General features: G+C 34.1%; 1 protein-coding gene across 1 annotated transcript; it reads left to right on the forward strand.

Moving 5' to 3' along the window:
- The first annotated feature begins 23773 nt into the window (after window positions 1-23773).
- LOC149566470 (uncharacterized) lies at window positions 23774-24352 on the forward strand. Its single transcript, XM_089816487.1, has one exon. It carries the CDS (start codon window positions 23774-23776, stop codon window positions 24350-24352), a length of 579 nt encoding a protein of 192 aa, XP_089672613.1.
- Window positions 24353-72089: the final 47737 nt, after the last annotated feature.

Here is a 72089-nt window from a genome sequence, read left to right on the forward strand (position 1 = left end):
TGGCCATTAAAGCTGACAGCAGGTATGAAGGGGTGTGAGGTTTCCCCATCCCTTCAAAAATTTTATATATATATATATATATAAATTATTGAAACAAATCAAGCCCTCCCCAATTTAAATTTTAAAATATATTTTATTTTATAAACATTTGTTATTTTAGCCTGATAGGAAAAATACAACCAACCATTCAAATTTCTAATCTAAAATTTCCATATTTAAATTCAAAACCCTTCCGAGTTAAATTCCAATTTGTAAAATTATTGAAAATAGGATTCTAATGACATTTTAATCTCCACTTATGCAGAAGAAATCAACATGCATACTAGTAATTCCAAATTGAAATATTTGTCACAAACAAAATCAGATAAACAATTCACAGTCATGAAGAAGATAGGAATAATGAAAAACATAATTTACTATGTGAATTAAAACACAAGAATCTACCTAGATTCTGACACTAAATTGCAAACACCCAAAAGATTTTTGAGAGAAATTTCTTCTCTCAAAACCTTTTCTTTGAAAATTCATTCTCCAAAGATTAGTAGTCTTCCCAAAACTTCGGTCCCCTAAAAAATGAACCCTCAATTGTTGATAAGAAGTTCTCTCCTAAATTTAGGGCACTGATTGTGTGATCACCTGAGAGGACTCCTTGCTTACAACTGTTTAACTCTTTATTACCTTTTTTTTTAATGTTTTCATGCACGCTTTATGCAATTAAAATATCTTTGTTAAATTTACTTGCTTTATCCTTTTAATCAATTTATTATATTTTAATCTCATGCATACTTTATGCAATCTTAAAATTCTTTAATAAACTAATATCTTTCCCATTCTTTAATTTATTTCAAAACATTAATTGATAAAATATTTATTAAATTAAGTACTAATAATATTTTGCATTTATTTAAAAATGGACTCCTAAATATATTATTATTAAATTAAATAAATATTATCATATTGTAACATTAAACCTATAATTTTATCTTTAAAATTTAATTCTTTTTTTAATTAATTTTCAAATTAATTAAATTTAATTAAATATTAAAATATCATAACAATTTTCCATTAAATTAAATCATTAATTTAATCTTTTAATTAGACTTAATTAATAGAAAAATCACCAAAGGCTAATAGGATGAAATACGAAAACACAAAAAACCACATACAAGATCAAACTAAAGGGTTATAATCATGAATTTAAGTCATATGACACATTTGGAAGGTAATCAACTCAGATACTTGTGCTAATTCTCTAGGACAAATGGGTTTAAAGGATAGGATTTGGACTTAGGAATTTATCTTCCCTCTCTTAACATTGAGATAATGCGTTAAAGTACTCTCATCCAAGCAATTCATGGAAGTTGATACCTGGTACCTATAATCTGCATAAAATTCACACATATAAAACACATATATACTAAGCTAAATAAGCAATGGCAAGAAGTGGTGCATCGTGTAGATCCCAACTAGTAATTGACTTTGACTCCCTTCCTTAACCACATTAGAAACATCATACATAAAGAAAATATACATGCACACCATACACATGCAATATGGGGTAAGTATCCATAAGAAAACACATATAATAATCCATCTAACTAATATCATCAAATAACTGAAATCACTATAACAATCATCACCATGCATACATGAAGTGAATAGTACCAAGTAGTCTCATCATAAAATCAAATAAATATGAAACAATATCTAATAATCTAAAAGATAATGCTACTGATCATCAAGCACAAAATTGGCCTAAAATAGTTTGGCAATAATAACAAAATGTAAACTAAGGGCAGGCACTACATCCAGCTCCCCCAGACTTAGGCTTACTCCTAGAAGCCTACAAGAATGGTAAAACTAAACAACTCACTCTGTAGGTCCCATAGATCCTTTCCCCCTGTAGGAGGATATGAATCCACTAGAAAACTTCAATAATATCTAAGATAACAAAATGCTATAAAATAATCATAACACGTACTACTGTAGGGCCCACATAAAATACATATGTTTTGAAAATAGTACAAGTTCAATTTTTAGTTTTACCTAATTTTAGGTTTACATATAATTCAGTTTTGAAGTCTTAAATGTTCAACTTTGGAAATATACAACTAATAGTTTAAGTTCTATTTTAGTTCAACTAGTTCAAATTTTAGTTTGAAATAGATATACATAATAGTTTAAATTTTGTTTTAGTTCAACTAGTTAACAACTAGTGGCATTCCAATATTCCTAAAGCTCCTAATGTAGAACTCAAGCTCTAATACTAGATGTAACACCCCACCAAGGAATCCAAAAGAATTAACCTAAAGTTTTACTAAGTTTTCCAAACACATTTTAATTATATCTCAACTAGCAGGTGGCTACGACTCCCTTCCTTAACCACATCAAAAATGTCATACATAAAGAAAATATACACACACCATACACATGTAGTATGGGGTATGTATCCAAAAGAAAACAAGTATAATAATCCATCTAACTTATATCATCAAATAACTAAAATCACTGTAACAATCATCATCATGTATACATGAAGTGAATAGTACCAATTAGTCTCATCATAAAATCAACTGAATATGAAACAATATCTGATAATATAAAAGATAATGTCACTAATCATCAAGCATAAAACTAATCTAAAAGAGTTTGGAAATAATAACAAAATTTAAACTAGAGGCAGGCACTACAAGCCTAGAATGAATTTTGGGTAAATTTTGGGTCGACTATCACTATTGTCAAGAAAGATCTGAAATCATGACATGTATCAAGGACATGTGCCCTTGATAAGTATCACAATTCTGGATGACTCTTGACAATAGCAATAGAATGACACAAATTGACCTAAAAATTATATCAATAATTAAGTTTGGTTTTTATTAATTTACTTATTTAAAATTAAAAAAATTCAAAATTCAAATGTATATAATTTAATAAATTTTTAATTTGTATTATTATAGTTATGTAGATTACTACATTATTGAGTCTTTATGTCATTTACATGTACATTGTACATAGTATTAGTAAAGTACCTAAAAGCATTAATTACTTAATACTTACATTTTAACTTTTAACTATTTACCTTTTATGTTTTTAGAGTATGAAGTTGAAAGTTCTCCAAGTCAAGAGTCCTATACGATAGGGTTTTCAAATTTCAACTTTTCAAAGACTGACTGAATTCCATTTTGTGTTCTAAAGACTGAAAGTGTGAATCTTGAGTATCACAGGACAACACCAATTATCTGAGTATCTACTAGCACTAGTATTGTTGAATCTCGAATCTCAATTTCGGGTATTTAATTTGTTTTTTTTAAATTCATTGTAATTTGCAACAACAGAAATCTTGATTTTTATTGTCTTAGGTTTACACTTTACAATTTTTTTAAATAGAGCTCGAAGAAAAATTTTGTGTAATAATCAGTTGAAGGCATGAGCAAAAAAGAGTCAAAAACCTCTAGTATGAGTGCAATCATAAAGGGAAAAAAAGACATTATAGAACTCAAGCAAGTGCTACAAATCCCAAGTTTCACCAATGAATGTCATGATATTTTTTATCATGTTTTTCATGTAGATTTGGGAATCATGGAAATTAGACATTCATTTTTTAATAAGTGGAAAGATCCACAAAAGGAGTGAAATTATTACAAATATAACAATAGTATTTGTGCATGTATAAATAAACTAGCTACTTTAGTTATTGGATTAGAAAACCTCGTTGTACCCAAAGTTTTCCCTTGCCCTAAAATTGTAATGCTATACACTCAGAATTATGATGAAAATAGAAAAGCAATTATAAACCAAATCACTTAGGAGAAAATTTTATCCATAACTGAGAGTAGATTTTTTACTCTGTTAGACCTAGGGCTAGGGTTTAAACCAGAAAGCTTTAACAAACACATTGACTTGAATAAACTAGCACAAGCTTATGACAAACCGAAAAGAGTTTTTCATGATTCATATATTAAGGGTTTAATAAACCTAGATTCATCTACTATTGTTACACTAGACATAGACCATAAGCCTCCTTATAAGTATGATAATTTTGTGTCATGGGTTTAGAATATTATTTCTTTGTTATCATTTTGTCTGGGATTGGATAGTAACAAGGAAGTGTGGGCCAACGTTCTTGAAATGATTTATAATATCCATTGTCAAGGTCTGTTAGTTGAGAAGGTAGATGTAAGATATAATTTTGTTCAACACATTATTGAATCTATGCTACAAAAATTACTATGATTAAACAAAGTACAACTATAGACACAAAAAAAGTATTTAGGTTCACAAGTTACTTGTGCTACCTTCTTTTATAAAAGCATCACCCAATATTTGAGACACAGAACAAAAAGCTTGATATTGAGGTCTATAAGTTTGATGAGAAAACCTGGAAGAAATCAAAGACTTCAAGTCTAGTATATGAGTGGACACATAAGATGAGGATGATTGCTAAAAATAATAACTAAAACCATTTTGTAGACTTCTTCTTGGCACCTATGTACCAAAAAATACAACCACTTCGATGCCTAGATTGCTTGTGTCTTGTAAAGATTATAGTCAACTAGGAAGTCAAATTCAATTGGTTGACTAGTTCTTCATGGAAGAGTGCACTATCTTAGGGTTTTATGATTCAGGGGTTGAACCATGCAAACTTCCAATGCATGTTACAAAAAAGGTTTTTGCACTCAAATATGTACAGAAAATGGAGACCATAGATAAACTTCTCACTAGACAACAAAAGAAAATGATATTTCTTTCCTTGCCTTTTGCAATTGGAGGCCTCACATTTGAGATAAAGGCTTTCAAAGTGGAAAATGATTTGGTATGTTTTTTTGGCTTTTATTTTTTCAGTCATTGGAATCATGATCCACTAAACATAATAAAAATAAGACTACTTGCCAATGGGAACTTTGCAAGAAAATATCAACATTAGGAGATGACATTGATAGAAAAGTTAAAAAATAAGGATCCGTGGGATGAGGTTAAGAAAGAGATGGAGAAACATGCAACAGAGAATAATATTTCAATGCAAGAATTGTCATCCCAAATTATGACATTGCACATATCAGAGTCACATAAATCAAATCTTTTGACATACTTAAATTTCTATAAGAAACCATCTCAGCCTTCTAAGAGGTCTATGCCAAAATAAATTAAAGAGGCATGCACATATGAATTGTGGTGTCAAACCAAGATGACTGATTTTTGAAAAATGAAGCAAAATTTGTGTGAACCGAAGACATTAACATGTTTTGAGGAAATTGAGGAGGATGAACTTTTTAGAAATTATTGAAATAAAGAGCATCCAACTATACTATATGATTTTGGTACTTGCAATGACAGTGATATTTAAAGACAGAATAACCTTGAGTCTGATGGAGACATTCAAGGTATTCAGGATTTTGGGTCAACTAGGGGTAGACATATTTTTAATCTTCAAATGAGTTATTCTATTAAACAAACGTATAGTGAAGGGGCAACTATGATACAAAAAATGGGTTATGTTGGTATAGGGCCTATTGGTGCAAGTGGTGAAGGGATTTGGAATCCACTTCCACTACCAGACCCACCCAAAAGAGGAAGTAAACCAATCATTGGATTCTCTGATGAGATTGAAGATGATTCATCTAGAAAGGGAAAAAAATATTGTACTTCTACTTTTGAAGGTCATCCTAGCACACTATTTGCTAAATCTTCAAATCCAATTGTAGTTGATCTCATTGGCATTGACACTAACAATAGCATGGATGAACCTTGTGTAAAAAATTAACAAGTTATGAAAATTACAATGCAAGAAATTTTAGCAATTACTTCGCCAATCTATGCACCAGTAGCTTCTATACAAAACTCTTAAAGTAGTCCTAAAACACGAGGACTTAGAATAGGCCATCTTTAGTATGTTGTCAATCCTCAAAATACAATTGTAGGTGGAGTAATTTGAACTAGAGTTGGAGGAGGATATAACAATAGAATTGATAATTCACCTTTCAAACACTCAATTGTGTCAGCAAACCCAGATTTTAGTTTGAATGAGTTTGCATCAAAGTTTAATCAGACAAGAAAAAAAAAAAGGCAAATTATGAACACTTTGAAAAGCGATGCAATTGTTGAATGTGAAGGATCTACTAACATTATATTTCCAACATATGATATAAACACTAAAATGATGAACTTCATGGCTATCATGCCCTTGTCTAGAGATAATTATCCACCAGAAAATGCAATAAATCGTAACGATGTATAAGATACTAGTCTTCAAATGATTTTTCAAAAGTGAAAAAATATTGACAAAATCATTATATCAAAAGAAAGTAACAAAATGATCTACTCTACACTTCTCAAATTAGAGATGGAAATCAAAAGGCTTATAAAGTAAATAGAAAAGTTACAGGCAGACATTGATAATGTGAAGGCCAAGGTGAAAGTAGTAGACAATAAATTCAAACAATTACAAAACATGACAAAAAATTCTTCTCCTATAGAGGCAATTGTCCAGCAAGAAAAGATGAATGAAAAACTGTAAAATTTGACTAAAGAATTGATGAGTGCAAAAAAAAAATTCAGCATGAAAAAACCTCTACTACATAGTTGTTCAAGTCTATAGAGAGTAGTGCATAGGTCAAAAATAAATTGAGAACTAACCTAGATTCCACTGTGAATGAAAATAATAATTTGAAGACTGAATTGGAGAATGAAAACAAAAAAGAGGAGTCTAAGGCAAGGATAATTGATAATTTGTAGAAGGGATTTGGGAATAAGTAGAAAAAAGAGGAGTCTCGTGCAAACACAATGAAAAATTTTAAGAAGCAATTCGAGAATATGAAGAAAAAAGAGGAGTCAACTGGAAAAAAATCCTTGATTTGAAGAAGAAATTGGAGAATATGAAGTAAATGGAGTCTAGTGCCACTACAAATAGTAACACAATCCACCATATGAAGAAGGAATTGGAGAATGCAAAGAAAAAAGAGGAGTCAACTAAAAAGAAATTGGAGAATGTGAATAAAGAGGATTCTACTCAAACACTACATGATTTGAAGAAGGAATTGGACAATGCGAAGAAAAAGGAGTCCACTACGAAGAAAATATATTATTTGAAAAGGGAACTCATGGATAAGAATAAAAAAAGTTAACTACTACAAAGACAATCCAAGATTTGAAGAATAAATTGGAGGATGAGAAAAAGAGAGTAACTAATTGGCAAGAGCAACTAGAGGAAATACAGAAAAAGAGTGAAATAGAGATGTCTAAAATGAAAAAAAAGATGGAGAATGTAATTGCACAAATATAACCACATCTTCCAAAGACCATCATGTCAAGGATACTATAATGAACACAGTTAATCTTATCAAACAAGAAAGTTGGGATGAAATAATGAAGAACAATGATAGTTTGTTTGAATGGCTTGATTTAAATAGCAATTTCAGACTTGTCTTTGAAAATGTAAAAAAAAGCTATTGAGGGTAAAAGAAGTATCTTCACCAATTCCTTAAAAAATATTGCTAAATTTTTTTGAATAAAGTACAAAGATGCAGTGATAGGGATTTGGTGAACCAAGGAATAAAGAACTCTTGGATGCCTCTGTAATGACCTCTACTATCTACACAATTGTGAACAAGTAATGGAAATAGATGAAGCTCTCAAATCTACTTCTAGAGACTTGATGAAGATGAAACACAGCATATTAAACTTGCTAAATGTTGGATTACCAAATCTAACTTACTCAGACAGAAAATTTATTCGAAAATAAGATTGCATGAAAAAGTTGCAGAACACCATGAATTCTGATTAGGCAACTTGCTCGAGGAAACCATTCCAGAAAGAATTGCAAGTTGCATGAAACAAAAATCAACAATGAATGCAGTTATAGATAAATTCCTCGATTCATGTAAAACTATCTCTTTGAAGTATTCATTGTTGATGAGGTTGCAACTATTTAGCTACAACCTCAAACAAATAGAGCTTCCAGATGATGTAAAATGGAGCACCCTAAAGAACATCATTGGAGCTGGGTCATCTTCTCAAACTATTATTGTTGTTGTCAGTATTAGTCATAGTTGATAGCACTAAGAAGTAACAACTTAGTAAGTGATAGTACTATAATCATTTTGTTACTTGTTTCTCTTTAATTTCAAATTTTGGATTTAATTTCTACTTTGTTTAATGTTAATTTTTATAGGAATCAAGAGCCTAGATATCAGGATAGTTGGATAGCTAGGCACTAGCATACTATTACTACATAGAGCAGATGGGAAACAAATTTCTACTCCTACTTGAAAAAATTGTACAGTTGGCAATGTGGCAAATTGGCAATGTGATTGTACAAACATAATGTATTATGTAGTAATAATCTAATTATATATATAATTACAAACTGACCTACAACTATTGTTGCTCCCTTGTATCTATAAAAGGGAGCTCAGGGTCATTTGACATTGAGTCATTTTGCAAAGGGCTGTGATTGTTTATAATTGTTAAATGTATTATGTTATATGCTTATTTAATATTATAAATTATAATACATTTTTTTAAAAATAAAACTTATTTTGTTAAATGTATTATGTTACAATTTTTTAAAGAAACTAGAATCAATGAAAATCTCAACATGTAAGTTTGTAACATCAACATGTTTAAAAAAAATTTAAGCATCTATAAAAGGAAAACTTGAATGAAGGCTATAAATTAACTTCTACAAACATAATTAATTAGTAGATAGAGTCTTAGATCAGAGCTACTACCCTACTACTTGACTCATGCAGAAGTTGCTATAGTTGCCACTTTGCCTAGACTGGCTCAACATCACTATCATCATAATCCTCCTCATTTATTGCATATAAAATTTCATTGTTCATTTTTTTTTCTTTAGATTCACTATCAGTGTTAGTATGCATGCCAAAGTCAATATTATCTTCATTGCTTTCAATATTAGGACATGAACCACTACCACCACCACTGCCACTGCCACTACCACTTGGGTTTGGAATGTTGGCCATCCCTCTTCTTTGACATTTGTTCCTCTAAATGTTAAGAGCCCTGTCATAAGGGAAACTATCTACCTCATACCTAGAATTATAGACCCTCGAAAAATCATCCAAATTTTTGACTTTTTCATTTCTAACCTTTGACTTCAGGAAGCCCAAAGTCTTTAAAACTCTCTCATCCTCCACTGAACTCAATATCATTGTCAAACATAAATCAACAGGCTTGAAATATTTTTGAATTGACTCTCTCAACTGATTACATTTTGATTCTCCATAAGATCATATTGTTCCCTCATTATGTTTACAAAAGAATATGATTGATCTCTTAGTTAAGATTCATCCAAAATTCTATTTATAGTTAATTCATTAAATACTTTAGGTTTGCAAAAATGCTAAATCAAAGTCATCATCCTTCTTCAAAAATTAGTTGGATGGTTTAGAGACCAATATTGAGGAAAAATAATTGACATTGCTTCAAGTAGTTCATCTAGAGGTAATCTGAATCTAATTTTTGATGAAAGATTGTAGCAAACTCTCTTGATAGAGCCAAGCACATAGTCTTTAATATTCTTGAAGTCTTCACTTGTAACACGTGAAAGTACATTCTCTAGTTCTGATTCTGCTTTGCTTCCTGCTTCATTGGGGTTGGAGTTGGGATTGGCGTGGGCATAGTACTACATTGGTATCTCAACTCCACGCACCCTAGCACATACCTCATTCTTTGCACCAATATGTAAAAATCCCCCAAGATTGCTCAAATTTATGATTTCTATCCATTTTGCAAACTTTGATTCATCTAATGGTAGTGATCGATACAGAGTATCTAGGCTGTTACATGTCATTTTACGTAGCTTATTATATTCTGCAATGTACATAGCTCGTTGTTGAACCTTTTTAATAATATTTCTCATGTCCTGTAGCATGGGGTTAATAGCTGCTAAAGTTAAGAGTATCTTAACATTAGTTAGACTTAAATATAGCTGAGGGAATCTATCTCACACAGAGTGGATTAGTCCAAGCAATAATGGATATTCAGAGAATACTTGATGCACTGGTCCATCCAAAGAGATCCATCTAGTATCATTTCCTTTAAGAAGCTTCCTTCCATTAGTAGGTCCTTGAGCAAAGTGTTGAAATTCTTCGACTCATTTTGGACTTCAATAAAAGCATTGGTAAATCTCTTTGATTAGAGATTCCACTTTACTTGCACAATCAAAATCACTGACAATTCCAAAAGCTAGATTCATTCGATGGGCCATGCAATGAATGGGAAGAGTGTAGGGTGCCAAATCATTCTTGATCTTTTTGCAAAGACTACTTTTATGATCTTGCATAACCAAAGCTCCATTTGCTCTAGCACACACCAACTTTTTGGCAATTTCCATGTTATCCAAATCTCCACATTCAATTAGAGCACTATTTAATAAATCATATAAATTTTTAGCTATTGCACTACAAGTCAATTTAGCAATAGATAGTAGAAAGGGTTGACAACAAAGATCATTTATAGTATAAGCATGCATGCATACCAAGGAAGTATTATCAATTGTTGTAACTTCATCTAGAGATAATGCAATGAAATTTGGGTGTTTTTATTTTTTCCTTCATTTCTTCTTTTTCAACCTATGCAATTTTCACTCATTGTTTATTGACCAATGACTATTCTGATAGTTTCAAACTTTAAAAAAGTGCAATAAGGTAGTATATGAAGGGTAGTCCATCATAGGACATCCACTAATCAAAATATAAAAGACCACACTTAATTGAACTACTTCTCCCATAATTCTTGTGTAACTCACATATTTTGGCATTCTTGATATGTAGACAGTTGATCATTATTTTCCAAGTTAGCACAAATTTTTCAACTCCATCTATAGTTTCTTTTTTATAAACTTTATCAACATGCTTTTCTATAGTATCAATTTTAAGCTGCAACCTCTTCTCCTTCTTTATTATCTCTATGCAAATTTTACACCTACATTCTACAAGAGGGTCACCATGAATTGGATTGGCCATTGGTTCAATGAACCTATACTTTTCCATCCATTCTAATTTCAAATTCCTTTTGGACAGATCGCAACAAGATCGATCTTTTTTTTAATTCCAATTTTCTTTTCCCTTTTTGTGCATGAACATGATTTATGGAATTACTTTTGGTTTTCTCACCTGACAGGTCATTAACCAACTCCAAATCTATAATATTAGTTTGTGATTCCCTAATTAGGGGAAGTACCCCCAAATTGTGTTCAAGTTCATCCTTCGCTAAGATATTAGGTTCACCAACTTGAACTTCTTCAATATGGTCTCCAACTTGTGATGAATCTCCTTTTTGAATAAGTGATGGAGATCTAACTTGTGAATCTTCTAGGTTTCCAACATTTCCACCACCAAAATATGCCCATATGGCTCTACATTCTGGTAATGTTGGCCTCTCTTAGCTTTCAAGGATCCTACAAGAACCCTTGTTACCCTTGTTGCTTGACATTGCAAATTGATAAAGGCTACAAAAAATAAATCAACTTAATTGTTGAACAAAAGACTCAAATAGTGACAAGTCAAAGACTGTGAATAGTGATAGTAGGCTACTTAGACTACATATAATAAAAATAATATGATTCATTCTCATAGAAAAGATACTACTGCTATGGTACTAGACAATAAATTTTCAAACTTATAAGCTATCTTAGCATGTGAGATGTCCAATCACCAGTGGACATGAGATAGTAAAACTAAAAAAATAACTAGTACCAATACAACTGTTGACATAAAATATAAATTAAAAATCAATTGCCTTTTATGAAAACCATGGTCCACGAGTCAATAGGAAATGCACTCAGCACTCTGAAACTTCAGTAGCAATAAGAAATGCTAGTCTCTGGACTAGAAAAGAGAAAATTGTGTAGAATAATAATATCTTATAGTCTAGTTTACGTTGGTGAATTATGCAATATTAATAAGAAGGAATGTCAAATGTATGTGAAACACACATTCTTATGCAAGCCCAAAATAGGAAATAGTTGGATAAATAGGACTGGTGGTCGACACACATTAGGAAAATGGTAGGCGACACCCAACCCAAGGAAAAACCATTTGGTTGTAGTAATGGAAAAAGAATGTTGGCCAATAAGAAACAACATTAACAGGATGGTGAAATGCTTAAAATAAATGTATCCAAAATGTATATTACAATTGGCAATTGGATTGATATTTTTGATGAATCATGTGATAACTAATGGGTGACTACCATAGACATTGGACCCAAATTTGATAAATATTTGATGACGTGTTGACCTACATTACATGTGTTATTCACCAAATGATGATAAACCCATGAGATGGGATTGCAAAATGGTGAAGAGTCACTGATAGAGTTATCATTGTTCCTTTATGCAAATTTCTTGATCACTCATAACTATATAGTTATAAGAAATATAGTTAGAGGAAATCATTGTAATTTCTTCCTCCACAACTTCCAATTATTTTTTGAGTTGTTGTACCTTCCTCTTGAATGCCTCCAAATATTTCAACTTATGATATCTAACACAAAGGCTTCTCGACAACAAGGAATATGTGTGATCATTTTCCACTGTTGTATTATTCCTAATAGCTCGGGAAATTCTTTCTCTGAAGTTGTCTATAAATTTGTGCAACACTTTATCATCCATTTAATAGAGGTCTATGATAGAGGGATTAGACCTAGCCCTTCTCATGGATTTTATATTTGGTATGGTCTTTACATAGAGTCACTAATCGCCTACACATGGAGATAATCATAAAACAAAGGATATAATTGTTAGGCACTAAATCTTTGATTCAATTCCCCAACAGAGTTGCCAACAGTATTTTGGTAAACAAATTTGTCTTCACACAATAAACCCCTTGGTTTAACTCCTCAAACCCTAAACCAATCCAAACACAAAATAAAACCAACAATTGGGTTGCATTGAGATGAGGCTATGCAAGAAATCTTTGAATTTTATAGGGTACAACTCCCTAATTAGATATACAAAGGATGAGATTAACACATACTTTTAACTTGAAAGTGAAGGCTACCCTCACTATTCTTAGATAGGGGGAAAATAACTATTACCTACTTCAAATAAAAACTTCGTAGTCAAAGTAAAGACACCCAATCCATTAGTCTGTTATGGACTAGGAGCATAGAAGAAATCACAAATATAGATTAAAGATACACTTGCATATCCTAAACAAAATAAATTCACAAGGAAATAAAGATCTTAAAATACTCCATGATTCACACCATAACCATGAAATGAAACACACAATCTCAATACCCTTCAAGATGTCATTTCAATTCACAAATAGACACATCTTAGAATATCATGTATAATTTCATCATTCAAAGAAACCACAAGCAACAAAAACTATTGTTTTATCTTTCTATTTCTTTCCCTTCCTAACATACAATCTAGTAAAGTAAGAAAATGGAAAATCACTCCTCTTTTCATGTAGCACCCCTATCTACAAAAACGTGGAACCCACATCTTGACTTCATATGGAATATTCATATTTTCCCCTAGATTGGTTCTGTTTGGTTTCATAACTTATTCTTGTAATTATCTTTGTGCCCATCTTTTTCTTTTCATGTCATTCTAGAACAACTCGATGATTTTATGACTTGACCTCCCCTTTATTATATGGGCTCTTAATATATAAATTAAAATTGATTCACAAATATCAACTACTGAGAAACCTATAATATTTCTTTATTGGGTATGAAATTGCATGATGTCTTCTCAAGGCTCAACTACTCTATTTAGGATGCCTCTGTGTCCTTTGATTACCACGTGTCATGATGATGGTATTGGTTTTCAAATTGTGAGGAAGGTTCCACAATAGATTAGTCATGGATTATCTATGCCACCATTATAGAGTTGACTAAGATAGTTGGATTAGTGTCAACATTGTGTCAAACATCTGGTGTGCATTCTCTTCATTTCATATCATTCAAATCATTGCTAGTTATCAACACTTTGAAACCTCAAAACATGGATCTACATATATTGATTCTATGATCAGCATTGAATCCAATCAGGCCTATGTGCGGGGATTTTGAATTTCATATTTGATTTCAAAATGGGGAAGCCTCGACCCTCTATGCTTTTCCCATTTCTTCTAATACTGTTGACAATACATCAAACACTTCATGTAGTTTTCCTCCATATATTGGCTTCATGTGCATGACTTAGTTGTTGCCATGTGGTTAGGAGGAATTTTCTTCTCTTTGCCATCTCGATCCAAAATTCAAGCCATACAGATCCATGCTTTAGGTGTGAACCACCATGTAAACTAAGCCTAACACTTAGAAATGGACTATCATAGTCTTTTCTTGAGTTATCTTCAAACAAATGAGTGTTCCAGATTTGTTCAATTTTCATCCTTACGAACATGAGAAGTAGAGGAATAGTAGGCATTCTATCAAATAGTTTCCACACTTTTCCAACTAACACCTAGTAGCAAGGAACATTTGGATCTTCCCAATTTCAATCATTACTTTAGAAACATCAATTTAATACGAGCTTTTGTGGCTTCCATCAGACCTTCATTATACCTAGGATAAATTCATGTTCAAACCTAAGCTTGACACATACATTATCCATATCGATGGTCCTTCAACTTGCATGGCTATCTTACTTAGATTTTCTATTTCCAAAAACATAAATAATTGACCATGAGTTTACACTTGGGTTCTTGACCTTTGGTATTGTCATTGTGACTTTATTTACTATAGTTTGAATATTGAGACTGGTCATAATTTCTCCTCACCTCATGATATCATTGAGGTTTCATCAAGATTATTTTAGAGACTAATTTGCATGGATGTTTGCAAAATCTAGTAGAGACACATGAATTAATGTTGGCCCTTCCTCAAAATACCTCTCTTTTGAGTTGAATGATGTCCGCAAGCTTTCATTACATCATATTGGTTGCATATATCGGGTGAATCACAACAATTGCAATAGATCAAAAACTGAATCTATAAAGTGGATCAATGACATTTCACTTATGAAGCAATTAAATTGAACTCCTCAAATTATATCTTTAGTTATGAACATTTTTACTTTGATTAAAAAAAATACAGACCTCAGGGTATCCAAGGAGACTAATATCATGTGATTGGGTTCATAGGATGCAGTTTGTTTCTTCACACCTTTATATTTCACATACTAGAGTATTGATTTGCTCTTCACGACTTCAATAGGAATGTCTCTAGCATCTATATATATATTTTTATGAATCCACCTATGTAGGACTAATGCACCTGCAGGAAACATAGTGTTTGGCACCTTTCCATCAACCTTGGATGATGGTTGTGGACCTAGTAACCTAGTCTAGATGTGCTTAGGTTCTATACAATCTTTGAATTAAACCTTGAATAATTATCTCTACAATGATCTTTCTTTTTTAACCAACTTTTGAACTTCACACCTTCAAATTTGACTCCGATCTTTGCCTTTAACTTGTGGTTTTTTGCTTCTACACATACATCTTGAACTAAAGCATCTAAAATTTAACCATGTGAACCTTAGATTTGGAATCTAACTAGTGAATTTACATTTGAATTCACATTCAAAGTCTAACAATGGTGTACCTCTAAAATTGAAGCTTGAACTTGAGCTCTGCTAATTGAAACTCTGAACCATGTGAAACTAGGATCAGGGAAATTTAACCCTTAGATAGACAATCACTTATCAAATTAACAAATTTTTGACTTGATTATGGAATGGAACATACAATTTGAAACTACATCATGGAACCAATGAATTTGTTGAGCCTCTGAACTAGTAGAAAGTGGTTTAGAACCACTTTGAACCTAGCTTAATATGGTTCCAAAATTACAAAGGAAAGTCTTGAACCTTAGACTTGAATATTTTGGTTTACTATCATGAGGTCTCATTCAAACCCTACTTTTCACAATGTTACTTTACCCAATATTTTCAATATAAATCAAAAGAGAATCATTAGGAAGATTGAAATTCCAATTTCAAAATTAGGGTTCAAAGCACCAACTAATAGTTAGTAAGGGAAATAAGGAAAATGGAAAAGTGCTAAAAATTGATGTAGTGAAATAATAAGTACTAGAAGGACTAGGCCCACATTCACCTAAGTAATCAAAGAATATTGTGTGATGTATAAGGCTATTCATTTAGCGCTGCATGGATTATAAGGGAGAAAGTTGCCATCTTCAGTGAAACTCCTCTCCTTTGTGGCTAGTGTGGCTTAGGAATTATTTAGATATACCCTTGTAGTTTAGGAACTTTTATCTTAGATCTTTGGATTGTGGCTTGTAAGGAGGGGAACCCTTCTATAGCTTCGTATGGTTTTTCTTCGATATACTTCTTTTATGGCCTTGGCTCTTTTTGAGCAACATGACTTGTTTCCTATGAACTCATGCCCTTTTTTCATGGATAGTTGTTGTAGTGATAGTTGGGAGTCTTTGATTCCAACCCTTATAGCGCCTTTGGGTTTTGTGATGCACCTTTAGAATGGCACAGGAGGTAAGGGGATTGCTTCTCTTTTTACTTGTGGTACTATAAATGATACATTTATTGTTATCTTAGCTTCTTCTTGTGCCCACTTCAATTTTAATGTTGTTGATACTTTGTGGCAAGTGTTCTTCGGTTTGGATTATGGGGAAGAGTTTGTGAGTTCCTCTACCTTGGAGGTAGTTATCGCCCTATATTTTTCAAGTGAAAGGGATACTAGAACACAACCTCTAGTCCGCTCTATAGGGGCTTTTGGTTCGTATGATGCTTTCTTGCATTCTTTCTTGAGAATCCTATGGATTATCGTTGATGATATTACAAATGGTTTTTGTCCCAAGATTCCACTTCTAATATTTGAGCTTCTCTTTGTGCCCATTTCAGATTTATATATGATGAAACTCTGTGGAAAGTGTTTTTTAGTTTATGGTTGGACTTGGTTGTTTCTTGGGGATCATTCCCCTTTGCAACATAGACCTTTGAAAATTAATCTAGCTTTGTTTATAGTTGATGAAGTTGGGTTTGTAAGAGGGGATGTTCTCTTTGGGATATATGATGGGCTAAAGATGTTGAAACAAATAGCTAATGAATTTTTTGTCTTTCTTTTGAATGGTGGTATTTACATTGTTATGGTCTTTTATAAGATGAAGTTTCTTATTATCTATCAAGATTTAGGGTGGAAATCTATTGTGGTCTTTGTATTTCTCAATGACTATGCTCATATTTCTTCACATCTAGGTTTGGGCAATGGTGGTGCCTCTAGGTTGGGGTTGTGTATAGAGGGATTACAAATTTGTTTTATTCTTGAAAGCCTTGTGGTGGTGGAGTTGTTCTCTCTTAGCTTGAAGCTTTAGAGTTTTTAATAGTTTTTTTGGCTCTCCTTGGGAATTTTTTTTAGGGGCTTGTATCCTTCCTTTGATCTTGGTTTCTTTTTGGTTGCTAATGTAGGGAATTATGTTCTTACTTTTTGGGTAGATATTGTTATTTCTCAAGTTATTCTACTAGTGTTAGTGACATATTTTCTATCAATTTAAAGGCCAACTACTAGATCATAGCTATTTTTGGTTGGGAAGACAAGGTGGTTCTAGAAAACTTGGAAGGTTCAGGATCCTTAGGAAAATTCTTGAAGGTTTGGGGTCCTTCTTAAAACAATCCTCTGGATGTCACTTTGGAGGCTTGTCTCCTTAGCTAAGTTTGATATTAGCTCTATTGTTGTACTATCGATCTTCTCACTGAAACAAATTTCAGGGGTTGCCAATTCGTACCTTCTTAATAAAAAGTTAAATAAATAAAGCATGTTTTAATAACATCAACCAATGTATAACTTATAGGTACCGTTAATTCTATATATTCTATAGAATTGACATCTACCCTTTTTTCAGTCCTACAAATAATTTTGCAAAATCGAAACATAGTTAATTTTTCAAGGTAGCTTACCAAATAACATTCGCAATAGAAAAAGTACTATTTTTAGAATGATATACAAACGGAAGTCAATGAGAAAATAAAAAGCCACAATTCTTTTTATTAAATCTCATCAAAAAATTGTCAAACTTGAATCAACCGTCGTAGTTATGGTTTGACCTATTGATTCATCTTTTCAATGCAAAAGAAACCTTTTCAACACGTATACAATGTGAAAAATCAACTATTGCAGTCACTGATTATTAATCTCCTATCGTAAATGATTATTAAACTATTGAAAAAAAATTTCCAGCTAATATTGAAAAATAACACAACTGCAACTTCACTTATATAATATGGAAAGAAATGAACAACACAGTAAACACAATATTTTCAGAAAATATGTCCATGGAAAAAACTCCTAAGGGAAAACTAGTTCTATAGATGAAGAATTATATTAAACTTTAGCAAATCAAGAGATACAAAATTCCTTGCCTCTCACTAGCAGAACTCTGACAACCTCCTAATTTCTCTCACTGATATTCCCCACTGTTATCCCCATGCTAACACTATGCCCTTGGTAACACTACAAGACAATTTACTATTACTGCAAAATGCTTCTCCAAAATTTTTTTTTCCAAATGACCCAATGACCCTTTTTTATACTACTCTATTAGAAAAACCAACGACCAAGATTAAATCAAACCAATGGCTGAGATTAAGACAACTCGACAGCCAATAATAGAATTGGTTGCAAGGTGTCCAAAAGGGAATCACTAGAATTAGTAAATAATTATCCTTGCAATACCATTTACTAATTCTTGGCAAGTGGACAAACAGCTGTCCAAACTACCCATAACTAATGTTGCTATACATAGATAAGGACGAAGAGCTATCCAAGCTACCCATAAATACTACTGCTATTTTTGGGTCAAAAATAACAGTTGTCCAACTAACAATAATTAACACTCCCTCTTAGCGAGGAAGCTGTTCTGCAAGACACCTAACTTATCTCTGAAGAAGATAATTTTTGCCTTCCCTAATGCCTTAGTCAAAATGTCTGCTACCTACTCCTCTATAGGTATGTATTGTAGCTAAACAACTCCCCTTTGTACACAATCTCTGATGAAGAGATATCTGATATCTATATGTTTAGACCTATCATGAAACACTAGATTCTTAGACAACTTGATGCAACTCTAATTGTCACAATGTATCACAGTAGTCTCAACCTTTTGACCAAACAAGGCTACTAACAACTTTCGAACCCATATAGCTTCACATGTCACCATGCTAGCTGCTATGTATTCTGCTTTTGCTAAACTTAGAGCCACAAACTTCTGCTTCCTACTGAACCAAGATACAACTCCTGATCCCAAGCTGAAACAACACCTTGAAGTGCTCCTTTTCTCTGTTGTACTTCCTGTACAATCTGCATCAGTATAGCCTATCAACCTAATACCTTCACCTTGAACATATCTGATCCCATACTCGACTATACCATGCAAGTAATGTAGCACATGCTTAGCCACTATCCAATGCATTCTCTTTGGTTCAACCATGAACTGACTAAGAGAGTTTACTGCAAATGCTATATTTGGTCTAGTGTTGACCAAATACATAAGTGAACCAATCAACTATCTATATAAAGTGGGATCTACATCCTTCTCCTTAGTTGTATCTACCTTCCTCCAATTCGTGATCATGGGTGTAGACATGGCTTTGCAATCCTCCATCCCAAATTTCTTCAAGATTTTAATGCAATATTTCCCTTGACCAAGGAAAATCTCCCCATCTATCTGCCACACTTCCATGCCTAGAAAGTAGTGCATAAGTCCTAAATCCTTCATCTCAAACTCTTTTGAAAGGTTCCTCTTGCAATCCACTATGAGCCCTAGTGAACTTGTAAGAAATAGGTCATCCACATAAAGAACAAGAATGAGAATCTCACCCCCAACCATCAAGTAGTAGAGGTTAGCATCTGCTTCACTCTTCACAAAGCCCATTTTCTGCAAGTATGTATCAATGCGCTCATACCACACCCTAGGAGCCTGCTTGAGTCCATACAATGCTTTCTTCAATCTACACACGTGGGTCTCTTTGTTGTGTGCTACAAAGCCTTTTGGTTGTTCTATGTATACCTCATCCTTCAACTTGCCATTGAGGAATGCTATCTTAACATCCATTTGATGGATTTGCCATCTCATCTGTGCTGCAAGTGAGATTACAGCTCATATAGAGGTATACCTGGCAACTGGAGCAAATATCTCCTCATAGTCTATTCCCTCCTTCTGAGAGAACCCCTTTGCCATGAACCTCGCCTTGTATTTCTCGATGCTACCATCTGCACCGTGCTTTATCTTATAGATCCAGCGTGATCCAACTACAGCCCTATTTGTTGGTCTATGTACTACCTCCCACACATCATTCTGCATTATTGAAGAATATTCCTCAACCATAGCATCTCACCATACCTGATGTTTTGCAGCTTCCTGATAGCTAGAAGGCTCACTATCTACCAATTGACTAACTAATGCCACATAGTCATTGAACTTGGCTGGTTTTCTTCGCCATCTAGTACTCTTCCTAGGAGCTCCCACAAACTCCTAAGTATCCTTTTGTGAATCTGGAACCACATGGTTCCCGCTGCCAACTATAGAGGATGAAATGTCAACCTCTAAGTCTTGTAGATGCATTTCCTATTACACTCATTGCTCCATACTCTGTGAATCTTCACTAACTGAGTCTACACTCGTACTGGTAACTGTAATTGAGCTTTGTTGCTCTTGACTTGGTCTTGGAGCTTCTGTTGGCTGCTCACTCTGATCATCTGCTGGCAAATCTCTTGATCTCCTGAATGCCTTGTCCTCCATGAACTTGACATCTAGCCTGACAATAATTCTTTTAGTCCTCAGAATGAAAATCCTATATGCCTTTGAGGTCTCATTATACCCAAAAAAGTACCCCCTCTCTGTAGTCTGATCTAACTTTGTACGTGTATCTCCAAGAATATGGCAATATGCCAAACTCCCAAATATCCTGAAGTGACTAACATCTGGCTTCTTCCTTGTGAAAGCCTCCTCTGGTGTCATCTTCCCTAGCACCTTGTGTGAAACTCTATTCTGAATGTAGACTATTGTATTACATGCCTCTGCCCATAAGTAACGAGGCATGTCCTGGTCATGTAGCATAGCTCTTGCTACCTCCAATATAGAATGGTTCTTCCTCTCAACAACTCCATTCTGTTGTGGATTGTAAGGAATAGTCCATTCTCTCTTGATTCCTTCTCTAGTGCAGAACTCTTGGAAGACATTTCCTTTGTACTCGCCTCCATTGTCTGACCAAAGAACCTTTATCTTCTTTCCTATTGAGTTCTCCACAAGAGCCTTGAACTCTTAGAATCGACTGAAAACCTCATCCTTAGTCTTCAAGAAGTATATCTAGGTCTTTCTAGAGAAATCATCAATAAAAGTAACATAGTACTCATATCCTCTAAGAGATTTTGTCGACATCGATCCATAAACATCTGAATGTACTAGATCAAGAACACCCTTAGATCTGGTGTCACTCTTTGAAAAAGATGCTTTCACAAACTTCCCCAACACACATCCCTTACATACATCGTCATGCTCTGTGCTCACCTCTAGAACACCTGTCACCGTCTCATGAAGCAATCTAAGTGCCTCATGATGAATGTGGCCCATCCTCCTATGCCATAGCTCTCCAAGATCTCTAGGATTATTGTTGCTCATAAGTGTCTTAGGAGTATCAAACTACAATCTATAAAGGTGACCACTCCTAACTCCAATAGTTATGGGTGATTTCCAATCCTTGTGCTTAATCAACACATTTGTCCCTCTAAAGAGTACATTATACCCCCTATCCTGAAGAACAGATACAGAAATCAAATTCATACCTAAGCCTGGCACATATAACACATCGTGAAGTGAAATTACCTTTCTTTTCTCCCTCTAAAACTGAACAGTCCCTTTCCCAATAGGGTTGAGTTTGGAAAAGTTTCCCATAGAAATCTGGATGTTGGTGTCCTCCTCCTTGTAACTGGAGAAGTACTCTCTAACTCCTGTCATATGAAATGACGCCCCACTATCTATATACCAAACACACTGTGAGGTTGAGCTAACCATACAAGCTATGAGTGCAAACTCATCTTCCATTCTACTTGAGAGTTCTTCCGCACTTGCTGAAGCTACCACCTGCTTCTTACCCTTCTTCCTCTCTGGGCAATCACTGACATAGTGGCCAAACTCGTGACATCCAAAGCACTTGACCTTAGAAAGGTCCTTCTTCTTCTTCTCACTTTGTGAATTTGATCCTTTGTTAGATCCCTTCATTTCTTTCCCTTTAGCCACTAGGGCAATGTTCTCTTGTTGCAGCTCATTTTTCTAACTCTTGTTGGCCCCATTGACAAGACTTAGTCTAAACTCCTCCTGAGTGAAATCAATTCATAGTCGATCCCAACTCGGTAAAGTATCTCGTCCATTGACAACTTGAACAAAGACACTCCATTGTTTAGTAAACCCATTTAGGGCTATTCTCACTAGCTTGTCATCACTAGGGCTATCTCCAACAGCTGCTAACTCATCCTTGACAAGTCTAAGCCTAGTGAGGTAACTTGTGACATCTTCTCCCTAATTCATCCAGGTATTCTTTAGCTTCTCTTTGAAAATCAACTTCCTGTTGGTGATAGCATTCTGGTACAGATTCAGAATGGCGTCCCACATCTTCTTTGCTGTATCTAGCTCCGAGATATGTGGAACAATATGTCCTCCTCACCTTGGCATCATCCTACATATATGCTGCAAGCTGTGTTGCATCCATTGGCAGAGGTACAACACTGGTAGCATAATATTTGATACCATTCTCTTCCAATAATAAAGAAATTATGGCCTTGTAGACACCAAAATTTGAGGCACCATCCAATCTATCCAAATCTCTCAAACCAGCTAAAGCCATCTCAAGGGTTTAAAGCAATAATAAATCTAAAGAGATCAAAATTTATTTCCTAGGGCAAAACTCTTCTATCCTTAACAATGCTCCGATACCATGTGAAAAATCAACTATTGCAGTCACTGATTATTAATCTCCTATCATAAACGATTATTAAACTGCTGAAAACAAATTTCTAGCTAATATTGAAAAATAACACAACTGCAGCTTCACTTATATAATATGGAAAGAAATGAACAACACAAGAAACACAATATTTTCGGACAAATTGTCCTTGAAAAAAGCCCCTAAGGGAAAACCAGTTCTATAGATGAGGAATTATATTAAACTTCAGCAAATCAAGAGATACAAAATTTCTTGTCTCTCACTGGCAGAACTCCGACAACCTCCTAATTTCTCCCGCTAATATTCCCCACTGCTATCCCCACGCTAACACTGCACCCTTGCTCACACTGCAAGACAATTTGCTATCAGTGCAAAATGCTTCTCCAAAACTTGTTTTTTCAAATGACCCAATGACCCCTTTTTATACTACCCTATTGGAAAAACCAATGACCGAGATTAAATCAAACCAACGGTTGAGATTAAGACAACTCGACAGCCAATAATAGAATTGGTTGCAAGGTGTCCAAAAGGGAATCACTAAAACTAGTAAATAATTATCCTTTCAATACCATTTACTAATTCTTGGCAAGTGGATAAATAGCTATCCAAACTACCCATAACTAATGCTGCTATGCATAGATAAGGACGAACAGCTGTCCAAGCTACCCATAAATACTACTATTTCCGGGTCATAAATAACAGCTGTCCAACTAACAATAATTAACATACAAGAAGTAGAAGGTCCTGCACACGCCATAATCACCTCTCGTATATTCTTTTCGAAAAAGATATCACCTTTGTTATAACCACTTCATCACTATGTCCGGAGATTTTGAAACTGATCCTCCTAAATATGATCTTGAATCCTTCAACCATGAAGACGTGCCTGATAACTCTGCCATACTGAAACCGATAAACTTTGATGCACCAGAAAATGAGCCCCTCGATTACAAAAAGGTCAAGTCACTATCCACAATGTTAAACTATGACATAAATTCCGCATTTCAAAAGACTCGATCTCCTCACTTAGTTTCTCTACCTCCCAAAGAGAAGAAACAAAAAACAATAGTCTTAGATCTTGATAATACACTTGTGCATGCAAGTTTTACACCTATCCCCCAATATGATTTTCTTATAACAGTTCCTGGCATGGGAGAAGGCCATGACACTCTAACTTATCATGTACAAAAAAGGCTAGGGGTTGATTTTCTATTGCAGAGATTAGTTGAATACAACTACGAAATCATAGTTTTTACGTCAGCACAAAAGCCATATGCAGATGCCATACTGAACAAATTTGAGCAGGACAACAATATCACCATAGAATTTCGCCTATATAAAGAGTCATGTAGAGAGATTGTATGTCGAAATAAAGAAGAGGATTATGACGGGAACTAAAAGGAACAAGATAAAATTGCGAAGGTAGAGAAAGTTGTGATGGTAAAAGACATTGCCGAGCTTAGGAGGGATCTCAAAAATGTCATCATTGTCGATGACGATCCAGCTGGGTATGCATTTCAACCAAGAAATGTTTTTTCTTTGAAAGCATTCAAAGGTGATTTGTCAGATAGAGAACTATGGAAAGTCATGGATTTGTGTATAGTAGCTGTAACATGTGGAGATGTACGAGAGGCCATCAGAACCCATATTTTAATTACCACTATAAATGAAGAGTATGCCTGCGGAACTGGAACGTGAGGGTATGCTTTATGGGGTACATTCATCCAATAACAAGAAAACGATTGCTTTGGAGTTGTTTGAAGTGTTAATTTCAACCAGCCAAACTCCCCACCAGCCTTATGATTTCATAATCACTTCTGTGACTGAAGATGCAGAAACAGTGACTTTGTATATTTCAGTCAGGCCAGGGGTTCATCACCTTTTCACTCAACTGCGCAAAAACTTTGAAATAATTGTTTTTACTGAAAGCCGTAACGTGACTGCAGATGTTATTCTGGGGAAAATTCATGTTAATTTTGACATAAGCAGGCGATTTTATAGAGATAATTGCAAAGAAGACGGTGATGGACATGTGAAGGATCTGAAGAAGATTGGTTTGAATTTGTGTAATGCTATGATTGTGGACGTTAATCCTGATTGCTACAGATCACAACCTGAGAATGGTATCAGTTTGAGAAAGTTTGAACACGGAAATGTTAATGATACAGAACTTTACAAGATTGCTGATTTTTGTAATGTGGCAGCAGGTTATCAAGATGTAAGGCGTGCTATTTGGTGCAACAGGTGGCCAAAAACATTTAATGCCGTAAAAGAATCATCTCGTAATGAGGATCGAGATAACATGATCAACAAAAGAAGATGGTCATTTTTTTAGCTTGCTATTTTAGTGACATTATGCTTCGCATATTGACAATTATATCATCTGTTCTTTCATTCTCCTGTGTACCCTTTTGGGTGTTATCATGAAATTCGAGACACTTTTGATAGAGAACAAGTGATCATCATTTGTAGAATTCGACTCCAATTACTACCTAGTGCTAAATGTTTCTACCCAGCTTTTGTTGGGTGTATATTTATTAAATGATTCTTATATTTCTAACTCAAATTTGATTTTTCAAAATACAACATTATAGTATATAAATTTTTTTAAGTATATAAATATTGATAATAATATAATATTATGTTATTTGTTTGAAATAAAGAATTGTTGTAAAAAGAGCTAAGCATTATATTTTATCTGTATGAAGAAATGTTTAAATTATATCTCATTGCATAACATATTTGTTATGTACGATAATGTCTAGTGTAACAATCATGTCTTTTAATAAATCTTGCATATTTAAATATATTTAAATTCATTTATTTGATGGTTAGAATAAAATAAAAGAGGGGGAATGAGTCTGAGAGGAGGCGTGGCTTTTAATTTGTTAGTAAAGTAAGTTCATTGTAGAGATTATTGCTAAATCTAAAGAAAATTTACAATTTTGATTGGAAAAGATACTTAGATATGAAAAGAACAAATTGCAACATTGATAGAAGAGAAATTAAATTATACCACTAGTTGTAGAGATTGCTAGCTGTCAAAGAAACCTTGCATCATTGATTATTTAATGATAATTTAAAAGCTTAAGAGTATATCATGATTATAGAAATCAATGTAAATGGAATACTATTGATTCAAGGTCATTTTTATGAAAATAATTGATGTCATGATTTTGAAGAATTCATTATCATTGAAATAAAGAATTCAAAGAAACACAATATTTTGAAGGAAATGTGCAAGTTATAGCAACACCAAACAAATAGTAAATATGTGAATGCAATCATTGTATTCCACTCAAATAAAAATAATGTGAGAAAATATAAGCTTTAAAATCCATTATGTAATCTAGGACTAGATATAATATTTTAAATCATCTTAAGGTAATAATATCATTGAAAGATCACATTTCTATAATTTTTCTCTAAAAGTATTTGAGAGTTCCAAATCTACTTATATTTAGTAAGAAATCAACAACCCTAAAATACAATGCTTTAGAGTATCTATGAGAGTGTGGTGCATTGGGTTTACGATAGTTAAAATAATTGAATTAATTTTAAAGAGAAGTCCTTAAGAAATAAAAAATTAAGTAAAGGGAGGAAAATAAGCATGATAGTCAATGTGTGGGTTAAATGTAATGAAAGTTACATACTATTTAAAATATACATCTAAATAGTTTTGAAATGGTGATCTTTGGATTAATGATTGAGAATTTACTCATCTTATGATTATTAATTATGAAATCATTAATCACATGATAAGTACTATTGATAATTTAAAAAATGTAATAAAGAAATTAAGATATAGTATATCATTTTCCACTCATCAAGATATAAATCATATTTTCTTTTAGTTCTTGAGTAACAATGTCAAAACTATATATTATCATATATAACTTTTTTCAAAGTATATACATAATTGTATTAAATATAAATATATACACAAATTTTCTTGCTTTAAACTAGTAACATTATCTATTAACTAAATATTATCAACAAAAAGTAAAAGTCTTGTGAGGTCACATCCTTTTAAAGGAGTGGGTACAAATGTGGATTACATGGGACATATTGAGAAAAAGGGAAAGAACAATAATAATCTAAAAAGAGAAAGAAGTATTAGTCATAATGACCAACCATCACTTGGGTAGGAATTACATGGAACAAAGGACACCTATGTCAATGGAAAAAGAATAGAAATAAATCACTACATAAGGAGAGAATAGCCAAATAGAGATCATGTCATTACCATGGAGAAAATAATTCAAAGAAAATTTATCATGTGATATATTTCCATCTCTTCTTGTTAAGTATATGATCAATATAAAGGTACCCTCATTTTAAGAAAGTAATACTTCTGAGTGAAAGGTGACCAATCATTTAATTAAAGAGGTATGTATGTAGATTGGTAAAAAGTGATAAGTTTCAATATTTATAACAAAAAAATTAGAAGGTAGTAAAATATGGATGACTGGCCAAGGGACAAAAACCACTAATAGCATCACTTACAATCGATTAACACTCTAAGACCAAATAAAAAAATAAAAACTAGCCACCCATTTTCAACATATAAAAATACACTATAACCAATAGAGTATAGTGTCCATCAACAAACCACCAAAATACATAGTACATAGTAAAAATTATATATAGAGTATAACCTAAATGGAAAACAAACTTAATTGTAGTCTTCAAAGTTTCCATTAAACAAATAGTCCTAATAGCCACACAAAGCCTAAATTTTACAATAGCCAAGAAAAAAAACTAAAGAGAAAGGAATGAGGTTGAACCCTCATTCACACTTTTCCTTTTGGGGAGTGGTTTTGCCAGTAGAATGTGCAACCAAACAACAACTTGGAACTCCGCCTTTGTTGTATCCTCTTGCTTCTAATGTTGTAGAAGATGGTGAGTGGTACTTATTGCATACTCGATTTTGAAAAATTAGTTTGCCAGAGCATTAAACCTTAGTTTCAACTCTGACACCATCTTCTTCTATTTCTTCATCTCCTTGTTTAGGTTATTTTTCTCTCCTTAACCAGTCTTCTATTTTTAGCGAAAGAGGAGGTGTTCTACATATTGGGGTTAAAGGGCATGGCCAATACTGGGGGATGGGGGTGTTCACGGGGAGCAATGGGGACATCAACTGTTGACCTTCTCAGAGAAGAGGTGGTAGACACATGAGAGTTATATTTAGTGCCAAAAGCCTCTTTTCTAGCAGCAAGATCCATTGTTTCCAAGTTGAAATTGACTGACACATACAAAATATATTTAGCTTGAGAGGCCTCACTATTAATAGTGTCATCCTCTTCCTCTTTAATGTATTGGAACCTTCTAACTTCCTATTTTTTGTCATGGCATGTCTCTTCCTTTTTAATATTTATAAGTGGCATCTTTACTAATTAAAAGATATGTTTAAAATGTGTATTATTTAATAAGAGTAATAAATAAAATAAATTGAATAATTTTTAAAGTATATGATACAATTAGAAAGAGGCAATTTGGATATAAATAATAAATATAAATACAATTCCTTGTTAATATATTCTAGAATAGTTTGATGAGTCAACATATGCATATGTAATATGGTTCCTAGATAGAGGATATCTCTTCTAATAAGGACCTTAAAGGGAGCACTCCATAGAAAATGGGGAAGTAACTAAGGATGGTTTCTAGAACTAATATTATATTTTTAGGACCTAGAAACCCTTATGTGGTTTAGTAATCTTGATGTGGAGACATCTTTAAGGTTCCTGATAGGATAGAGAGTAGAATACTATAATAAGAATTATATTTTGTTTAATTCTTACATTTATTATAGAAGGCACTACTTGTCCCAAGATAAGCCTAATAGTGGGGATATTACAATGGTATCATAGCATAATCCTTTCAACCCATGAAAATTATCCCACGTAAACCTGTCCATGAACCTAACACATAATGGAAAAATAGATAATATAAGAGTTAAAAAAATTCATGGAATAAGCTAATGAAAGGTTTTGAAATTCCAATAAAATTATAGTTAAGCCCATACAAAATCTATGCAATACCATTTATAATGGAAGGATCAATCCAAATATCAGGAGGGATTTCCATTTTGAAAGTGAGAATTTGATATAGGACTCATTTTCTTGAGATACCCTTCCTTCATTTTCTCTAAGCAAAGAACCAATCATAGAAGAAGGAGAAGCAACCACAAATAATGTTGAAAAAATTTCATAAATGTACACAAGTATAGATCCAAAAAATAGAAAACATATTCCCTATAAAGAATATTATTATATAAAGAACATTGGAAAATAGAAGGAAAAACTATGTAAAAAAAATCTTAAAACAAAGATAAGTTAAGTGTCACTACCATGCTTCAATGGGTCAAGGAAGGAAACTATTAAGTCGTGGGTCCAAAACTTGGATCCTTTTCTATCTCTTAGGCCAATGATAGAAAAAAATTCCATCAATTTTTTGTCATGTCCCCTTTTCAAATAATTAAAAAATAATAACCTTTGCTAAGGCAGGCAGGCCCAAGAAAGTGAAGTTTCGGAAAAAGGGGGTTAATCTTTGGAAACCGTTGGACTAATAAATAAAAATTATTATTAAAATATGTTTCATTAACCTCTCTTGGACGTGAGTTATGGTTATGCCCTCTTTAAGGGGTTTGGAGGCATTTTGGGCTGATTCCAGAACTTGATTTTTGCTCATTCTTTGTTATTCTTCAGACGTTGCCAAACCTGTGGAGAAGGAGACTCAAGAACGGGAGTTTACAGGTTTCCAGGGATACCCAAGAATGGGAGTTTGTAGGTTTCCAAGAAGGCTAAGGATAGGAGTTTGAAGCCATTCCATGTGTATGGTCATACAGAGTTTTCCTTTGTGCTGAACAGTGCAGATTTGTGAGTTTTCGGGTGTGTTTTTTGTATGAGTTTGGTGTTTTCAGTTGAGTATTTCATATCAGTTTGGGTTTCTGCTGTATTTCAGACTTTAAGGTATTAAAATAGAGCTAAATATATGGATTTGGATGTGATTAAACTTATGAGATAGATTATTAGTGTTTTTATGGTGTTTTCGGGCATTTTTGTGTTAATTTCGGGAGCCCGATGAGCATAGTTTTTGTCCTACATTTGTGAACTGTTGTGTAAAGGCTATATGGATCTGGAAATTTCATTTTGTAAGCTGTTATGATGCTCAAATTTCTATAAAAATGTACATTTTCAGATTTATTAATAATTTGTGAAGTTGTGAAGCTTTTGGCACTATTTTCAGCATACCCGATTTGGGATTTCTTGAGAAATTTGGTGGATCTTTGTGATATTAGTTGTTTGATCTTAAAGATCTGCTTAGAGGTTGGAAATATCATAAAAAACTAGTAAAGGGATATTTCAGTGGTATCAGAGCCATGATCTTGCCAGCCTGAGGGTTTGTAGAAGTTTGCATGTCAGTTTTGAGACCTACCCAAATCTTGCATGTCATAATTTATGGTTGCATGCTAATTATAATCATTTTCATGTTAGTTCTTGGTGAATTTGGTGGTTGTAGAAGTTTGCATGTCAGTTTTGACAACTACCCAGATCTTGCATGTCAGTTTTGACAACTACCCAGATCTTGCATGTTAGTTTTGACAACTACCCAGATCTTGCATGTCATAATTTATGATTGCATGTTGCTTCTAATCAGATGCATGTCAAAATTTATGGTTGCATGCTACTTCTAATCATTTGCATGTTAGTTCTTGGTAAATTTGGTGGTTTTATGTTGCTTCTAATCAGTTGCATGTCAAAATCTATGGTTGCATGCTACTTCTAATCATTTGCATGTTAGTTCTTAGTGTTTGAAGAAGTTATATCCTATTGGGGTTACACTCTACTTTATCTAGAATGGATAGGTATAGTACAGAGTCTCAGAGGACACGATCTTGGACAATTGATATCCAGAGTCAAAATAGTAGAAAGGATGATTATTTAGACATTCGAGATAAACTTATCAAAATAAGCCATGACATGTCTGAATAGTTCGTTGAGCACCACTGTATAATGAATGACATGTTATCTGACCCAGCTAAGGTGGATAAGTTGACTCGATTTCTATTTGGCAAATTTTCTCACAGGATAGATGACACAATTCCCAAGAACTTGCATGAGGGGTTTGAGAAACTAGCTGATAGCCAGGTAGAGGTCTCAAATTCTACTCTACCACAGGAGGTGGTGGGAAAGGATATTACACAGATTGATAGTAATGGTCAACTTGATACTCAAATTGAGACAATTTTTTATAGGTCGTCAAAGGGTGATGCCATAGGTATTCAGGATGGTATAGTTACAACAGGCAGTGACTACAGTGTAGTGGGTTCAGATGATGATTATGAGGATGTTTTTGTGTAGGATGGTGAGATACCTAGTAGAGATGAGCAAACATTGAGCATTCATGACTTTGTTGAGAAAGAGTACCAGGCATAGTTAGATGCTTCATCACATGAGGTTGAGGCTGGTAGTACTTCACATGATTTGTCCAGCCAGCTGAAGGTGAACAAAGATAGTATTGTGACTTCATTATCTCATCATGATAGGTATGTTGAGTTAGTTGGTATTGGTCATATTACTTAGGTGAGGAGTTTTCTTGAGTTACCAATTGATTCTAGTTTACGGATATGGACTCGAGATTTTTATATTGGCATTTTGGATTCAGTTGACTAGAGATCTTTAACACTTTTTGGTAGTAGTGTTTGTTTGGGTGCTATCATGGATTTGATTAGCAGATTACACGGTGTTGTCTTTTCTTGTGCCAGTATCTTGTCTGATGTTGGTATTAGTTTTTATACACCAATGTTGGGCTTTGTTCATATATCCAGTCGACCATACTTGCTAGAATGTGTTGATGATATTTCATATTTGGCAGTGTGTATAGATGAGTCCCAAGATCATATTGGCATTGATGACATCCAGGAGGATGTAGTGGGCAGTTTTGAAGAATTAGTTTACTTGGGTATAGAGGAGTTGGATAGAAATGCTAATGTTTTTGATGCCCCGTATGTTGATATGAGCTTTAGATTTGATTCACACAATATGGATGGTAATACTCTAGAGACTAGTAAATTTGAGGATACTCCTTTAGACAGTGCATTAGAGGAGGTTTGTAGGAGACAGTCAAGCCAGTGCCATCATGTGTCTAATCAGTTGAGAGTTAGTAACTAAGACATTGCTATCACTTGCCAGCATTTCGATGCTGCTCGTCAATTGTTAGTAGTTTATGGATGGCGTTCTCCTACTAGTGATGAGCAGGGAGGCAGTTATCTTTCCTTGACAAAGTTGCACTCTTTATGGGAGGCTATCCAGATTCTGAGATAGGATTATATGCAGTCGGTAGCCAAAAGAGATTATCTTATGGAGTGGGGCAGTAAAGTATATGATGCATTGTTGGTCAAGGAAGATTAGGTGAGTGAGCTTACTGAGTAGCTTGAGGTGACTTCTGAGATTCTTAAGAGTACACAATTGGCTTTCAAGGAGTCACAGTTTCATTTGGCTAAGGTGACCATGGAGTTAGAGTGACTACAGTCTTTACCTGATTCTATACAGTCACAAGCTGTGGTGTTTGGTGATCCGAGGATGTCCATGGTTGAGATTGTCAGAGACAGTGGAGATGGGGATGCATCCATCCTTGATACTAACATTGGCATATCAGGTTCATTCACACTAGAGTCAGGTTTAGTTGAGTTGGGTGTTGTAGGAGATTTTTGTGGTATGTCTGACATGGTGGTGACCTCTAGAACTAATGGCACAGAGACTAGAGATGTATCAAAGATCATGTGTGATGTTGGTGAGTCGGCAGTTGGCATGGTTCCTGCTAGTAATACTACTCCCTTGGTGATATCTTCGGAGGTAGTAGTTAGTTCCAACATGGTTAATGATCAATTGCAGTTAGTTTCATCTAGATTACAGTTTGACCCACTGACTGAGATTGGTGAATTCTATCAGCATTACACTGTGAGGTACGCTCATCAATTTACCTTTGATGACCATGTTGATGAGATGATGATATAGAGATGTACTTTGGTACCTAGTGCTTATCATCAGTTATGGGATAGTTTGATGCCTCAAGATGAGAGTTGTGATGGGCATGACATGGTGATAGGTTCTACAGTTGACAACTTGATAATATGTGACTTAGAGTAGGAGTTTGGGAGTGATGCTTCAGTGGGTTTTGTTATTGATTCTACTCCTTTGGCTATGACATCTCCTGACTTAGCTAGTGATCAGTCACAGTGGGTTGTATCACTTGTTCATGGTGAGCTGTTGACTGAGGTTGGTTTTTTTAATCAACATTATATTGCAGGGTATGTACATCAGTTAGCATTTGATCCTTGTTTTGAGGAGTTGATGCCAGGCAAATTTGGCTTGGATTCCATTTCTTACTCTTTATCTTGTAATGTCTTTTCACCATCAGTAGTGCATGGGAGTTATGGTTATGAGATAGTGGTCGGTGATTTGCAGAGTTGTGTTGACTGCAGGAGTTGTACAGTGTGTGGATTCTCCATACTTGGTACAGTTTCATTCGAGAGTATTCACCATTGTTGCAGAGTTGGATTGTACATTTCGTATAGGCTAGTGGGATGAGTTGATGGTATTTACTGTGTTGGTAGTTTGATTTGTCCACTTTACTTGGGTTTTGATGTTCTAAGAGTTTGTGTCTCATGGGTTTTTGACTGTGGTAGTGGTGATTTTAGAGTTTGGTTGAGCTATAATTGTCAGTTTGATTATGGATTCCTCTTGGTCATATTGCAAAGGATATTGCAGGAGCCTGTGTTAATTGGTAGTAGTATAGTTCATGACTACATTTGGGATCCAAGTGGATTGATTGGTTTATTGTTTAGTCATTGCTTGAGGACAATAAATGTTTGGGAGGGGAGGACTTGTCATGTCCTTTTTTCAAATAATTAAAAAATAATAATCTTTGCTAAGGCAGGCAGGCCCAAGAAAATGAAGTTTCGGAAAAAGGGGGTTAATCTTTGGAAATCGTTGGACTAATAAATGAAAATTATTATTAAAATATGTTTCATTAACCTCTCTTGGACGTGAGTTACGGTTATGCCCTCTTTAAGGGGTTTGGAGGCATTTTGGGCTGATTCCAGAACTTGATTTTTGCTCATTCTTTGTTATTCTTCAGAGGCTGGCAAACCTGTGGAGAAGGAGACCCAAGAATGGGAGTTTTCAGGTTTCTAGGAAGGCTAAGGATGGGAGTTTGAAGCCATTCCATGTGCATGCTCATACAGAGTTTGCCTTTGTGCTGAACAGTGCAGATTTGTGGGTTTTCGGGTGTGTTTTTTGTATGAGTTTGGTGTTTTCAGTTGAGTATTTCATATCAGTTTGGGTTGCTGCTGTATTTCAGACTTTAAGGTATTAAAATAGAGCTGAATATATGGATTGGGACGTGATTAAACTTTTGAGATAGATTATTAGTGTTTTTGTGGTGTTTTCGAGCATTTTTGTGTTAATTTCGGGAGCCCGATGAGCATAGTTTTTGTCCTACATTTGTGAACTGTTGTGTAAAGGATATATGGATCTAGAAATTTAATTTTGTAGGCTGTTATTCTGCTCAAATTTCTGTAAAAATGTCCATTTTCAGATTTATTAATAATTTGTGAAGTTGTGAAGCTTTTGGCACTATTTTCAGCATACCCGATTTGGGGTTTCTTGAGAAATTTGGTGGATCTTTGTGATATTAGTTGTTTGATCTTAAAGATCTGCTTAGAGGTTGTAAATATCATACAAAACTAGTAAAGGGACATTTCAATTTTCTTAAATACATTGAACAAGGTCAACCCAAGATTGGAGGTACTATGGTCTACAAACTCTAGGCCATAAGTACGTCGCTACTTATAGTGATTTCACATGAAAGATTTTTAATATATTTGATGACAGAGATTCAGAATAGTATCCATTAACCAAATTTTTTATATAACTAGGAACCTTAATTATTTTATGAAGTTATCAAAATTATTCTCAAAGGATCAAACTCTAGAAGCCAACTATTACTAATCAACATTATTTTATTCCATGAGAAAATGCCTTAAGAAATTAAATACAAAGGTACAAAAAATATACTCAATAATTATATCCCTAGATTGATAAAAATAATAATCAATATACCAGATAATCCTTACACATAAAGGAGCATTACATGCTCTTTTCATAATATATATCAGATCTCAAAGTTGTGAAACTTGAAAGAGACAGACATAAATGTAACAACATAAAATACCAATGTGTTTGATGCAAAATATTATATTGATAAAACACTTATTATTATAATGTATCATAGTATTTAAATTAATAATTTCATATAATAGAGTTACCAAAGTGGAGGTAGACAAAATTGTATTATGAAGGTTTTCTAAACAAATAGAAGATATACAATCAAATAGGAGATAGGGGTCAAGAAATTTAGAGAAATGAAGGGATTAAGGCATAATTATAAAAAAATATTCAATTTAATATAAGGAATATTAGGATTTTGATGAGATGGAAAAATAACTAGAGAATGGAAAGGAGGCTTGGCACGAGATACATAGGTGAAGCATATAGATATGTTTTGATTAAAAAAGGAAAGAAGAGGATCCTTAACCCAGATAATAGTAGGAAGCAAAGACCATCTCTTTTCTGGACCATTACAACCAAGAACTAGAGAAGACAACTCTTACCCCAATGGCCAGAGTCCCACTCATAACTTATAGAATCAAAAATAATCAAAACACGCTATGTTCTTCAAATAGTTTAAACCATCCAAATCTAAAACTAACGTAAGTCTAAACTTTGAACTACTAAAATTAATAACTAAAACAAAGTTCTTACTACCCCAACAATAGTGGGGATTAATAGAATTTATAGTGATAAAAAACTAGCTCACCATCATCAAGGATATAGCAATGTAATTTAAAAAACCACAAACAAAACTAGTAGCCACTAGATAATTAAAGAAGTGCCAAAACTATGGAAAATAAGAGTTAAGCATATAGATATGTTAGTACCTCTGAAATGAAAATGTAGAGGGAAAGTTATTGCTAGAAATTGGTATGGTGAAAGAAATATAAAAGTAAGTGGTTTTAATGATGATGCACAAAGGTAATGGGGAAGATAAAAAGATGGAGAAATATGTTAGAATTATGGTTATTTTAGTTGTAATTAATAGGTGAGGGATAAATTTAGGGTTAATATTTGAATAATAAGAATAGGAGCATATACTAATAATTTTTCATTTATCAAATAAATTAATTCAACACTAGTGACAATGACAATGGACACCCTTGTAATAAAAAATACACACAAAATATTGTTCAATAAAAAATGAAATTTAACTTGTGAAAAAACATCTTCAAGAATACATATGGATTAGTGTAATTTATGAGCCTAATGTCATTCATGAAACTAATTTTTGAAATCCTAGTTGGCTATCAATAGAAGAATAAAAGATAATCTATCAATAGAGAGTATTACCGTGATTGGGTTTAGATGAGGTTTTCTCAATGGATAATTCGGACCTTAAAAAATCAAGGAATAAACATTACAATATGGTAATGAGGAATATGAACATATTTCATCACAAATAAATATTTAAATATTCAAATTTTTCAATTATATATCAAAAATGATAATTAAATATGAATGGTGGCTTATTTAAAGTAAAGGTGATGTTGTACAATGAAGGGAAAACCCTAAAGAATTTTTTATTAAATGAAAAGAAATAATTGGATATAGAGAGGAATTAAGAAATTTAGAAAGAAGTTTTAGAAAATTAAATGAAAGAGTACTCTAGGGTACTTCCCTCTTGGAACATTAATGAAGAGAATGATGACAAACTAACAATAATTTATTATCATGTAGAACTTAATTCTCTTGATGTGATTTCTATTTCAGAACTATGTCAATAAGCCCAATCTCTTTATGATCAATCTTGAGTAGCTGACAATAGATTTTGAGTGGAAAATAATTAAAGTTTGGGATAGGACAAGACTTGGTGAAATATACAATCTTGTAGTTTGGTTGATGATTTTTCGTTTATTTTTGGGGTTGGTGCAGATTTTTCAGGATTTAAAATTTCCTCAAAGAAAATTACTACATTTTAGGACTCAAGTTTATAGTAAACCACCTTCAAAATTGGCTATGTGATATTTTTTGGGAAAGTATTTGTAGATCCCAAACAAGCTTAAATGTTAAATTGATGCAAAAAATTCAATTTTAGTCATATATATTAAAAGGAAATCCCAACTAAAGCTATTTTTGATGTAGTTATTTCTTGATGTTAGCCAATGAACCTTTCATATGTTATAATAAAAATATCTCAAAAATATTTCAAAAATGTGTATCCTATCAGCTCCCACTAATTAGTTAGAAAAAATAAACACTTATTAATAATATAATTTTGTCTATTTTTAGAGACTTGAATTGTTTTTATGTTGATCTAGTGATTCAATCTACATGTAAGTGATAATGAGATTTTGGGTGTGTGTGCAAATATACAGGTTGACTATAAAAAAAAATATAGATGTAGTTTTTAATGAAACTATATAAGATCTAATATCTAAAAATTTAAATAAATATTAATTAAGTTGATATGGTTCTATTTTGAGGGACTACTTACCAAATTGTTTGGACAATCTGCCAATTTTACACTAGTTAACAATAGAGTGACCTTGGAAAATAATATGACCATGGGAACTTCAATGCCTATGTGGCAGCAATCAAAAGATCATTTTCCAAAAAATTGGCACAATGATTCTCTCAATAATACAAAATGTCCAACTATCACTCAAAAAATGTTGGAAGTAGAAGTACAAAGTCTTTCCTAGAAAAAACATGTGTTAGTCACTTTCAATCAAAAAGAGTAAACCTCAAAGGAACTCAAAGATGGGCATGAAACATTTTATATATCTTCTATCATCAATAATCAATTGAATAAATTTCAATGATGAATTTTTGCAAATATTGTTATAGGAAAATGAGGGTCCGAAGAGCAATATAATAAGATTATAATCTCAAGGATAATTTCATAGACTTGGTATGAATGATCTAAGTGTTTAATATTTTCACAAATCATTACCTCCAAAGGGTTTGGAATAATGTGATAAAAAAACAATAGTGTTCACCCCAGATCCATTGAAATGATAAAAAGAATTTTAAACTACCACTTCCACCTTTGAAGGGTACAAGGGTTAAGCCAATAGTATTGTATTATTTTGATCATGTTCTTGAATAATTATTCAAAAACACTCCTACCTTCATCTTTATATAATTTTTATTCATACACATAGATAGGACTTTCTCCCTCCCCATTTCATTCTTATCTTACCTTTCTTGACCTTTTTCTCTTTTGTATCTATATCTGAATTACTCTATTTCACTTTGATCTACTCTATCTATCTGTCAATCAATCTATCAATTATCCATCTATCACCTCATATATCTTTATCATTCTCTCTATTTATCTCCTTTGTTTCCTCTTCCTATTTCCCTCAATCCTACTCTACTCCTCTTTGTCTCTCTTTTATGAGTTTGTAATTTACAAAATTTGTGGGCCAATTGTATTATGTATACATCTAAAGGAATACAATTCCATTAACTAGGCACATTCTCTCTCTCTCTCTCTCTCTCTCTCTCCAATAGACAAAATAAAGTAGTTTAGGACCTTTCCTTACAAAAATTTTCAAATCTTCTTTACCTTGATTTTCCAATTTGAGTTTTGGTAGCATTGTAGAATTGTGCAGATCAATGGAGCCCAAATATATATTACAAGCTCTCCCATAAATGCCAACTACATCCTTTGATCTCAAATCAAAATAGAAGGGAATCCAATCTGCTACACCAAATAGACCATATTTTGCAAGGTTGGTTTTAAATGAAAAAGCTTTAATAGCATTTAAAATATTAAATTTTTTGAAGATATACTCAAAAAAATAACAAGATTTGATATAAAATTTACAATGTGGAAATCAAATAAAATTATTTTCACAAATTAATGATGGACCTTAACCAATCTCTTTTTGTAAATCCCTTAATAGGGTGGACTATTAAAAGGATTTCTAAATCCTCTAGTGAGGTAGATCCTAACAAATATTTTTTGTACTCCTAAAAATAAATAAATTATCACTCTTGACAAGGTGAACCCATAGAAGGGAACTTGTAGCTCCTAAAAAGGAAAACCTTTTTAATGGAATGGAAAGCTTTTGGGTGTCATCCTCATTGTAGTTTTCACCCTCTTTAAAGGGTTTCCATGATACCAAATAATTTTCATTTGGAAAACGAGAATTGAAGAGAAAATTCTTTGATGGTGACTATGACAAATCATGATGCCGAAAGGATAGAACAACAACCTGATCATAAAATAAGTGCAAGTTTTAGAAGATGCACTATCATAAAAATTCAAACTATGAATTCTATGTAATAAAATGATATTATTGATAGAACAAGAAGAGCAAGCTTCCCTATTATGTGATCAAATTTCAAAAAGAGTTGAAATTAAAGAATTATTTAATGCCCAAATGTTCAAAAATCCAAATATTTGAAGTACCTTCAGCACCTTCTTAGGTGTTTTAAAACAAATTTATAGTTTTACTTTCTAATGATTTTTATCATTATAGAATCAATAGCATCAAATTTTATGTACCAATAATTTGAATTTAACATATTATATTTTATTTCTCAATTTATTATATGTATATATATACACATATATACATGTGTGTGTGTGTGTGTGTCTATACACACACACACACACACACACACACACACACACACACACACACACACACATATACATACATACATACATATATGTATGTATGTATATATATATATATGTGTGTGTGTATAATATATATATATATATATACATATTATATATATATATATATTATATGTATATATATATATATATGTATGTATATATATTATATATTATATATGTATATGTATATATATGTTAGGGATCTAGACATATGGATATAAAAATTGAGAGATATGTATATATAAAATAAGATAGAAAAGAAGAAATAGAGACAATGAGAAAAAGATTGACTTTGAATTATTGATTTCAAATAGCTTGGGTTGTTTATTCTACATAGAAAAATAAACTTATCATTTTTAATTAGAATATTTTTACAAAAGCTAAGATCAAAGTTTTACCCAACATTACAGGCAATGGGGACATCTCAGTTTTAATAGTTTCAAAGTAATCCTCTGTATGAGATAGTAAAGAAAATTTAAAAAGCTTGTGGAGTTTGTTGACAAACATATTTAAGAAGTTGTTCACTATTACATTGAATGATTCCAAGAAATTGTAGCAGATATTTTAGTCTACTCTCAAGTGAAAATTTTTATGAATATAGTTGAATCCAAGGACCCTTCTAATAGAATGGATAATGAGTTGATTCTTATATTGGGTCATTTCTTTGATTTTTTGGTCTGTAATCAAACTGCCAAAAGTCATTTGTTTATTAGGTGAGTCAAATTTAAAGAGGGTATCCATCACTAAAACCTTTCAAATAAGGTGTTGCTAATGAAAATTCACTTCAATTTTAATAGTTGGTATGGTTTCATATCCACAAATAAGGATGTAGCTTAATTAAACTTCCTTGAATAACTCTTGACATTCCTTTTACAATTTTAACTTCATACAAGACTACTCTATGATTACAATGAATTTTTACAAATGGAAAAACTAATAAATAACTAAGAAAGCAAGTTATCATTAGTAAGAAGTACCTATATCTACCTCTTTCTAATGAATTGGCTATTACTTTCCTCCTTATATAATTCATCATAAATGCTCGGCATTGAGATAAGACCTTGTCACCTTGGTATTGATTTTGTCTTGCCAAATTGCTCCTCATCTTAGTTGAGGATTTAAATACCTACTAAAATTAGAAGAACTACTATGAGATGTCTTGTCATCTCCATAGAATTTTTCCAAATCATCTTTTGTTAACCAACCTCTACCAATGCTTAGTGATTGCAATTTCTTATTTTAAATAGCATTGTCCTCTACCGCATGTTAATTCAAAATAGATTTGGAAAAGACTTTACCACTCACATCTTATCAATAACTATAATAAACTCTAATTTTCTATGCATATTATCCATTTTTCTAACTATTCTCTCTCTAAAAATATATCTTACCAATGTACCATAAAAAAAATCTTTATTACTATACATACTACTCATGGTCATAACTTTAAAATGTCCCAGAATGAACTTGAAAACTCCTACAATGTCCACTACAATGTCTAGAAATTATTTGAATGAAGAGTTTGTGGTATTGCAATATATTCATAAATATTTTACTTGTAGACTAAATGAATACATGTTTAACATTAATAACATATGCTCATGTACTCACCAATTTATCTAGTATTATATTTATTTCTCTATAAATATGGTTCATTGTACATATCTAAAATTTGTATAAGTTTGATAACTTTATCCATATATGTATGTCAAGTCTTATGGATCCACCTTGTTCTAATTAGGTATTATTCCTTGAATAAGTCTAATATCTTTTTATTTTAAATTCTCCCAACATACTTTTGATGGTGAAATTATCTAGATGTTTCCAAATAGACACTTCTTATTAGTTCCTAGCAATGTTTGAACTAATTTCATGAGTCATTTGGTAATGCAATCAACTATCCTAGTTTATCACATAGTCATTGCCAAGATTTTTGTGGTAAAGGGCATCTAAATATCATCTTATTGACATCCCCCTCATCCTTTTTTTTCTAGAAACATAGTGAAAGCCCTTGATAATTAGTCCTTTTAAACCAATGTCATTAAGATCTTTCCTTGTATAGTTGTCTACATAAAAATTATTTCATTTGGTAACCATAGCTTATTAGAACATAAATGAGTTAGTAAATCCTTTATTGAGATACAATCCGGTACCCATCTTTGGCATTACACATCCTCAATTTAAAGCTTGTCCATGATATAATTTTATCATTTCCTTGATAATACCATATAATCTTTTACAATCTTACCCCAACTTTGTTCACATATTTTTCTAATTGTATCCACCTCTAATAGATTATTAGTAATCAAATATCCTCCCTAAGAATCTTTCCAAAATAAATCTTTCCTCCCATCCTTAATAAAAGATTTAATATGTTATCACCGCATTTGGACATATAATTTTATATACAAGCACCCCTATGATCGTTAGATAGCTTTAAAATTTCTTTGTGATTGGAATATGATAGGTATTTTCCTTTGATGATCCTAACCTATTTAAGATTTGAAAACTTGTGGAGTTTCCAAAATAGTTTTGTGACTAGAGCTATATTTTGCCTTAGTTTTTTATACCAACCCCTCCCTCCTTAGTGAGTCTAGATAAAATTTCCTATGAAATAAAAGTATTTATTTTCTTCAAACATGTATCTTTCTTTTTCTTCGAACAATGTTTCAATGAATCAGCTCTACTAGGTTTTGTATGGCTTCCGTCTAAATCCTCATTCATTTTTGTCATCTATCATTCTTCATTTATTGTGGGAATAATTTTTTCTTTATAATGAGCTCAACCTTCTCTAACCGAATAGTTGATGCTGGTTCTAGAGTTGTTGTTGCTACTAGAGGGAGCCCACACAAGTTTGTACCCAAGGTGTTTCACTAGGTAATTCCTCTCCTGATATTTTTTTTTTGATAGCTAAATGGCTGAAGCCTAAGTTATTTATTATTATTATTATTAAAATTAATTATTATTATGTGTTAATTGTGAGTTGATTCAAACCCAAGACCTCTCCGATGAGAGGCTCATAATTTACCAATGCATTGTAGGCTCTTGCCTAATTCCTCTCCTAATATTATTTTGAATGTCAAGGAGTTTTATAGTGCATGTACATGGCTAGAACAAAAGAACCTCATTGGGAATTTCATGGGCCATAATCCTTCAAAAGCCATGTTGTAAGAATGAGTCTCCAAGGTTTGGACACCTTAGGGTGTGCACCTTGAAGGCATCCAAAGCCTTACCAAAGGATTTTTTATTTTTCACTTTGGTAGTGCAGGCCAAGTTGAACACGTTTTTGTTCAAGGCTCCTAGACTATTAGGTCCTCCCTCTTGGTTTTCCAATGTTGATCAGAAGATTTTACTATTTTTGATGATTATAAATTTAAGGTGCCCATTTGGGTAGAGTTCACTAGACTTCCCATTCCTTGCTACTCTTTTTTAAGTACTATTGTGCAAACCATTGGTAAGGTTGTATTCCTTGAACTAGATAAGTTTTTCAATGCTTGACCCCAATGTAGGGTTTGTGTTGAGGTCAACCTATCTAGGGACCTCAAAGATATAGTGGAAATTTAGATAGGTGGAACCACCATTACTCAGAAGGTTCTTTAGCTTAACCTTTCAAATACTTTCTATCAGTGCCAATAAATAGAGCATAAGATTATGGATTGTCCATTGTTGGACCATAACTACCCCCTTGTTAGAGATGCTAAACCCACTACAACCACCAGGAAAGATGAATGGACTATGATGGTGAGAAAAGGGAAGGGGTCAACTATAGCTAAGGTGAGCTCTTTTCCAATGGATAATGGTAAATCTAGCTCAAGCTAGATACCAATAGAATCCTTAGTTCATTTCTCCCTCTAGGTCTTGTTTTGAACCCTAGAGGCTAGGGGATAGTGGGCATTCATACCCTAGATCCATGCCCTCACTGGACTCGAGCAACACAAGCAGCATCAATGATTGCCCAACAAAGGCTACATTGGTCTCTCAACCCAAATGGTCATGATGAGTTTTTTAATGATGGGGAAAAGATTTAGAGGGTCATTTCTCTTCATGAATCCTCATTTGAGACTCCCTGATTTTTGCATAGTAGCTTCTCCTCTCTCAAGGATGAGGATGACATGCAAGTTGGGTTACCATGAATTGTCTTTCATGGAATGTGTGAGGGCTAATAGACCTCCCTAGAAATTATTCCATTTGTAATACCAAGCATCAGTTTGATCTTGATGTGCTTTGTCTTTAGGAAGTTAAAGTTGTTGGGTTTCTTCTCACCTCAGCTTATTGTGTTATTTGGCTAGATAGTGGCATGTTTTCTTCTCAGCATGAACCTAGTCTAGGTGGTGTTGTTTTCTCATAATCATTCTTTTTGTATTGTTAACATTTATGCCCCCAATGATGTTGTTGATTTCTCACACCTATGGCATTGGTTGGCAGATCATTTTCCAGCTTCAACCTAAGTTTTTCTTTGCATTTTAACATGGTCGAGCTCGCCTCTAACAAGGAAGGTCTTATTCCATATAGATGGGCAGGTGGTGAATGAGAGGCCTAGTTTTACATGCACAACAAGAAAGGCCTTTTTTATCCTAATCCTAGCCACCACCTATATGAGATTTAGCATACTTCATCTAATTTTTATGTTAGGACTGGTAGAGCCTTCAAGAGACTTGACAGGGCTATGATTTGTACACAGTCCTTTTTTTCCTTCTCTCAAAAGTATGCCCTACTTATCACTCCCTTGCTTTATGTGACACTGTTTGATCACCTCTCCATTCTCCTTTCTATCACTTTGTAGATAGCTCGGCCTCATCTGTGTAAAACCTAATATTACCTCAACACTTCCTTGTTGTTCTTTCCACTAACTATCGCACATATCTTGCACATTTCGAACCTTGAGCCTTAGCCCCACACTCATTTTGGATGGATTTAATGGTGGCATGATGCTACCCTCTATACTATGAGATTTCTTTGTATTTATAGTATATAGCTGGCTATGTACCATAGAAGATCTTATGAAGCCACAACTCAAGATCTATGTACAACCACAAAGGCTCTTGCCATGAATCCATTTGATATAGATCTCCACATTCAGCTTGCCAATCTTTAGCAATAGAAATATGTTGCAGAACTCTATGTTGGTCGAAGAGCTCAAATCAAGGCCCATCTCCATTGGTTGGAGGTCAATGATTAGGCTTCTGTTATCATTTTTTTTTCCCTACCAAGTTTCTAATTTCAAACGTCCAGCCCGTTCAACGGCTAATTCCCAGAGTTAATATTATTTTAATGCCTAAGCGATCAAGCCTTATAACATGGTTTTTGCGGCCCGCAGGTTCTCCATCGTCAAATCTGAGGAGATTGACGGTTAGCGCTATGTTACTTTTCAGAAGTTGCATGGTGGATAGCATAGCGACATCGCACCCTATTGACGCGTGTCCGATGGGTCCAGTTTGCAAGCCATCCAAGGTTCTTTGGTGGGTCAGAAAAGTTTCATGATGGGCGGTTAGTTTCATGGGCCGGAGATGAGAAATGTCGGTGGGGTGCTATGTCATCATCAAAAAACTCACGAGTTTTCTAATAGTGACATAGCACCCAGCCAGCTAAAGACATGGTGGAACCATGGGTAATGTGGAGGGGTGGTCACATTGAGGTTCCGACGCATCACCAACTCAGTGGACCTTGACGTCAGCAGGGTTGGACCTGCCATCTTCTGATGTTTCACACAACTTTCTTCACCCTTGGATCGATGTAGATTGACGGTTGGTGCTATGTCACTTTTGAAAGTTGCAAGATGAATATGATGGTGACATAAAGCCCTCCTGCCACATGTCTATTGAGTCTCAGATGTGCTCTGTCAGATGTTAGTGAGGATTTGTTAGTCAGTTAGTCAGTTAGTCAGATCGGTTCAAATCAATGACAGGCGCCATCTCGCTATGGTGAAGTTGCGTGATCTTTACCATGGCAATATAGCACCTCAGTGACACGTGTCAGGTAGGGTCGTGTTATCTCATAAACCCCAGGGGTGATGACAGGTGTTCTGACAATGGAGGAGCAAAGTGTGAAGAAAGACGAGTCTTTACGATTGTCAAATTAAGTCAGATTGACGGAAGGCACCATGTCCCTATGGTGAAGTTGCACGATCTTTACCATAGCAACATAGCGCCCTTTTACCACGTGGACCAGTGGGGCCAAGTCTTGTCAAGGTACATCTGTCAAGTATTACCAGGTCTCATTCGAGTGTGGCACGATTGTTGAGATGGCACCAGGTATGATGGGCTCGGGGGAAGAACAGCATAGTAGTACGATGAGTCTTTATGATTATCTGATTTAAGGCAGATCAATGGTTGGCACTATCTCGCCATGAGAAGTTGTGTGATCTTTATGTTGGCGACATAGCGCCTTTCTGACACATGTCTTGCTGGCCCGACCAAGGTTGATAGTTGACAGCTAGCAGTTAGTGTGATCCTCACAATTAATGATAACAATTTGAAGGGTGGCGCAGTTAGTTCGATAAAGGGTGGTCAACACAGAAAGAATTATCAAGGTGGCAAAAGGATAAAAATCTATTGGTCCACGTGACTCATTCTGGTGCCAAGGATATGTTGACTTGCCAGCTCTGCTGATTCATGCATAAAAAAAGGAAAATCGAGGGTTATCTTGCAGATCTGATCTCGACGATCAATCTAAACCACCAAAAATGAATGCAAAATATAGAGAGACACTCCACCATGTCAGTCGATCCATCTACTTGGTCAGAGCGCAGTTATGGGGCCATTTCTATCTTCTTAGGGCATTATTTGGCAGCAAGATCAGATTTTCTTCAGATCGCCATGATTGTCCTCCACAGGACTTAATGGCAGGTAGCTGCGAAGTCATTTCAGTAGGAAAAGATCTCAGTTATGCCTGAACTATAAAGGCAGATTTTGTAGTTTTTGTGAGGGGGACCTTCTCTCTGATTTTCCTCTACTATTGCTCTGAAATTCTAGTGAAAATTCCCTTGTGCCTCTGAACTATCTGATTCTCCATTTATCTCCTTCAGCCATTGGTATTAAAGTGCAAGAATTCTTTACCTGTGCCATTGCTTTGTGGAAATCTGTAATCTGCATGACTGTATCTCTGCTAGCCTATGAATGATATATAAGTGAACTTCTTCCTTGTGTCATTCATCTTGGTTTTCTGATCTGTATGTAGTTATTTGATTAAAGAAATTCTAGATGTGTATATCCTTAGTTTGATTTTGGTTTAGTAGCGCATGTATGGGCAGAGATTGGTTTGAACACTCTATTTTGGTGCATCACCTCCTTAGATTAGAACTAGGTAGATTTTCTTTCATTCTTTCCTTCTCCCTTTTCCTCTCCCAGAGTAGTTAGGTCTGCCCTAATAGTAAGAGGAAGTCTGCCTTCTCTGAAGTCTCAACCTCATAGTTCAAGTCCCACAACTTGGAGGTTGTTTCCATGTTTCACTAGGTTGTCCCCATGCATAGGCATTGGAAAAGGGTCCAAACCTAAGTGACAACAGTTTTTGGCACGCCCAGTGGGATAATATCAAAGATTCAAATCAGTTCCAAACCTCCACCGGTCATACCAACAATTTTTGGCATGCCCAGTGGGACTTGCCTTGTAAAGATTTAAAGTCTACTGGTGTCAAAGAAGAAAGAGTTTCAAGATTAATACTGAAGAGATAGTAATGGCTTTGGTGTTTAAGCCTTCAAGAGGCTGATTCTTCAAAGTACTTGGTGACTCTGAGCTTCGTCAAATCTGGTTCTAGGCCACAGTTGCAAAAATTCATGCCCAGAGCTAAAACAAGGGCATCTTCTAGAGGTTAATTTCAATATCAAGAGCTTTCTCTTTCAAATCCTAGAAGAAGGAGGACTAGAATTTCATTATCACCAGTTAGGGATGTAATAATAGTCGATATACCTCTAAGATCTATCTCTACTCCTCCTGTTGTTTGAACTCAGCCTAGATTGCCATCAACACTCATCAATAGAACACTTGTTTACATGGCACAAGCAAGAGTTCATGCTTTTGCCACCTTTAATGGTGGAAGTCCTCTATTTTTAGCCCGAAGACATCATATACCAGTATCTGCACTCAAAAGTATACCTGATTTTACTGGTGAAACTTCCATCTCTCCTTTAGAGCATATCCAAAGAGTAGAAAATGTCTGTAATATTCATGGTATTACAGAGGATGATGTTGCTGTCAGACTTCTAGCCGAATCTTTAAAAGGAAAAGAATTACAGTGGTATAGAGGCCTAGCTCATCATTCTATAACTGATTGGGATGGACTAGGAGCAGGATTATGCAAACATTTTGAGGATAGAAGTGACTATCTGTCACTTTTAGAGCAGTCGACTACTATTAAAAGAGCCCCCCATGAGTGTATAATTGATTTTAACTATAGATTTCAAAAGACATGGGATAGAATACCTACTACAGTGAAACCTACCCCTAGTAATGCCTTCTTGCATTACCCTAGAGCTTTTTATAGTGATATTGCCACTACAATCCAAACTATGAGAGGAGATACCTTGCCTAACGCCTATGAGATAGCCATAAAAGCTGAGAACATCCTAATACAAGGAGGAAAGTTGGCTCCATGGCCCCCTATGCCTTTCTTTCCTGATGTTCCCAACCACCAACCAGCAATGGCCCCTCTTCCTACAACTTCTACATCACAAGCCCTTCCTCCAGTCCCTCAAGCTTCCACATCCTCAAATGGGATAGATGAACTCAAAGAGATGCTCCAAGATCTAGTGTTGATTACAAATAAGAGAGAGAAGACCCTGGATAAAAAATTGCAAGAGCAAGGGAGGGAGTTGAAAGACCAAGGAAAGAGATTAGAGGATAGTTTTTCTATGATACAAAAAATGAGTAACAAGGTGGTGGCCTTAGAGAGGCACCAAGCTCAAGGTGGCAAACCTCCCCAATTGCAATATCAAGCTCCAAATGGTGGTAGGCCTCCTAATCAGTGGAATAGCCCTTTTGATCAGGGTAGGCAAAATAGTCATGCTTCTGCTCCAAGCTCAAATCAGAACAGAGCTATAGTCCCTCAAAATAACTTGGCCCAAGATCAAGAATTGTGTCCTTCCTACAACTATTCTTATGCCTATTGCATGTGCCAGAAGGCAAAATCTTATTTGGCCCTAACTGTCCAAGAACCTGTAGCAAAGCAATCATCCAAGGAGGATTATTCCAATGAGGCCTCATATATTCAAGTGCATGATGATTTCTCTTTCATGAATCATCAGATTGGGGAGAATTGTAATGTAAACCAAGATTCCATCACTCATAACACTAGAAGAAGAAAAAGAGCTATGGAAGATTTTGTCCCTCCTCCTCCTAATCAGGCCTCAACTTCAAATGTAGCATCTCATGAGCAAGCAGAAAATGAATGAACAAGTACTTTGCAGCAGCAAAGGCAAGATTCTAGAAGGAAAGATGCAAGTGATCTTTATTTTGCCCCATCTTAACCCCTTATAAGTGCGGCTCCCAAAGCTTCTACCAAAGTTCTTAATGCACCATTTAGTGTGGTAGAGAAAATGAAGAAGACAAATGCAAACATTTCTATGTGGGATGTTGTTGTTACCATACCAATGTAGAAGAGGATGCTGCAACAAGAATTAGAGAAGATTGAACCCAAGGATCAACCATCTGCCATGGAGAGTGCCACAAGTCTAGTACAACCAGCAAGGGATGTGGAGACAAATAAAAAGGTTAGACCTCCTCCATTCTATGTTTCTCTAATTATAGGGGAAAAATTAGTCCACAATTGCATGATAGATTCAGGGGCTAGTAGCTCAGTGATGCCTAGGTGTGTTGCCGACACTTTAGGAATGAAGTATGAGCCCATTGTTAGGGATGTGTTACAGTTGGATGGTAGTACTGTCAAAATTGTAGGTATCCTTAGGAATGTGGAAATGGCCCTACAGGCATGCCCTGGTTGCACTGTGATTCAAGACATATCTGTTGCTGAAGTTAAGCCCCACTTTGCTATCTATCTCTAAAGAGACTTCACTGCTCAAATTGGTGGATTCATATCTGCTGATTGGTCATATATGTCTTTTAAGACTAGATATGGAGCCAATGCTTCAATCAGAGCAGAACCTCAAGCCCTTCATCACACTGAATCCTACACCCCCAACTTCATCAATATGAATTGTTCCATTTTAGAAATGAATGAAAATGACACAGTAAATGAGCCTGCCACTTCCATAGCAGAGATTCCTGATTTCTTCTTGGATGAGTGGGCAAATGCATATCATTTTGAGCCTATGTTAGAGACTCTTGAGACAGGCCTTAGTACATATTGCATAATAGAGAAAGATGCTCAAGTTCCTGATCTTGTTGGGACTAATGATGATATAAATGGAACATGGAGTATGTACTTTGATGGCTCAAGGAATAGAAATGGATCAGGGGCTGGTATTATGTTGACCTCTCCTGCACAAATAAGATATTACTTCTCCTTTAGGCTCCAATTTAGTTTCACCAATAATGTGGCTGAGTATGAATCCTTGATTCAAGGCCTCCTACTTGCCCAAAAGAGAGGAATTCAAGCCTTGAAAGTAAATGGAGATAGTGAGTTGGTAGTCAATCAGGTGAGAAACTAGAACATCACCAAAAATGGCTTGCTCAAGTCTTACAAACACAAAGTTTGGGATTTACTTGAGGGCTTCAACGCATTTAATATTCAAAGCATTCCTAGGAAAGAAAATAAACATGCTGATAGACTTGCAGCAATAGGCACATCTTATGATGTACCAGGGAATCTTGAGGAGAAGAAGAAGCAACAAATAAAGGTGGTAGTAAGGCCTACCATCCTTGACAACAACACTCATTGGCAAGTGTTTGATTTTGATGAAAAAATTGTGAGTTTCTTGCAGAATGAAGCAGAATTCTCAGATAGAAGCCAGTCAAGACTACAAGATTAGTATGGTGATCAGATCATTCATCTGAGGTCTAACAAGTTTCCCAAGGATCTCATTACCTCAGAGAGTATCTTTAATCCTGATGATCAAACAAGAGGCAAAGGAATGAATCTAGCTGCAGAAAAGGATGATCATGCCCTAGTTACAATTGCTGATGGAAAATCTCTGAATATGGGGAAGGTATGTTCTAAAACTGAGCAAGAAAGCTTCATTCATCTATGTCAAGAATTTAATGATGTATTTGCTTGCACATATGATGACTTACAAGGGTTTGACCCTAGTTTGTTTCAGCATACCATAGATTTAATTGATAAGGCCAAACCAGTAAGACAAAAACAAAGGATAGTGAATCCTAAGATTGAACCTCTAATGAGAAAGGAGCTATCCAAGTTGATTGACGCTAATATAAATTTTCCCATCAAGCACTCATCATGGGTAGCCAACCTAGTCCCTGTTAAGAAGAAGAATGGAGAGTGGACTTTAGGGATCTTAATCAGGCTTTTCTTAAAGATCACCATCCTCTCCCTTCCATGGAGAAGATTCTATCCAAGGTCAGTGGTTCAAGGAGATTCTCTTTTCTTGATGGATTCTTTGGTTATAATCAAGTGCTGGTTAAAGAATCTGACAGACATAAGACATCATTTACTACTAAATGGGGCACCTATGCTTATTGCAAGATGCCATTTGGGCTAACAAATGTAGGTGCCACATTTCAAAAGGCAATGGAGATGACCTTTAAAAAATTAATTGACAATTTTGTCTTAGTATACCTTGATGATATAACTATATATTCAAAAAATGTAAAAGATCATTTTGATCATCTAAGACAGGTATTTCTAAGATGTAGAGAGTTTGGGGTCTCCCTTAACCTAGCCAAGTGTTTCTTTGCTACAAGCCAAGGAAAATTATTGGGACACATTGTATCTAAGGATGGGCTAACCATTGATCCAGAAAGAACAAAGACAATACTTGCCCTTCCTATTCCTAAACATAAGAAGGGGCTGCAAAGTTTCCTTGGTAGGATAAATTTTGTAAGAAGGTTTATTCCTAATCTTGCTACCATGGTGAAACCTCTTACAGCTATGCTTAAGAAAGGTATGGTCTTCTCATGGACCAAGGAAGGGAAGGAGTGTTTTGAAGAGATCAAGGCAGCCATAGCCTCAGCCCCTACTCTCATGAACCCAAATTTTGAGAAAGATTTCATCCTCTACACTTTAGGTGGTGAGTCAAGTATCTTTGCTGTCTTGACTCAAACAAATGACAAGGATGAGGAGTAGCCCATAGCTTTCTTCAGTGAAGGTCTTAAGGAATATGAAAAAAGTACAGCTTTGTTGAGAAGCAGGCCCTTGCGGTCATCAAATCCTTGAAGAAATTCAAGCTCCTCTTATCCCACAATAGGATCCATTTGTTGGTACCCCATGCCAGTATAAAAGACTTCCTGTTAAGCAAAGATATCAGTGAAAAGAGAGCTAGATCGATCACTAAGATAATGGAGTATGATGTTGATATTCAGATTACCAAGCTGGTAAGAGGGAAAGGGTTGTGCAAAGAAATGTTATCACGTCAGGATTCTGATGAAGAGGCTACTATGGTATTAACAGAGCAGCAGGAGAAAGGAAATGTTAATGGTCCAAGGAGCTGGATAAATGATATGAAGAGCTTCTTATCAAGGAATGGATACCCTCAGGAATTCGACAGAGCTAAAAGAAAAAAATATAGACTGCAGTCCATCCCCTATGTTGTAATTGATGGTATCCTATTCAGGAGGGATTTTAATGGGACCCTGTTGAGATGTATTGAAGAGGATCAGGCTGAGAGGATGATTAAGGAACTTCATGATGGCCATGATGGTGGTCATTTCTCTGCAAGAACAACTGTCATGAAGATCATGAGAGCTGGCTATTACTGGCCATCCTTATTTCATGATTGTTATAGATATGTGAGAAAGTGTGAGAAGTGTGCTTTGTTCTTAGACAAACAAAGGCTTGCAGCTCTCCCCCTTCATCCTATTCAAGTGGATCAGCCCTTTACTCAGTGCGGGTTGGATTTTATACTCCCCATTAATCCTCCATCTAGTGCAGGTCATAAATGGATTTTGGCTACTACTGATTATTTCACTAGGTGGATAGAGGCAGTTGCCTTGAAGGATGCCACAGAACCATCAGTTGTTGAGTTCCTTGATGGGATTGTATCTAGGTTTGGTACTCCTACTATCATCTCAAAAAATGCTAAGTCTTTTGTTGGGACCCAGATTTGTGCATGGGCAATGAACCACAATATCTACCTGAGCACATCATCAAATTAATATCCCCAGGGTAATGGTTTGGCTGAGTCTTCCAACAAGAATTTGATCAAAATCATGAAGAGGAAAATAGAGGACAATTAGAGGACTTGGAATAAGAAATTAAGAAGTGCTCTCTAGGCTGATAGGATAATACCCAAGAGATCTGTTGGGAATTCACCTTTTGTGTTGGTATATGGTAGGGAGGCTAGACTCCCAATTTCATTAGAATTCCCATCCTTGGAGTTGGCCCATCAGATAGAATTGATTGAAGATAGTGCCATGTTAGTAAGAATGGTAGAGCTATTTGAACTAGAAGAGAAAAGAAATAAAGCTATGCAAACCCTAGAGATACATCAGTAGCAGATGAAGAGGAATTTTGACAAGAAGGCTAGGGTCAGAACCTTCAGAAAAGGAGATTTAGTTCTAAAATGGGATTCAAATAGAGAAAAACCAGGAAAACATTCCAAATTTGATGCATTATGGAGTGGCCCCTATCTGATTGCCAGTTGCAAACAAGCTAATGCATTCCAACTGAGCAGGCCAAGCGGTGAAGTTTTGCCCATTCCAGTCAATGGGATTTATCTCAAAGCTTGCTTCTGATGAGGGTCAAGTTCCTGTATATAGGTAGTTTAGTTTCTTTTTGTTGTTTCCTGCTTTTCAAGAAGTGCGCAGGCATAGCCGTCTTCCTGTGAGGTAGCAAATTTTGAGGTGTTTCAGTTTGCAGAGGAAGTTTGTTTCAGTTCTAGTTGCAGCTGCAGAGTTTTAGGGTGTTCATGTTTTAATCTCTCACAGGTAGGGTTAGGGTTTTACAGTATGTACAGACCCATTTTTTGACTCCATAGTCCAATGGATACATGAGGCCACTGGTCATACACATAGCGGGCTTGTGTCCCCTATGAGTCACCAGAAATGTTATCATTTTTTTTTTGCCTTGCCAAGTTTTGAATTTCAAATGTCCAGCCCATTCAACAGCTAATTCCCAGAGTTAATAATATTTTAATGCCTAAGCGATCAAGCCTTATAACATGGATTTTGCAGCCCGCAGGTTCTCCATCATCATATTTGAGGAGATCGACGGTTAGCACTATGTCGCTTTTCAGAAGTTGTATGGTGGATAGCATAGCGACATCGCACCCTGTCAATGCATGTTCGGTGGGTCCAGTTTGCAAGTCATCCAAGGTTCTTTGGTGGGTCAAAAATGTTTCACGGTGGGTGGTCAGTTTCATGGGCCAGAGACGAGAAATGCCGGTGGGGCGCCATGTTGCCATCAAAAAACTCACAAGTTTTTTGATAGTGACATAGCGCCCAACCAGCCAGAAACATGGTGGAACCGTGGGTGACGTGGAGGGGTGGTCGCATTGAGGTTCTGATGCATCGCCAGCTTGGTGGACCTTGATGTCAGTAGGGTTGGACCCACCATCTTCTGATGTTTCATACAACTTTCTTCACCCTTGGATCGACGGTTGGCGCTATGTCCCTTTTAAAAGTTGCACGATGAATATGATGGCGACATAGTGCCCTCCTGACATGTGTTTGGTAAGTCTTAGATGTGCTCCGTCAGATGTCAGCGAGGATTATTCAATCAATTGGTATGTGGCCAATTCCTATTCATTGATGCACTAAGGGGGATGATCTATCTTGCTCGCCATCAGATCGGTTCAGATCAACGACAGGCGCCATCTCGCTATGGTGAAGTTGAGCGGTCTTTACCATGGCGACATAGCGCCTCAATGACACATGTTAATTGGGGCTATGTTATCTCGTAAACCCAAGGGGTGATGCCAAGTGTACTGACAGTGGAGGAGCAAAGTGCAAAGCACGATGAGTCTTCATGATCGTCAGATTAAGTCAGGTTGACGGAAGGTGCCATGTCGCTATGGTGAAGTTGCACGATCTTTACCATAGTGAATAGCACCCTTTTGCCATGTGGATCAGCGAGGCCAGGTCTCGTCAAGATACGTCTATCAAGTATTGCCAAGTTTCATTTGAGTGCAGCGCAGTTGCTGAGATGGCACTAGGTATGATGGGCTCAGGGGAAGAACAACATAGCGATACGACGAGTCTTTATGATCATTTGATTTAAGGTAGATCAACGATTGGCACTATCTCACCATGAGAAGTCATACGACCTTTATGTTGGCAACATAGCACCTTTCTAACATGTGTCTTGCTGGCTCAACCAAGGTTGATGGTTGATAGCTGGCAGTTAGTGTGATCATCACAGTTAATGATAATAGTTTGAAGGGTGGTGCAGTTAGTTCGATAAAGGGTGGTCAACACAGAAAGACTTAGCAGGGTGGAAAAAGGAAAAAAAGCTATTGGTCCACATGGCTCATTCTGGTGCCAAGAATATGTTGACTTTCTGGCTCTGCTGATTCATGCACTAAAAAAGGAAAATCGAGGGTTATCTTGCAGATTTGATCTCGACGATCAATCCAAACCACCAAAAATGAATGCGAAATATAGAGAGACACTCCACCATCTTAGTCAATCCATCTACCTATTCAAAGTGCAGTTATGGCACCATTTCTTTCTTCTCAGGGCATTATTTGGTAGCAAGATCAGATTTTCTTCAGATCCCCATGATTGTCCTCCGCAGGACTTAATGGCAGGTAGCTGCGAAGTCATTTCAGTAGGAAAAGATCTCAGTTATGCCTGAACCATAAAGGCAGATTTTGTAGTTTTTGTGAGGGGGACCTTCTCTCTAATTTTCCTCTACTATTGCTTTGCAATTCTAGTGAAAATTCCCCTATTTCTCTGAATTGTCTAATTCTCCACTTGTCTCCTGCAACCATTGGTATTAAAGTGCAAGAATTCTTTGCCTGTGCCATTGCTTTGTGGAAATCTATAATTTGCATGACTATATCTCTACTGGCCTGTGAATGATATATAAGTGAACTTCTTCCCTATGTCATTCATCTTGGTTTTTTGATCTATGTGTAGTTATTTGATTAAAGCAAGTCTGGATGTGTATATCCTTAGTTTCATTATGGTTCAGTAGCGCATGTATGGGGAGAGATTGGTTCGAACACTCTATTTTGGTGCATCACCTCCTTAGATTAGAACTAGGTAAATTTTATTTTGTGCTCTCCTTCTCCCTTTTCCTCTCGAAGAGTAGTTAGGTGCACCCTGATAGTAAGAGGAAGCCGACCTTCTCTGGAGACTCAACCTTGCAGTTCAAGTCCCACAGCTTGGAGGTTGTTTCCATGTTTCACTAGGTTGTCCTCACGCATAGGCCTTGGACAAGGCTGCAAACCTAAGTGACAATAGGTTCCAAGGAATTTTTTAATGTTGTGAGGGCTCGTTGCTCTATGGTTGGTATTAAACACATCCGAGAAGATCGACAAGTTCTGATTGACCCGTCGAACATTCTCTAGGATTTTGTGTGTCATTATGAGAAGGTTTTTATGGCTTAGGGGCCTTGTATTTAATGTGATCAAGTATTACAAGTCTTCCTTTCTGTTACTCCCAATAGGCTTGCTCCTAAGGAATATGTCTTTTGTGAGAAAAATCTAACGCTTGCAAACTTGAAGGAAGCTATCATTTCCATGGCTAATGACAAAACCCCTAGTTGTGATGGCTTCCCTTGTGAATTTTATATGATGCTATGGGATGACACTGGCCTTAATTTTCTTCATGTCTATCATGAAACACACAACTCTAATTCATTGTGTAGCATCATTAATAAAGGGAATATTAAATTCATACCTAAAGCTAGTGATCCTGAAGAAATTTGCAACTAGAGGCCCATCACTTTGTTGAATTTCTCCTGCAAGATCATTGCCAAAGTTCTCTCTCTTAAAAATTGGCATCTTCTCCCTCAGATTGTTTGGCCTAAGAAAAATAGTTTTACCAAGTCTCGCTATATCTTAGACAACATTATTTTTGTCTAGGAAGGTTTGGAATGGTCAAGGCAATCCAAACAACAAGCCTTATTCCTCAAGATTGATTACACCCAAGCATATGACCAAATTGAATGGGCTTTTATTTTATCTATGCCTCAAGCTCTAGGTTTTGGCCTCGTCTTTTGATATTCAATGCAAATACTTTTTGGAGATGCCTCTGCTTGCATCACCATTAATGGATGATAGTTTGAAGCTTTTGGACTCTTCAAGTCTATCCGAAAAGTTTGTTCTCTTGCACCTTCTCTCTATGTTTTGCTAGTCAAGAGCTTTGGCTGTCTTCTTGCCAATGCCACATGACAAGAACTAGTGCATGGCATTTCTCTTCTAGAGTCAACCACGTAGCTAGTTGATGGTAATTTTATAGATGACTCTTTCCTCGCTTTGATTGAGGATTAGGAGAACATTGTTAATTCCTTGTAGTGCTTGGATACATTTTGTCTTACTTCAGGGTTTTGTATTCAATGGTACAAAACCTTCTTCTATCGATAATCCTTCTTGTCAAGCCCTCAATGGTTGTAGTATGGGTGGAAATGGGTCCAACAAGGTGAAAATTTTAATTTCTTGGGCATTCCCTTTTCTTTTCAAGCCTCTCCTATGGAGTTGTCGAATGCTCTACTTGCTCAGATTGAGAAGAAGCTAGAATATTGGATCACTAAGCCCCTTTCTCTTGCGAGGAATTTCCAAATTTGTTCCAAATTACTTGTTTCTATGCATGTGTACTATTGTTCATGTTGGGTTTCCCCCAAAGCCTCATATATTAAGCTTGAATGTCTCTAGGCTTCTAATGTTGCACATCATGGCTGTCATCAAGTTTCCTAAGATTTATGTTATTTTCCCAAAGATTTTTGTGGCCTTGGACTCATTTACACTCACAAACAAGGGATTTACCTTTGTGCCAAGTGGGTCATATAGGCTCTCACTAGAAATTAGGCTTGGAATGTTTTATCACAACACAACATTTCTTTAGGCTTTCCAGTTAACCAACCAGCTTGGAGGGGGCTTGGTTTTCAAACCCTTCTTGTGACTTGAGGAGACTTTTATTTTCAAGATCAATTTGAAATCTTGGAAAACCGTCAAGCCATGGCTTCACTAGGCTAGTAATGGGTCTAGAGATGGGATCTCAATGAACCAATGAAACCTTTGGTGGTTACCTTTGTTTGCCACTCAAGGTGTGTCTTTAGTCCAGATTCAAGGAAGTAGTTCTTTGAATTTATTTCACAAGGGTATTAAAATGCCCAAATATTTATTCTCCATAGTCACTATGAACCTTTGCTCATGGGAGGATGTAGGTGCAGTATAAGCTTATCCATTTAGATTGGTAAATAGTTGATCTTCTAGTTTCTGTGTCCCCTCCTAATTTATTACTCAAGCTTGGATTTCACTCATCCCACCTTGGTGGAAATATTGGAAGTGGTATCCTTCCACTATAATGACTAGTTACAAGCCCAACTTGGGGTATCGATGGCTAGTGCCACATCTTCTAATGGTTGATACTCTCAACAAGTGTTGGCATTTGCATTCTTCTCATAAGACTTGGAGTCTTAGATTTTCCACTATCTAGCTTGCCATTAGTGAGCCAAAGATTTCTCACTTCACTTGGTGTCTCCTTTTCCAATGCTTTCCTTCGGGTGCTCGACTCCAACATCTAGGATTTCCAGATTCTAGATGCATTCTTTGTGGTCAAACTTAAAGCTTCCTAGTCTTTTTTTTGTTCTATAATGAGCCCAGAATTATTGGCTTTGGATTTATGATTTTTTAAGTGTTTTCATCCCAAGGCTTTCACTTAGCATATGGTGGTTTTGGGTGATGCTCCTAGACTCCCTTTTAGATATGCCTAGATTTGGCATGGTTTTAGAATGGAGATTTTCTTTACAATTTGAAAAGATTGCAATGTTGTCTTATTCTCTCACATATTTCTTAATATTCATGTTGCTATGTAATCTAAACCACATATATTTAATAATGTCATGTTGTAGATACAAGTAGAAACTAACAAAGTGGCATTGGAGGTCACTCACCTACAAGAGCTACTTGCTCACTAGGGCAATGCCCTTTGAATAGTTGCATGTGTACCTCTAGATGTTTTGTTTGGTAACTACACTCCTCGTGGTCACTAGCAAGGCTAGAGAAAATGTGCTTGCCGCTCTTAGACCCCCAAGTTGTTGTCTCACCATTGCTCTCCCAATGGTGGTTTTCATGGTCATCGCCACTCAAACTCATCTCTTTGGAAGATAGGCTCAGGTTGGTCCTTGGTGGCTCCTCCTACTATTGCTAATGCAAGTTGGCTGTCTACTCACCATGACCCCAAGTGGGCTTTCCCTTAGCTAGACCTAGCCATTTCTCCTCCCAAGGTTGAGGAAGATAAAGAAAGTGATGTTGATAAAGATGTTGTTGATGTTGATGATTGGGCTCCACTTGAGCCAACCACTAAACCCAAGGATTTTGGGGGTTCTGATGATAAAGACCCTCCTTCAGCTGACACTGCACTTGTAGCTTGAAGGCTTTTTTTTTTTTGGTTATATATGCTTTTTCGATGACTAGTTGATCTTCGGCCTTAGGCCATTTCAACTCATGAGGTGATCTTGTATGCCCTGACCCCTTTTTTGTGAATATGTATTTTTAATTTTTTATTAATTAAAAAGGTCTATTCATCAAAAAATATGTATCTTGCTAAAAAAGTCTCTCAAATTCTTCACTAAATTGCAACATAAGCCCCATTGGATAATGAAATGCAAGACATTAAATAAAGATTAATCACTAATAAAGTTGAGCTTCAACATCAGTATTTTTTCTAACCTTGACAATAATTTATTTCCACACCTCTAATTTCATGTAGTTCGTTTCTCCTATAGATTTCCAAACCAAAGTTGTTCCAAAGGTAGACCTAGATATGAATAGAAAACCTTAGCATCTTTAAAGTCAAATATATTATGAACTTGGTTTTAAATTATAATTTTAAGAATAACTAATAATTTATGTTATGTATCATGTTTAATCATATGGCTAGAGACATTAGAATATACTTTAAATATATATACTTAAAAAATATACTTTAAGTAACATTTTCAGCTATAAAGTTTCCTTTTCTCTTAGTCTCAAATAACATTGTATCATTTGTAAATAATTGATAAATCTCAACTTTATTATTTTAAATTTATTTTAAAATGCTGATTATAACATTTTCAATTGTTAAAAAATAAATAATTGAGTACATGCAATGCTCTCACTTGTTAAAGCTAACTTTAATCATTTAAGTAACTATAAAATTATGAAGATTAAAGAGGTTCTTAGAAAAAAAAATTTAAAGAAGAAGATTATAGCTCCCTAAGAGCTTGCTTCTCCTAAATTTCTAAACAACTAAATAATTTAAAATATATCTATCTTTCTTCAAATATTTCCATTAAAAATTGACTCATCGACTTGGAATCACTCATTTCAATCTAGACAAGGGCCTCATAATGCCTAGTATTTGCCTAATAAGTATTTTTTTAAATATATTTAATAGAGTTTAATAAGTTTATAATTTAAATTTATAAAATTATAAGAATAAATTTATAAATTAATATAAATATAAAAAATATCTATCAAAAAATGTAAGTACAAAATAATTTAATAAAAACATAAGAACACAATTTTAAATTAATAAACTAATAATATAAATATAAATATACATTGTTGATGATTATATTATGAATATGTTTACTTTTGAATATTAAATTAGATTAATTAGACTTAAAATTCAAACTAATTAATATATTTGAATGGGTTCAATAAATGCAGGTAGGGCACCCTAAAATATTGTCTCATTTTCATAAAATTCATGCATAAGATGTTAAATGCATTATCAAATCAATGCTAAGAAAATAAATATTGATAATGTTAAAACTTTAAAAATTATCATATAGACTTTGGAAGTTATTGAGAAAAACTTAGAAAATAAAAATATCCAATTGTGATTGGTAGAAATATATTTTTAATATCCACTTAACAGAAACTAATTGCAACAATATTTAGCATATCAGTAAATATTAAAAATCATTAGCCACAAAATTATTGTGTAATCTTTCAAAGTTACTACGTTTAAGTATTGTTAGTATATTTTGGAGTATTTTTTAATTTCCACACTTTTATAGCTATAGACAAATAACTAATAATCATGGTTGAGCCTCTGATTACTTCAAATAGAAAATAAGATGTAAATAGTGTCAAGAATGATATTTCTCTTAGAAGGCATAGAAGAAAGGAGCTAAGTAAAAACTTAAAGCAAATGAGAAAAAGTACCCAATTGTGGAAATTCAAACTGAATCCATGACATAGAGAATGATGTTGATGAATATTATAAATATGTGGAGGATGTTAACAAAGAAGATTAATAAGAGATACAAAATAATGGGATTTTTTAATTTTTCAATGTAAACAAAATTTAGACTCTAGTGACTTCAAAGGTTTGATGAGAGATAGTGCTCAAAGAGACACAAAGTGATGTAGGATCTTTTAGTGGCTTTTTGATGCATGAGCTTTTTAGTAGTTTTTAAAAGATTTTAATGTTTCTTTAGTTCTCAAAAAGTTGATTTTTATTAATAATCTCAAAATATTACTTCCAATTTTGAATTTTAGTTGGCAATTCATGTTATCTCAAATTTAGGAATCTTCTTAAAAAAGCTCACCTTTTTTCGAGTTCTTTTAAAAAGTTACCAAAAGTAGCAAAAAAACAACTTTATGAAAAATTGCCAAAAATGTTAGTTTTGGATTTGTATTTAAAATTGTAATTTCTTTCATTTTAGGACAAAAGGATTTCGAAGAAAAATAAATAAGAATTTGGAGTTTTAATCTTTATTTTTTTGTTCTTTCTCTCTGATGTTTCTATTAATTATTTTAGGGATTTTGGCTACATCGTGATGAAGGGCCATGACGCCCTTGCCAACTCATAACCAAAAATGCAAAAATATGGAGACCAAGAGAAGTAAAAATTCTTCACAAGCAATTTTATTATACTTGAAAATCCTTACAGCATTCACAAGAATTTTACAAATTCTTCAACATAAGAGAACTCCCAAATAAAAGTCTTCACACCAAGAGCTTCACCAAGAAGAACTTCCCAACTAAGAGCCTTCACCTCCAAAACTTCCATCCAAGAACTTCTACTTGAATAGCTACACCTTAAGAGCTTTCACACCTTGAAGCCTTCACACCTTCAAGCTTTCACCTTGAAGCTTGACCTTCCAAAGCTTTCACACCTTCCATCTTGATTAGAAATGCTCACATACCTTTCTTAAACAGCCACTTACCACCCAATGCATGATTTATCCACAACCTTCTAGATTTCCACCTACACAATATCCACAACCTTCTAGGATTCCACCTATACAATATCCACAACCTTCCAGAATTCCCACCCAAATAAAACTAAGCACCACCATGTGGCCCAATTAGAAAATTACATTTCCTTTGTGGATCACAACAAATATTAAATGCATGATTTAAGGAACTTTCCACAAACTTCTAAGATGCCACCTTGATAAATGGAATAACACCTTTTTTCTATTTTTTTCTATTTTAGCTGCCTATGCACCTTGAAAATAGAAATTTCTCTTTTCATTTGTTTCTATTATCTATTTTTAAACTTATTTTCTTTCTATTTTTGTGACTTTCTCTCTCCTCCAAATTTTTATTTTTTTTAATAAATTTTCCCATGCAAGATGCTCCCGTATCAGACTCCCCTCGTAGATAGAAATGTGTGTCCCACACTTTGACACAAAAAAGAAAGATCTACAACCATCTTCATCTTCACCAAAGGTTTCCACCTCAACAGGGACAAGAAAACCAACATGCAAATCTTCCACATCTACATCCATATGTCAAAGACTAGAGTCTCAACTCTCCCATCAACATGCTCACTCAGGAACAAATTGAACATAGTTCTTCATTAGAAAAAACTCATCCACATCAACAACTAGTGAATCCATACTAGCAACAAAAAACTCCATATTAGTAGCAACATATGCCAAACTCACAACACTAGCAGTCCCATTGGTCACAACAAGATGCTCTAAAACATACAAGTTTCCACCAATAGCAACTAGATCACCCATGACCGAGTGCTCTGCAATCTCCATGTCAACTCAACCAACTGATCATGAAAACCAATCTCTATCCCAATATCAACAAAGTTAGGAATATCTTCAGCAACATCCTTCAATTGCCTTACATGTTTTGTATCACACTCCACATTTTGATCAACAAAACCAACTTCTTCCACCTCAACCTTGTGATGCCATCTTCTCTCTTGAACATCCTTAAATTGATCAACCAAGCTAGCTTCAAGTTGAGTAGACATCTTAGAAAAATTCCTCTCCACTATATCATGGATTTTTTCTATCATCTCAAGGTCCAATCCTCTCAGAGCCATCTCCCAAGATCTTCATAAACCCTCTACAACAAATCCTTCCCATGCTCCTTGTGATGACTTCAAATTATTTTCAAGATCGCAACTTGCCACCTCACACGAACAATCAAGAACCACATCAAAATTTTAGGACCATGGATCTGCAATCCACAAACTCTCTACGATCTTGCCTCGACAAGATTAGTCTTCCATCTTCACATCCATTTATCCATTTGCAAGCCCGTTGCAATTGCAAGTCAGAACCTTGATCTACCACCTCACAACCTAGAGATCTAGCACTCCAAAAAGAAAATCCACCACCAGATCAATACCAAATCAGGTCTACTTCTTCAACCCAAGTTGTAGTGCAAACTACCTCAACTTCAATGATCTATCTACACATGCAGGAACTCCTTCTCTAATACCACTTGATGAAAGGCCACACCACCCTTACCAACTCTCAACCAAAAATACAACAATATGAAGGCCAAGAGACAAAAAAATGATTCCCAAGAAATTTTATTAAACTTGAAACTCCTTACAACATTCACAAGACGTTTACAAATTCTTCAACATAAGAGAAATCCTAAATAAGAGTCTTCACACCAAGAGCTTAACGAAGAAGAACTTCATAACTAAGAGCCTTCACCTCAAAAACTTCCAACCAAGAACTTCTACTTGAAGAGCTACATCTTAGGAACTTTCACACCTTGAAGCCTTCACACCTTCTAGCTTTCACCTTGAAGCTTGACCTTCCAAAGCTTTCACACCTTCCAACTTTATTAGAAACGTTGATATGCCTTGCTTAAATAAACACTTACCACCCAATGCATGATTTATTCACAACCTTCTAGAATTCCACGTACACAATATCCACAACCTTCTAGGATTCCACCTACACAATATCCACAACCTTTTAGAATTCCCACCCAAATACAAGTAAGCTCCGCCATGTGGCCCAATTAGAAAATTACATTTCCTTTGTGGATCACAAAAAATACTAAATGTATGATCTAAGAAACTTTCCACAAACTTGTAAGATGCCACCTTGATAAATGGAATAACACCTTTTTTCTATTTTTTTCTATTTTAGCCACCCATGCACCTTGAAAATAGAAATTTCTCTTCTCCTTTTTTTTCTATTTTCTATTTTTTAAATTTTTTTTGTTTCTATTTTCATTACTTTCTCTCTCCAATTTTTTTAATTTTTAATTTTTAATTTTATAAATAAATTTTCCCATGCAAGATGCTCTTGCATCACATCATTTGGTATCAGAGCTTAGAAGGTTTGAGAAATTTTCTTATTTTTTCTTATTTGTGTGGTTAAGAGTTTATGTTTATGTAGGTTGACAAGAAAAAATAGTTTCCAAAAATCAAAGTAGAAAAGAGAAAAGATCCAGTTGTGGAAAATGATGAACTCATTTGAAGAACTAGATTTATTGATGAAGTATTTGTAGAACAGGAAAGAAAAAAATAAATTAAAAGAGAAAGAGAGGAAGGGGAAGGAGGGAGAGAAGAGGTGATTAGAGTTGAAATAAATGGTAAGATAATTAAAACAAAATTTCAATAATTAAGACAGCTAATGGAATTAGAAATGCAAAACTCGTACCTACCAATCAAGATGAAGATCACATGTCCTATTAAAAAGATTATGAAGAAGAAGAAAAGGAAAGAAGAGAAACAAAAAATAAAGGAAGAGCTGAAAAATGAAATGGTAAGTATACCAGTGACTATTTTGACATCAAGAATTGAAGATGCCAAGATAAACATATCCATAGAATAGTCTTTATGTCATTTTCAGCCTTATGTTAAGAATGAGCAAACAAAAATGGTTGTTTATAATGAGACTAATAAGGATGATGTTTCATATTTTTTTACTAATGAGGTATATGAATGTTTCCAAAGGTATTATGTTAATTGTGGAAATGGTGCATATGCTAATATATTATATGTTGAGGAAATAAGTGATGATCATACAAAAGAATATACAACAAAAATAGAATTTTGGATTCTAAAGGTTGAGAGGATGTTGAACAATATGGGTAAATAAAAGTAGGAGGAAGAGGGATCCAATGAAAATTACAAAGTTGAAGGAAAATCTATCACAAATCGGAAGATTAGAAAGAAGAAACAACCCTATATTCAAGAAGATGTGAATTTTTTTTTATCTACATAAATAAAACTCATATGCATTATAGCAAGAAGCATTATGTTAAAAGAAGAAGAATAAAAAACCATGCACTCAAAAAAAAATACTTACATTCTTTCAACTAGAGGAGAATTATGTAAGAGCTTTTAGTGACATTTTGATGCATCAGTCTTTTGTAGTTTTTAAAAGATTTTAATGTGTCATGCCCAAAATCTAGGGCAAAACACACATGCAAATTTTTAAATATATAAGAACAATGATTAAATAAGGTAACATGGTCGTAAAGGAATTTAAATTTTTAACTATAATGGAACTAATTGTTTGAATAGTTTTAAATTCAGATACCCATAGGTACTTTGAAACTAGATGCAAGATCACCATTGATATACAAGGTTACACCATAGTTTGGACAGATTTCATAAAGGGGATTATTTGGGTGAACTAATAAATTCTTAGTAATTCAATTAATTAAATTAAATTACTAATCCATTTAACCAAAGACCTAATCCATCAATTTGTTTTAGTAATACTTTAAAAAATATTGCCTCCTAAGGAAGACACTAGATTAACACAACACTTATTCGATACATCAAAATGACCTACTAACTAAAATAACATCTATCCCTTAGTTACATAACTTGCTTAGAATCAACTTAATAATAGTCAAAATACCACTAACTTTATAATGAAATTGATTATCTAGTCCCTTCCATTAACTTAATCAAGAACCAATTTTAAGAAATATCACATCTAAACATGTACACACAGTTATACTTTATTCAAATTGACTTAATTAAAAACTAAATTTAGTGATTACTAACAAACTTCTCTATTCAAGCTAACTAAAAAGAAACAAGGTCATAGCTAACACTAAATACACTAAAACTTTTAAATATATTAATTACATTTACTATTTAGTTTAAAAATAATATCCAAATTTACTTCACAATCTAAACACTTATAATGAAAAACTATTGATTAATTCAACTATCTTAAATATTAAAAAAGAAACTTTACACAAACAAAACATACTAACTCTGATATATTAACAAAATCTAAATTAACTACATACTCAATACTAGTAGATCATAACTGAACTAAAACTAACTATGCTTACTAAACTAAATACATTTACAATTTAAGATTTATTCTAAAATAACAATAACATTAATAATGTATATAAAATTGAATAATTCAAAATCAAACTAAATTTCATTAATAAAACTTTACTAAATATATCTTAAAATTTGAAACCTTTAAAATAAATAACAACTAAACTAACATTAAATTTCTACTAACTTAAAATTAAACAAGCCTAATACTAATTTAGATTAAAACTAAATCTAAACCATCTTAAATTTAAAAGAAAATTATCATGATACTAAACTAAACTAACAACCTTTAACCCAGACTAAACTTGCCAACTTGATACACATTAACCTACACTGACCTTTAAACTATTAGCATGAATTAACCACATGCTAACTTAGATAAACAAATAGCATAAAACTTAACCTATCTTACATAATAACTAAACAAGCTAGCCTAAGATCTACCCCCAACCTAACACTCTACACTCCCTTGGCCACTTGGACACTAGGCTTCCCCTCCCTGCCTCACGCCCCAAGGAGATCTTGGCAGATCTCGAGGCACCTTGGCACTATCCAAGGTCTCCACTGTGCAAAGAATGTATTCCCTCTTTTTCCATGTGAAGACCTTCCAAGGAATGCACATTAAGGAGTATAATATGCTAAACCCTTCCCCCATCCAAATTTGATTAGACATGTTGCGAGTGTAAGGGTAAATGGGCGCAAGTTTCTATTCTCATGGTCTATCCAATGCGCATGATAAGCCGCCAAATTGAGCACTTGGGAAGGAGGAAGCGTAGAGTTAAATAGTTTATAATGAAAACAAATGTGGTTGCATGAAGATGAAAGGGCCATCTCACCCACTTCCTACCACCATCTGTTCCATATGAAAGTTGTGGGGTACAAGGCCATGTTGCATTTAATAATGTGAGTTGTGGAATGTTGAGTGGTGATGTGGGTTAGAGACTTATGTTAGAAGGGGAATATTAAATGAAAAAGTTATTTAGGTGAGCTTAGAATAGATGTATAAATATATCCTTTTTTTTTGTTTACTTGTTTAACATCAAAGTAATTCGTATTTATTATTAAAGGGTTTGAGAAATGATATTTATTTTTATTTTTAAAAGAATCAATGGAATATACTCTGTTGCTATCTCAAGATTAAATTTTATCTCCCATACATATTCTAGAGAGCTAAATGCTCCTGGGAGTGCTAATTTTTTTTTTAAGACAATTTTTTATTCTAAGTGATGATATATCTTGTTTCTTGCCATATATATATATATATATATATATATATATATATATATATATATATATATATATATATATATATATATATATATATATATATATATATATATATATATATATATATATATATATATATATATATATATATATATATATATATATATATATATATATATATGAGTGAATTCTAACCTAGTGACAACATAGATTTTCCTATGAACAATATACTAATACAAGGATTTGAATAGGATTATTTCTTTCTTTTCTCCTACCATTCATGTTTTATCAATCATCCTACAACAAGGTGTATGTTCCTTTTATTCAGATTCAAAGTGATGCAAAATTCTTAATCAAATTTGATTGTGTTAATTATGAAATTTAACAAGGAGAGAGTTAACTTTGTCATCACAATGTAGGATTTTTATTTCCTCTTGATACATAAACCTTGAATTGGAAACTTCATCATATCAAATTACTTTTTCATTGCCTAATTGAAAACTTGAGAATTCATAATTTGAAGACATAATCTATTAACCTACTTTCTCACATACATATGCAAAACTTGAAATCACATAAAAGAAATGCAAAGAGATTTTCACAATCTTTTTTTTTCTTTCTCTATTATTCATTCTGGTTCAAGGCTCCATCAGGAAAGAACCATTAGGAAAACCCAATTTCTTTGCAATACATCAATATTCAAATACATTTTACATAATATTAGAATTCAAATGAAATCACTTCTAAATCCTTCATAAGTGCTTTCTTCCAATATCTTCAATTTTTCAAGGAAAAACAAGGAGAAGACAAGAGCTGACCCAGGGTAAAAAATCACAACATCAAGAGAAATTCAAGCATACACCCCAACCTGATTTTTCTACAATAGGCCCAAACATAGAACCTGATTAGGGGGGAGGTGGATTTTCCCAATGGGAGATGTCAATCACCATACCATAACATAGCCCTTTTGAGGCTAAAACTTCAAAAACTTCCATTCTTCTTCAAAGCCCTTTGAGGCTATTACGACAAGAATTTTCATTCCTTTCCATATCAAAATTTCATAATATTAGTTGACCAAAGTATGTGATGACAAGTAGGGGCCCATACACCCTACCCTCTTTCCCTTCTCTCACCATGAGAGGAGACTCTACACCATTGAGGTCCAACTAAGGCCCTTCCCCCATACATGGCCATTTCTTCCCTATCCAAGGGTGAGTAATGCCAAAACATGAAATCCCCTCAAAAAAAAACATCAAGACAAGCATAAGAACAACATCAAGAACAAATTAAGATCTCCCCCCACCCTAAATCAAACCCAACATACAAGCAAGAAAAAAGAAGAACAACACAATTCCTTATGCATGATCCAAGCAAGATTCAAGCATGAACACATGAAGAAACAATTCAAGGAGTGAAGAACTCCTACCTTCACAAAAAGAGTTATGGCACAAATGGTGGGTTGAGAAGAGCTTTTCCTTTTCTTCCTTCAATCTTCAAACTTTCTCCAAAACTAGAGATTGGGTAACAACCCCAAAACTGCTCCAAAATGCATCTAAGTATGATCCCTAACTCAACTAGACTTCAAGTAACTCAAGATGTGGTTTGAGTCACCAACTCATGTAGGATACAATCAATTTTCGCAATCAACCAAAAGTAGGGTTTTTGAGTGACCCTAAAAGTCAACCAAGGAGGATAAGGGGGTGGAAAGTACTCCCCACCCATACCCTTACCCCTAGGGCACTTAAATTTAATGTTTTTAGGCCTTAAAGAATTAATAGAACCTAAAAAAAGCTAGGAGGGTTTTTAAACTATATAACAACCTTCAAAGAAAGACAATGCAAAAATAGCACAAATTAACAAGGGGTTCGGTTCTGTCTTTCCTTTGGATTTCTTGAATAAATTTCCTGCACACTCATTACACACATTAGTACTTCAAGAAACACATGTATATATATAAAAATACATATCAAGAAATTCATGTAAATTAAAACATCCATATTTCTACCATTCAATTGTTTATCTCATTCTATTCATTAAAATTGGAAAAATCAAAGTGTTGGTTCTGCATTCATTCACTACATCATCATACATGTTCATAAAGCATTAAATGATAAAATCAAATATTAGAAAATAAAGCATCACACATCATAAATAGCATAATAGTGTTTAGTGCATCAAATAATGTTCTGACATATCGAGCCCTAAGTATCAAAGTAATAATGTATCATCGATGCTAGGATGGGTTGGGGCAAGGCCTCACATAATGTTTCCTATTTTTTTTAAAAGTTGAAATTTATTAATAATATCAAAATATTACTTCCTCGAATTTAAGTTAGTAGTTCATGTTATCTCAAATTTAGGAAGCTTATAAAAAAAATTATCTTTTTTTAAAGTTGTTTTAGAAAGTTACAAAAAATGGCAAAAAAAATAAGTTTATGAAAAAATTACCAAAAATGGTAGTTTCAAATTTGTATTTAAACTTGTAATTTCCCTCATTGTAGGAAAAGAGGATTTGGACTAAAAGAAAAAAAAGAATTTGGAGTTTTAATATTTATTGTTGTGTTCTTTGTCTCTGATGTTTCTATTAATTATTAGAGGAATTTTTGTTGCATCAAAAAGTCCAATGACATTTTTTTTCATTCTTTGATTTGAACATTCCAATTAAAATTGACAACTAGAATGAAGAAATAATTTTTTATTTTTTATTTTTAAAAATGAGAATGTAAAATTGGAGGCGATGTTTTGTTTGAAAAAGCATCTTGAAAGGGATGATCTTTTTGTTTGGTTGGGTATTATCAATAGAGTTTATCAAAGATTTAATTGTAGTATTAACTAAAATATTCACACTATGGGAAAGACTAATGTAATCTTACTTATCCACTTTTTTTTAATATTTCACACACCATTTCAAGCAAGAATAAAGAAATTTTAAACATGCCTGAAAATATTATGCTTTAACCATTTATACATTTTCTGGCAATGTTTCTTTATTTTCATCATCTGATAATGTCAAAAATTCATAACATTCTAACAATGATCCTTTAAGGAATAAGCCTAATAGCTTAATTATTTCTATATAATATCTATTAAAAAAAATTAATATATGACCTTGAATGTAATATAATTATAGACATAAAATATTTTTCTTTTTCAGTTATTTCACTTTTGCAAAAAGTAAAATCTATCTATGTATGTCTTTCTTTCTTATTTTTATCAATGCATTTTAATTTCAAGACAATGAGTTATGCTTTAATTGGACTATAATAATCTTTGATATTTAAAAGATATTGCTCTCTAAATTTAACAAGTATGAAATATTTTACCACATATAGTTACAATGGGTCAAGTATATATTCAGTCTAATATTTATGTAAATTTTTAAAATAAATTATGTTATAGGGTAGGTTTGAAATACTCACCTTTAGAGAACAATTGTGTTGATATGATCGAATGGTCTTTAGAACTCAATTGGGTTGAAATGGATAAGGAGCTAGAGGGGATCTAGAAGGATAGAGGGAATATAAAGGAGGTAATTAGATACAAATAGTATGCAAGTACATATGTGATTTATGTTTCCCAAATCTAAGAGAATGATAAAACATGCTTATTTATCTTGTAAACTTCCATATCTAGTTAGAAACTTGAGATGACGATAGGTATAATGATGGAATATAAATGTACATACAATGGACCATTGACTAATAGTTATGAAGGATGGACACAATATGTGAATGATAATATTTCCTATAAGTATAGATTACAAATGGGTGGTGGGATTACATATGATATTCATAAATAGGATTGCATCATTGTAGTTGTACAAGGTAAGACAAATGAAGAGGAAATAAATGAGGAGAAAGATATTGAGAACCTCATTTTATATGGAAGGGAAGATTAAGAGGATACAAATGAGAAAAAAAAAAAAGAATTTATTTCCCCATCAATCCTTTGAGTGAACTAAAATTAAAATCAAATGAAGTAGAATAGAGGAATAGTGGTCTTTTTAGTCTCTTGAGAAGATGAATGAACATGGAGTATTCCTAGAAATGGATAGATTTGATTTATTTTTCTTTTCATTTCTATGTGTGCAGTTGAGCTTATATTTACAATCATTCAAACCATGATGTATGTTGTGATAGTCATGGTTGGTCTTTGCCTTTAAATTCACATGGATCCACCACAATGTTATCACAATGATTGTCAATTTAGGAGGATAGAATAGTGATTTTTGATTTAAGGGAGTAATCAATTGTGGGGTTATGCTTTAATAGTTATTAAAGCTATGCTCTTGATGCTATTAGAAATGATTGATGTAGTTTTAGGTTTTTGTATCGACTACTATTCCAAAGAGATACCATAGAGAAACATTTTATTTATTATTAAATTTGATACATAGT

This window comes from Cupressus sempervirens, chromosome 3 (assembly GCF_028749045.1).
Source record: "Cupressus sempervirens isolate cs-2001-9-10 chromosome 3, ASM2874904v1, whole genome shotgun sequence".
NCBI classification, from domain to species: Eukaryota; Viridiplantae; Streptophyta; class Pinopsida; order Cupressales; family Cupressaceae; genus Cupressus; species Cupressus sempervirens.

Bases quoted from the DNA above. Each gene is read 5' to 3' on its own strand.
- LOC149566470 (XM_089816487.1), top strand. From the start codon at position 23,774: ATGTCCGGAGATTTTGAAACTGATCCTCCTAAATATGATCTTGAATCC.